Raw genomic sequence first — 70168 nt, 5'->3', positions numbered from 1 at the left:
CATGTACTAGCTGTAGGAGGTTGTGTAATATGTTTTGTGCTAGCTTTCTTCTGTAAATAATTAGATCGCTGTTGTGACATACTTATTTTCCCATTATTTTGTATTATATATGGATCAGAAAGAATTTCTTTGTGTGGATGGTTCTTGCAGAGCTGTAGTTATTTTAGTACTCTTGCTGTACAACTGTTGTGTCAGTTGTTGAAATAATTCTTTAATATCATAGTTATGTTAATGTGAAGAACCTACCTTAGCATTGGCTGGCATACTGTAATTTATAGGCAAAACAGCTCGTGTGTTTATCATCTGCTTGAGTTAAGCTGTAGATTCCTTGTTGGGATTTACCTCAGATGGCTGATGCAGCTGTATCTCTCTGTATTAAGGTATGCTGTGTATCTTTAACACACAGTAAAATATGAGAGCATTTTCACCTTAACTTTGGCTTTTTAATAAACTGCTTTAAACACATTTCTTCACAGTGTTATTGTAGATAGACTTAGCTGAAGAGGCTAGCAGTGACGTATGAAGTGTCCAAAGGAGTACAGGAGGTGCAAGGTATCCTTAAGAAATAGACGGTGAGGGAATCCCCAACCTTTAAAGTCATCTCCTTGGCTTTCTACAACTCAAGGTCCCTGTGGCTTGTCTGCCTGCTTACAGTACTGTGGTGATGTAAGAATTGCCTGCTTGGTTTGGGGTCTGCCAGTGGCATTTCTGTTTTTATAAAGTTAGTCAAGCTCTTTATACAGTTAATCAGAGGAATTGCAATCTATTTGTTAAGTAAGATTTCTTCCATAACTTTGCAAAGAAACACCTCTTCTGTCTGATGCTCTTGTTTCAGGACTTACCCTTTTGTATAAATCCTTCAGTGACATCTTTGCCTGTGATGTTTTTCCATTTTGAACATCTTAGGTGAACATTTTGCTTTTGGAATATGCTAGTCTTCTGAAATTTATGTACATAACAAGGACTTTAAATTGTCTGGTTTTGGTAGTGGGGTCCTGTTCTGGATTCTGTCAAATACTTCAAGAGGAAACATTTATGGATGATGAAGTGTGTGTTGCTCATAGCAGGGAAGTGTGATCAAGTAGACACAGAGATGAAAGCTGAACTTGTTCAGCATTATTAAAGTGTTATGTTAAGGGATCTCTCATTTATGTCACGAAATCTGTTTTCTGTTTGTCTCCTGTGGGGTGATATTTCTAACGTGTCTCAGGGGCTTGATAATCATCTGCTGTGGAATGGGAAGTTACAGTATTTTTTTTTTTTCTCTAAGATCATGATCAGAAATGTAACTGGGATGAAGCAGTGAATAAGTTGGTTATAAAATTTATTTTCTGAAAATACTGTTTTGTGACTAGCTCTTGTAAAGCACTTCTGTTACTTGAAAAAATTGCTGTGCAAGAGTAAATTGCCATTACTCTTTTACTTTCCCTAGTATCTCAGGAGCTCTCATTGCTGTGAAAACAATAGAGAAGTTGGCCAGTTTGGATTTGTCTGCTAAAAGCCATTTCCCCCCCCCTTCTTTGCAGGTGAGATTAGTTTGGGGATGTGAATACAATGAGTGTAAACCAGCAAGCTCACACAGGGCCTCCTTACGGGCAACCTCAGCCTGGATATCAGGGATACCAGCAGCCTGCCTACGGAGGACAGCCGTTGCCAGGGGTTCCTCAGTCGCAATATGGAGCGTATAATGGTCCGATGCCAGGATATCAGCAGCCAGTTCCTCCACAAGGTACTTCTCAATCAAAACTTAATGACTGATAACCCATGTATTGTTGCGTGCAGATTTTTTCTGTATGCTTCCTGTTGTTAGCCATTATTTTATGGTACCAATTGTATTTTCTTGAGCATGTAGCTTACTTGATGTGAAAAATCACGTTCTTTCTGTAGATTTGGAGGTTATTATTCTGTCATTTGTCTGTTTTAATAGGCCTTACTCTATTTTTTTTCTCCTGTATGTCTGTGTCCCCATGGTACTGAAGCACCTGACTAGGACAGTCTTCATGATGAGGCTATATTGAGGGGCAGCGGTTAGGGATGGTAACAGATTTGTAACAGAAACTGCCTTACATTATGCTTTACGTAAAAGGGTCTGCACTCCATCCTGAAAGATGAAGATATACAGCTCCAGGCAGAAAACCTATTTGGAGCTATTTTTTTTTTAAATGTCTTTAAAATCAATATAAAGTTTGTGGATCTGTGGGCAGGCTAACATGTTCCTGAATTCCCTCATTGTGCAGGATCATATCAATTAGTTCTATTTGTTTTTAAAAAAGCAACACAAACCCAAGGTAGTTAAACTTTTTCCTGCATTCAAAAAATAGGTTAACTTAAAACTATTGAAGCACTTCGTGAGTCTCTGTTTCCGAGTACCTCAGTCACTTTAGGAGACTAATCGTGACTTTAACATCTAAAATATAGAAGAGAAATAGTATTGCTTTGAGTAGAAATATTTCTGCCTTTCAAAATCAGTTCTGTGGAGATAAGCACAACACGAACTTTCACTCAGAAACATTTATTTAGATTTCAGATTAGCATATTCCTTGTTTCCTTAGAATACCAATCATGCTAATGGTCTGTGTGTTGTTCTCCTGTCCAAGTACATACTGAATTTTTTGTAACTTCTTGAATTTTAAACTAAACTCAGTGAGAAGGATAGAACAATCAAAGTGCATGCAGTGGTCTTGAATCTAATAGAAATGTGAGATTTGAAATCTGGGAGCTAAATGATTACCTTGTTGGGTGTTTTGTGTGGAGATAGCAGGCTAGTGGAATAGAAGAATTAGTGTGGTGTACTAAAGAATGGGTTATTCAGTTGCTCCATCTTCCCTTTTTTTTTTTCCCTTAATCTTCTTCCTTCCTTCCTCTCAACAAATCTCTTCCTAACACCAATTTTAATCTTTGAGTTTTGAACTGATTTCACAGAGGGCTTAAAATCCTGTAGAAGTAATGAAAATCAGTACTGTGTGGAGGAAAGAAACCCCGCTCCTGTGGAAGACAGAGGTAGAGCACAACCATTGAGTGTTCTTTGGCTGCTCAATGTAGCCATTGACTGACCAGTGTTTCCTGTCCTATGGAAGGAAATGGGGAGAAATTAGACTTTCTTGGTGATGGAGAGAAGGAGATTCAAGAAGGACAGAGGTTACTACCAATTTGTGAGAGAACTTTCATCAGTGCAGCTATTTATAGAGAACAGGTTTTAGCTGTTAGTGTAAAGAATGTTTTGGGGTGTTTGTGAAAAGAAAGTCATGAGCATCTTCCATCAGTTACTTCAAGAACTTTCAGACGTGAAGTCTGAAAAGCATTTCTTTTGAAGGGATTTTTTTTTTCATTCTGAATTATTTTTGGTTAGCTTTTTTTAGTTTTAGAAAAACAGAAGTGGGGTTCATGACAGCTCAGTAAGAACATACCTAGAAAGCTTGATAACATGCATATAAACTCATGTAAATTAAAAATGCAGATTTTGCTTCTTCCTGTAGTGATTTAAAAGTAGTGTGACTCTGAGAGCAACGAGGTTGTCTCATCTAGACAACAAAAGTGTGTTGCACTACTCTTAAGTAACAGGCAAAGGCCACCTGTGGTTTTTGGAGGTTTCTCTTTCATCTCTTTTCAGACTATTTTTTCTAGGCTTTAGCAGACTATTTTAAGGAAATCTAGTTGTCAAGTTCTACATTTTGGATCTGTTGTTGTAAATGCAAGAATCAGGGTGCTAGCACAACAGCCAGAAGTTAACCTGTTCTTACCTGCTCAATATGTCATCTGGGTATAAAAGAGTGGCAAGTAAACAATGCAATATCAAAGAGAGCAGACAGGTAGTAGTGAAGGGAGTAATACTTATCCTTTCTACCCTCATTTCCAACACATTATGTTTACCTTGAGTGTTTGCAGCAAGACCTGTTGTAGCTGCACAGCATAGAGGAGAGAATTCCAGAGGCACCAGAGTGATAGGAAGTCAGTGAACGCTGAGAGGTAAAAGGAAAACTGATGGTGATACTTTGTGATTTCAGACTAGTTGTGTCAGGGATTTATTTTTAAAGTAACAATAAGATTGCTTAGAATGAGGAAGCTTTGGGACCAGATGCCATCCTCAGGCATGGGGTCTTTAGTGTCTGATTTATGTGACCAGCACTATCTCTGGGTACTGGAAAGATGGGAATGCTGTGCCAGTGATGCCAGTCTTGCTTGGGACTGGAAGTGGTGTACTGTGCTGCTAGCTGAAAATAGCTGCTTCTTGCTATGAGAATATTGAAAGAACTGAAACAATTTTTCTTAAGTCTTTCAGTCACTCTGTTTCCTTCTGATGAGGTCATGCAGTTGAAGGTGCAAACACCAGTGACAGGATGCTGTTGGATTGTTATACATAGACTCAGTTTATGATACTGTTAACATTTGTATTAATAGATGAACTATGTTAGTAATGTATTTATGGGTGGTAGAACAGTGAGATGGAGTGAGCTTAAGGAATAATATGGTAAATGTGACATGGATTTTATGTATATGATGTTTTCTGCACTACAGACTGTCCTCAGCATTTTAAACACTGTCTCTTTGTGCTTTCTCTCAGGCTTGATTTACTGGTGTATTCTGTCTTTCCAGGTTACTTTCCTTCCTTGGGGTTCCCTTCGAAGGGCTCTCCTGTATCTCTCAACTCTGATACTTCTTCTCTTGCACCTAATTTCATAGGTAAATGGTGTCCTTTCTGTGGGAGTGTTTGTGCTGTTGCTTCTGTGCCAAGTTCCCATTTAGTATGGATATTTATCTCACAGGTGTGGGTACCTGATATTTCAGGAAGAGGTGGGTGGGACACTTCCCAATCTATTTGTAGGCAGCAGTTCAGAAACCTAAATAGGATATGATGAAATAATCCTAGTAGAAATCCCTTATGCCTGCAGATTCCTAGATAAAACCTGACTTGTGACTAATGTTTCAAAAGACCAATTTGATTTCACAACCTGAATTGGCCCATTCAGGTTCTGTCTGGGAGAAACCTTAATTTAAAAGAACGCTATCTCCTATTGAGAGAGAACTAAAATGTGATGTTTGAAATGATAGCACTGAAATGAAGAATCTCTCCAAGAACCAGGAAGTTCTTGAAAATCATGAGATTTTTGCAACTTGTACTTGCATTTGAGGGGCAAAAAGAAGCTTTTCCTTAGCTATGGCATAGAACCCAAAAATATTTTAGCAACCAAGTTAGCAATCAAAGTGTAAAAACTAGATACAGGGCAAGAGATCATATTATATTTTTCCTTCTTTATAACTAGTGATATTTTTGGAAGAGCTATTTCCAGTGATGTTAATTTGTTTAGAAGAGTAGGGAGTCAGAACTACGCTAAGACCATAAAGTCTCAGCGTTTTAAGTGAAAATCACAGACACTTCCTATTTTGCTGTAATCTGTCTCCATTTCGAGGTCTGTGGTAAGAACAATATCTCAGAGGTGTTGAAGAGGAACTTAAGATTCATTACAGTTGAGGAATCCTGAAGATAATAAATCACTAGATATTCATATCTCTTCAAGTGATTTTTTTTCAGAGGGTATTTGAGCAGTCTGTGATAATGGTTACAGAAATGCATTTGTGACAAGAACTAGAAAAAGAAGACTTCAGAAGCTTTTTCTGCAGAGAACATGTTTTTCTCAAATTGCAGCATTGTGTGGTGTGTAGAAAGTGTCAAGTCTTGTTTGAGGCAAATACTTTTGGGCTGTGACTGAACCAGCTCAATAATCACGTTAGTCTTCAACTATGAGAGGCTGGGAAGAACAGTCTGTGGTGGCCCACATTATGTTATATGTCAAAGCAGTTAGTTGGATGTAATTTTTGAAAACTGAATCTACTCACATAACCTACTCACCTTTCAAGTAGGGAAAACTGACCTGTAATGAACATTAGGTTCCATGTGAATACTCTCCTTGGTCTGAATACAAATAATTGGGCTTGGAGCTTCAAAAGTTGAAGCTGTCTTTTGAAGATCCTCCACAGAGCGTATTTTCTATTTGGTCTGTGTAGAGATAGAGACTAGTGATACTGGCTAAAAATATTTGTGCTTTCAGTTTTGCTACTTCTAATATAGTTGTATAAGTTTGTTTGTTACTCATGGAGCATTGATACATCAATTTGGCTGTCGCTAAACAGTTTCTGCATTTTTTTTCTTTCCTGGATTTTTCATGGTAGATGGTTAAAGCTCTTGTTTCTGTGAGTAATTTGTGATTTACTCTTTAACTTTTTCCCCTCACTCCCCTTATGTCTGTAGGTTCATTAAGAGCCCCTCCAACATCTGGAGCTCCCCCTCCAACCTCTGGAGCATCTCATCCTTCTGGCCAGCTGGCATACAGTCAGTTTGGACACGGAGATGTGCAGAATGGGATTCCAACCTCAGGAGCCCCAGTGCAGAGGTATATATAAAAGCAGCAAATCAAAGAGTCCACAAAGGCCTGCCTCAGTATACCTATGCTAGCTCTAGGCCTTTTAGGATCTAAACCAAACTAAATGCTTTGCTTTTCCTGTGGTGTGCATTGGCTTTCTTTTTTGCTTTCTTGCTGTTTTGGAACATCTTGCCTTGGCATATGTGTTAGACAATAAGAATCTCTGGAGACTAAAGCTTCTGGAAGGACATGAGCAGATGTCAGTGACTGATCCAAACCACTTCTCCATACACTGTATTTCTGGTAGTCATTTTCACCATAAGGAAGTTTGATTTTCATAATCTGTCTCATATTAAAAGAATTGCATCCACACAGCTGTAGCATTTAATTCCTTGGCAGTGTGAATTAAACTGTTTGAAGCATGTTGCTGTCATCACTAATTCCTTAGTATTGGTTCTGGGTCCTTTTCTGTCCATTGTGGATCCCCTCTTGGGAATCTTCTCTAGAAAGATAACAGCCCTTACCTCTGTGGTGAAAGTAGCAGCAGTCCTAACTGCTCTATTCTGATGCTTAGTTAAGGGGGAAGGTGGTTTGTGTTTTGGTGGGTTTTTTTGTTTGCTTCTGGTTAGGCTCAGCACTGTCAGCAGTAGAGACCAAATCCTTGGAGCAACAGAGCATTCTTCCATAGCCATGCAGGCCTTACTGTTGCTCACTCTGCAGACTCTGTTCTGGTATTTCTGATTTGTTGTGATAATTAAAACAGGGTTAACAAAAAAATGCTATAAATATAGAATTTTTACTTGAAGAACTTTTTTTATGAAAGGGGTTCAGATCCATGCAGGATGTGTTGTTATTTTTCCAAAACTGAGCTACAGTGCTTTGTGTAAATAAGTGAGACCCAGCTGGTGTTTTGTGATAGAGAGAATTTAAAAGGCACAGAATTGTCACTCCTTGTATAATGGGGAATCCAGTGAAGTTTCTTCTCATCTTCCTTCTCAGGCCACCTGCTTCTCAGCCGTTTCTGCCAGGCTCAGCACCCACGCCTGTCAGCCAGACATCTACGTTCCAGCAATATGGTCCCCCCCCAGCCGGTGTGCAGCAGCTCAGCAATCACATGGCAGGGATGACGATTGGCAGTACTACAGCCTCTGCTCCTCCCCCAGCTGGACTGGGCTATGGTGAGATTTCATGGCTACAGAAATATGCAATTTCTTTGCACTTATGCTAGTAAATTTATAAAAGATTTGCTCTCGTTGATGATTCATACCAAATGGTGATGGGAATTCCCTGGATGTTGACATCTGGGGTTGTAAATGATAGTTTTCCTTGACTCAGAAGGTCATCACTGGGGAGAACAGCGCTGCGAGTAGTGTAGGAGATAGTGCAGGCAGTACTGCAGGACATGAGGAACGAAAAAGAGAAACAGTATTTCCCCTGAATTAAGTGAATCTTGGTGTCCAGCTTATCCCTCAGTAAGCTGCTGGAGAGCTCATGTGCCTTGCCATAGTTGTGCAGCAGCCCAGTTTAAAATAAAAAAAAAAAAGAAGAAAAAAAAAGAAAAAAGAAATCACAAAGGGATGAAATTACTCTTGAATGATTCTGTGAAGGGCTTTTCTAGAAGTTGAGAAGAAACATTTAAACAGTAGAAACTTAATTTAGGGGTGTTTTTGTTTCCTGTTGTATTAGATTTGTAGTCCCACTGGAGTCTGACTAGAATTTTTTTTAATTGTTTTGGTAAAGTACTTTTTGGGAAACATCTCACTCTAACACAGACTTTATAGGAAAATTAGGAGTAGGTGATGTGTATTTTCTTCAGCCTTTCAGCAATCTGTTTTTCTAAAATTATCCTCAGAAATAATAAAGGTATAAATACAGAAGGCAATAGTTCCACAATATTGAAATACAACCTCCAACTTAGTGTGCAGTTTAAGATACAAACTTATTTCAGTTCAAGAAATCAGTAGACAGACTTCTGGTGATTTGTTTTGCATGCTTCAGGCTTTGCCCCTTTTTTCTGGTCCTGAATCCTGAAATATATTCTCATTATGTAAAATTAGAAGCTCAGAATTTGAGAGAGAATATAGTGAAGGAAGTGTAAAGTTTCAGATCTCTTGGATGAGTTTCAACTCTGTCCACTTTAAGAAGGTGTTCACTTAAGGTTTGTCTATTAGTACTGGCAAGACCATCTGAAGATGAAAGTGGTAGGCCTGTTAAGATGATCTGGAGCAGGTGGGCTTTTGGTTACATCTTAATTGCCTTGAGGATAGAAGAAAATATTGTATCTTTTCTTCTTCTTAGGTCCCCCAACATCGGTTCCCCCAGTCTCAGGAAGCTTTAGTGCAACAGGATCTGGTCTCTACACACCTTACACCGCGAGCCAAGGACCCCCTCCTACCAGTGTGTCTCAGGGTCTTCCTTTGGCACAGCCTCCATTTCCTGGTCAACCAATATCAACCCAGCGCCTACCTACTCAAGTCCCTGGTTTTGCCCCACCTCCCTCTACTGGGATTGGACCTTCCTCTTACCCTCCTACCACAGGTGCCCCAAGGCCACCTACCATGCCAGGCCCACCGCTGCCTGGGCAGACAGCTGCTGGACCTCCAGCCTCTCAGCCTAATCACGTGTCCTCACCACCACCTCCATCCACTATGGCAGGGCCACACCCTGGGCCTCCCCTGGGTGGTCTTCATGGACCACCACCTCCTACTCATCCTCCTCAGCCAGGATACCAAATGCAACAGAACGGTGAGTGTTCTGGCATAGGAATTGTAAGTTGTGTGTGTTCTCTGTGTGCTGCAAATGAAGAACTGGGTTTCAGATTTGTAACTTGCCAGCTCCTATCTGCATTTCAAAGTTTCCCTCTTGTTTCCCTGTGCTCATGTCTGAAGGACAAATCCAAGATAAATTATTTTAGAATGACACATTCCATGGTTTTTCATACAGGTTTTAATCAGATTAGGGTAACTAAGAGAATCATAGTTTACTTGGCCAAAAATTGGTTCATAATTAGTGCCATAACACTACAAGAATTTGTGATCAGAATTTTATTGTGAACTTTAATTTGATGTCTGCAGCCTTATCTGCTCAAAAGTAGAAATTTGAAAAGCCTTATCATGCTGTTATTCCATAACTGACCAAAGTTGTCTAAAGTAATATGAAATAACTTCAGATAGTTACAAAACATAAGAGATATTCACACATTAACTTATTACTGTAATTTCAGACAGGCCAAAACTGCCCAAGAGAACACCTTGTATACTTTTATTATTATTATTATTGAGGAATTATGTCATTCACTCACTATTTTGTGTGCTCTTTATAATAGGCAGTTCTGCAATTTAATGTAAATGTTTATGGGGCGTGATCTTCATGTATATTTTAATCAGATCATTTAAAAAACAATCTAAAAATGTGTTCCTTAAGTCTGATTCCAATGACGAGTGTATCTATCGATTTATTGGATCACGGGTAAAGGTGTACAGGTCGAAGTTGAAATGTGTTAAACGTGTTTAATCCTAATTCACTGAAAAGCAGGTGACTTTCTCTTTCTTGTTTTTTGACAATGACAGGAAAAGTGAGAAGTACCTAATGAGGAAACACCTGGTATTAGCCATTATTTAATTTTGCTGTCCCTTTTTTGTAAGGTTCCTTTGGGCAGGTGAGGGGTCCCCAGCCAAACTATGGAGGAGCCTATCCAGGAACACCAAATTATGGAAGTCAGCCCGGACCACCACCAAAACGGTTGGATCCAGATTCCATTCCTAGCCCTGTAAGCTTACTTTGTTCTTACAGTGTGAACTCTTTTGTAGTGTCTTTATGTCAACCAGAAGACCAAGGCTGAAATGGGTTTCTTGTTCCAAAGAACACTGGTCTGTTTTCTTGCTTCCTTTTCTCTGATACCAGTCTTGTTATAAGCCCAAAACCAGTATTTTTGTTGGTGATGAAGGAATGGCGCTTTATATGCCAATTGCTGCTCTAATTCCTCAGGTCTTTTTCTCTACTGTGTTACATTTTGAGAATCCTTGAGGGCTTTGATAAGCTTGTTTCTACATTTCTGGATTCTTCCTTAATGATTTGCCAAGGTGAACTAATTTCAGGTGACAATCTATAAGCTGTATGATCCAAGTATGGTCACTAGGAGATGATTGTGGTGCTTTTCCTTTCCCTTTTCCTATCATTTGTCAAAAGGCTGGTTAGTGGCTTTTTTTGTCATTGGGTTATGACACTACTTCAGTCACATATGGACAACTTCTCAAATTGGGGTTATCTTTCAGAAGGGAAGTTCTGAGAGAGGACGAGCCATGATGTGTAATGTTTAGTGACGCTGAGTATTATTAAGCCTGGCAGTATTATTGCCATGAGTCTGCTGATGCTGTTCTGTTATTGTCTCAGAAGGCTACAGTCATTTGATAGTGGGGAAACCTTTTCGAGACAGTGCTTACAATCACTGTACTTCAAAAGTATAAAAATTTAGTCTTGAGTTACATCTTAGATCTGGACTGGTGCTATTCAAAAAAGATTCTGTTTAGACTCCAGGTTTATGAAGATTTATGACTCTGTTTTTTTTCATAGAATATAGGAAGCCTTTAATCGCTTGCCTGCTTCTCTTCTCTTCCACTAAACGAGATCTCAAATGGCTTGTGTCAGTTGCCTTCATTTTAGCATGTTCTGAAAGTGTAAATCTCCAGTTTCTAACCAAAACAAGCACGTGAGCCACTACCTCTGTTAGCAATGTGTTCAGAGCCCAGGCCCGGTATCCTGCCAAGACTGGTTTTGGGATCGTGTATGCTGCAGAAGCTGATGTTTCCTGTTGCATGAACCAATGTTCAAATGTATCTAATTCCAGTGCTACAGGTTTAAGTAGAGAAAAGTAACTCTGTTACTGTTTTATTATTCTCTTTTCTTTCTTTTTTTTTTTCTTTTTCTTTCTTTTGTGGCACTCTTTTCATTTTTTTAAAAAAGCAACTTAATGAGCTGCCACCCCAGCAGAAACCCAGGCACAGAATAGACCCAGATGCAATTCCTAGTCCAGTAAGTGCTGTATGTGTCAATTGTAGTCTGTGTGTTGGTGACCCATCTGTGCATGCCTGAAAAGTGAACTTCACCTCACTAACCCTCCATCATTAATCCTTTACACTTTCCTTCCTGTCTTCTGCTTGCCTTATCAAAATAAGTAACATTACACCACAAGAGGTTGTTAAAATCTTCTTTTCTGTGATGAATGGTGAGGCAATAGAAAACAGACTGTTTCAGAAACAGATCATGAAGAATGTCTCCCCTTGGCTTTGATCTTGAAAACACCTCCTTCATCAGATTCCAACTGTTTTCAGTGTTAGCCATCAGTATCATTGTCCATACAATGTGTGTCTCATGTTAACATACACACAGCATGAGCCTTTGTAGCCATGTTTCCTACTAGTTCTGAGCAGAATTTGATTACTCTACTTGCTGATTACTAGTACTGGGTTAATGCTTTGAAGTTCTAAAATTGCAGTTGAACTGTTTTGTTGTTATGTTAATTTCTGATGTAAATCTTCTAGTAGATTAATGAGAGGCATGGGGAGCTATAAACATTCTCTCATTATCTGTGCTTATACATAACCATTAAATTCTGAATTTAAAAATTTAATGTTTATGTGTAGAGAATCTTGCCTAAATAAATCAAAAAGCAGCTACCTTTTGGATTGGAAGAAACAAGCCACGTTTGACTTTGTTACCTTTGTATCACTACTTCTTCCCTTAGTCAAAGTTGGTTATATAACAGTGAGATCACCAGTGTTGGTCAGTCAGAGTTTTTAATGGGACTAGATTTATCCTAGAGTAGTCACAGTCTGGTGCTATGGGAGGCGTTCTGCTGGCAGCTTGGAATCCTTAGTGGGACGATAACAAGTTCTTCCATGCATACATCTGCACTTCAGAGTTTAAGCAAAGGCATGTGTGTTTGGTGGCAAAACAAGATCAGAGGTATGATTGCTAGCTTTAATGCTTTTGTTCAGGTACCATTATAGAAATGTAGTTAAAACTGTGCCTAGCTACAATTTCCTATTCTTATGCAAAGGTCAGTGGATATTTTAATCAAGTAGATCTTGAGATTTTTACTGGTTTTGTGAAGTTTAAGGTTGATTCATTGGTAAGGCTACTGAAACTTCACTCTCCACATCCCAGAATTCAAATCAAAACCTGTTGAGCACCATAGAGTTATGAAGACTTCTGCCTGAGCTTGCAAGCATCTGCCTTTAGGTCAGAGTTACAGTGGTTAGAAGTAAGTGCTTACTATGGAAAGAGTGGGAACATAGCAGAAAGGAAAAGCCAGGTTTTTCTTAGACCTTCATCCTGAGGCTTATTGAAGTTTCCAACTATATACAGGGGAATACTACCAAAAATTAATTTCTTGATCAGTGTTTGGCTTTTATGAGTTCAGGTCAGGCCTTAAATCACAAAATATGCTACTAAAAATACTTGGGGGGGGGAATGCTATTTGTAACTTGTTACTTATTGTTAAGTATTAAGTACTATGTAAAAATCAAACTGAGAGGTGACTGCTTGACAAAACTTGTTTGCTTTAGATGACTTATTTTTAGAGATAGTTATGTTTGCCTTAGTTCCCTTTTCACTGCCTTACAGATACAAATCTGGTACTTTACAGTATTTTGAAACCAAGCATTCAAACATTATTGTGGTGTTTTCCATCATAGATTCAAGTGATTGAAGATGACAGAAATAATCGTGGGTCAGAACCATTTGTCACTGGAGTGAGAGGGCAGGTCCCACCTCTTGTTACAACAAATTTCTTGGTTAAGGATCAAGGTAAAATACATTTCTTCTCCTAAATGAAGCACAACCCCCAAGAGTCAGTGACAGAACTGTCCATGTCTTGAAAGGAAAAGTTTGAGGAATTATTCTGGTGGCTGGGATTGTGTGTTTTGTCAACAGGAGCTTCTTTTCAAGCCCTGTGTTGATTTGATCTCGGTTTATCTTCTTCTGATTGCTCGGTAGCTAGTAACCAATTTGCAAGTGAAAAATATTTTCTAAGGCAGGTACCTGGGACCAGCAAGCAGGGATATCAGACGGCAGCAAATGAAGCCTCTTCTGTAGGGTTATATTAATGATGGTTAAGAACTGAAATTTACTAGCAATATCATTTGAATTGGACTGGGAGATGTATTTTTAAATCATAAGTGGAATGCCAGTTGATCCACATGCTTCCTAGAAAAAGAATACTTATCTTTTAATTTCCAATGCTTTATTGGAGATTTTAAGCTCCCTTAAAACTTAAGAATCCAATTCTACAATCAAGTGCTTTATTCTTTGGCCAAAATCACAAAATCAAGTGATAGAAATGCTTGAGTTGAGTCTTCTGCCTGTAGTATGTTTTAGTCTGCAAAGAGTGAAACAAGAATGCCTTTTTAATGGTTTAAGTTGTATGTGGGGTCAAGTTTGTTCTAAGGGCTTTTATTATACGTAGTTAATTGTAACGAGGCATTTTGTTTTGAATTCAATTTTTGTAGAGATTGAAATTTATTGTTTAAATAAGCTCTTAGGATCTGTGTGTTAACAACATACCTGAAGGTATCTTTGTTTCTGTTCTTGCATATAAACTTAACCTGAACTGAAATTTATGTGGATTTTTGCTTTGTTCCCCAGGTAATGCGAGCCCTCGCTACATAAGGTGCACATCTTACAATATTCCCTGCACCTCGGATATGGCCAAACAGTCCCAAGTCCCTCTAGCTGCTGTCATAAAACCGCTGGCTACCCTGCCCCCAGAGGAGGTGAGAACCATGTGCAAGATTACCTATGTACTGTGTGCACTCCAAACTCATCAGCAGAATACTATTAGATGTCAGCATTTAACAGATACATTGAGAAGGTCATAAAGACTGATAAACACTGGTTCTCCCACAAGTATTTGGTAGTGATCTGTAAGGCAGAAGAATGTTGTGTTCCAAACATTTAATATTTTGATTGCTGTGATAATTTCAGCTTTTTTTGCAGTAACTGTCAACCTCTATGACAAAAATACAAGGACAGTCACAAATGTATATGCTTCCAGTTGATCTCAATTTCTTTTTTGGCCTAAGCTATGTAAATGGTTACTAGTCACTGATTAGTAACCTAGGATGTCAAGTTATGAGATTGAATGAGAATGTATCAAGCAAGGTGTCTAATGTGCATGTGCTGTGTGGGATAACAGCGCAAGACTGACTGCTGAGCTCTGCTAAGATGCACTTGTATTTCTGCCCTTGCTCCTTGAAGTACTTGTTTCCTTCCAGGTGTAACGTATGGCTGGCTAGTCTTTTACCCACTCTGTCTGCTAACATGAAAGTGAAAGCTTCAAGGATATTAGAGCTAGAAATTTTATGAAATATTCTAAATACCCTGGCTATTTTGTAGTGTTAACCTTCTTGGAGCAGTGAGGTAAAGACACATATGCCTGTTAAATTTGTTTAATATGTATATATGCAGTATTCTGTGCTGTGTTAAACATAACTTTAGCACCTGCTGAGGAAAGGATTATTCTCCAGGCTTTAAGGGTGGTGTTTTTTCCTGTTGGATTTCATTTGTGTCCCTAAACTATAATTTGGGTTTTGAAAATTGGTTTGTGATGAAACTGAGTTGTGAAGTTAATTCCTGTGTTGCGGTATTGTGCATGGAGCTTAAAAGGAGCACAGTGGGTCTTATCTGGGAAACCTGGAGGCTTGTGGAGCTGCACATTTTCAGAGAAACTGTACAAATGTCTAGTAGTTAGGTCTCCCAGTGTGCTTGTGCTTCGAACAAATGCTTGTGATGCCCAGGAAAAACATGCCTAGGATTGGGAGATTGTCCTGGAGACTGATCAGCTTCTAGCATAAGAAAATTCTTTGTGGCAAGGGCACGCTCCCTGCAGAGGGGCTGTTCTAACAGATGAAGACTTGTCTGTTGAGGGCAGTAAGACTAAATAGAGCTAAAGCTTAACATGTTGGTAATGAGAGGTTAAAGGTCTCATGAAAATCATAGAATCGCAGACTGGTTTGGGTTGGAAGGGACCTCAAACACCATCTAGTCCAAACCTCTGCCATGGGTAGGGACACCCTCCACTAGATTGCCCAAAGCCCCATCCAACCTGGCCTTGAACACTGCCAGGGAGGGGGCAGCCACAGCTGCTCTGGGCAGCCTGTGCCGGGGCCTCACGGCCCTCACATTAAAGAATTTCTTCCTAGCATCTAATCTTCAGCTAAAATACAGCATTCAGATAAATCTAGAATATATAAAAATTCAGCACGTGGTTGCCAGATACAGGACCTTCAGCCTATGTTAATGCACAGTTCAGAAAGCAAAACTTGATGCTTCAGCGAACTCTCTTTGTGCCTTCTGGAAGGAAGTGGTTAATGAAGTTACACATAGCACTGCATGTTTGCAGCAGGCTTGCAGTTTGTACGTGTTTTTTTGTGAGAGAGGCTGAGCAAAAAAAACTATTGTGTCAAAGTACAATGCCAACATTGCCTGGGAGTCAAAGTACTCCAAATTTTGTTTGTTCTGAGGAGGTCAGCCTGGGCAGCAGGAGGTGAGAAGCACTGACTGCAAAGCCATTGTATTGACAATAAATGATTTGTGAGGTTGAAGGAGAGCTACGGCATGTCTGTTGCATAAAGAGGAAGAAAGTGGTTGGAGTTTTTGTTGAACTGGACAAGGAATATGTTGTCTTCTAAACGTGATCAGAGGTTTAGGGTGTCTGAATCACAACTGGACATTGTTAATGTCAGAAAATTTAAAAGTAGTTAAACTTTCTTATGAGCTACGAACACAACTTGTAGCTTGCACAGGTTCTGTCTTAATAAAGTGCTTCCTCCACATTCCAAGGTTGCAGAAGTTGCTGAACATCTTATTCTGTTTTGTCTGTGACAATAATATATTACCAGTAAGGTCAAAAAAGGCATTTCTACATAACAGTTTTGGGGACTTGCTATATGGTGGCATCAAGACAAGCAGAACTTAGGAATGTACTGTATTTCATGGTGAACTTCAAAACTAAATCTTATCAGCTGATTTTTTTTTTAAGATAGTCTGGATGTTCTGTGTTTTTGAATATATGGAATGCAGTGACCAGCTTTTTATTTTGTCAAAAAGCTTGCTTTTTACAAGGGAAAAATATAAGAGGTGAAGAGCTGCTTTTAGAACACCTCATCTCTGGTGAAATGTCAAGTGTATGTTCACTCCCATGAGATTATCACAGCCATTCTTTGCATGTGTTTAGTCTCTTGTAGTCACTTGGGATACATCTGTGCTTGTGGCACTCCTGTTTGTGCTCCTCAAGCTGGCTACTGTATGCAGTACTAGAGCATCATGCAAAAGTACTTGTTTGTGTCCAAGTGGGATAGCCCATTAAGGACTGCAGCCCACAGAAAACTGCCATGCTAGAACTGGAGTTGACACGGTACTTGTTCAGGCTTCCCCCACCCCCTGCACTCTCCCACAGCTCTCAGAATGCTAAATAACAGATAGTTTTAACCTCTGCAATATATACAGCTGCTTCTATCCCATCACCATGTCACCTACCTTTGTTTTTTTCCCCTGCTTCCACAGAACCTTCCTTACTTGGTAGACCATGGAGAATCTGGTCCTGTCCGGTGTAATAGGTGCAAGGCTTACATGTGCCCTTTTATGCAATTTATTGAGGGTGGCAGGAGGTTCCAGTGTTGTTTCTGCAGCTGTGTCACTGAGGGTAAGTATTCTTCTGGAAATTGATCTCTAGGACTGATCTTTGAACAAGAGGCAAACCAGTAAGTCTTGATCATGTTAGCATCATTTATAATGTATACTGGGCTTTTATGTGTCTTTCTAAAAAATCCATTATAAAACATACTCAGTGGTCAGTTTTGAAATGATGTTCAAATTAAGTAGGTGCTTATGCATTTCAGTATTGTACCAATTTTTTAATATGAGGTACTTGTAGCATAATGTATAATGGTTTGAAAAATTACTCTGTTTTCTTATTTTTCAATGACAGAGTGAGCTGAGCATCTAGTCAGGAAGTAGCATGAGTTAGGAATTTGGTTTTTTCCGTCACAAAGCCTGTTAGAGACTGCTTAGAGATTGCAGCTAAACCTAACAGCTGAATAGGATTGTTTAATATATGCCCCTTAATCTTAGTTCTCTTCTAAATGAATGTAAAACATGAGTCCTTTTAAGCAGAAGTCACTATGGGCTGCTCATAGCATGACATCCCTAGGTGTGCTTTGAAGGCACAGTGGAATCAATGTAAGGTACAGCGAACTTCAGGATGGTGTTTTGAGTGTTTCATTTGTTAGCGTTAATGGCTTTCAATGGGCTGTTCTGATCCTCTGACTGCATAACTGTTTGTGCAGAGCAAAGTGGGAAGCTGCTGGCGGCTAGAAAAGGACAGTTTTAAAAAACCTTTTTCTGTCTGGTGATTTTCAGCCTGCATGCATTCCTTGTCCCTGCTCACTCAGCAGCTCTAGGATTGGCTGTACCTGCAGCAATCGAGCAGGGGCACAGAAGGGAGAGAGGCTCAGAGACTGCTGGTGAAATCAGTGCTGTGAAAATAAAATGTAGTTGCACCTAATACTTGAGAACAATTTAGTTTTTTCTGTGAAACAATCAGGTAATTAGCTTGTACTGGATGTGTACTTAGAGTGATAGGTGCTTATATATGCATAGGCATAACGATATCACTTCCTTTTTGAACTGTTGAAACTTTTAACGCTTAGAATAATTGAAAGGTGATGAATACTACTGTTACAGGTAATCTAATTTTACTCTGCCCTCGAGGTACATAGGCAACTGTAGCTGGAATAGATTTTGTCACCCTAGCAATTCTGCAGGGGGGACTGTCGTGGTAGTTCCCAGGGCACGAGGGAAATGCTTCTTTAATTTTGCAGCTCCCGTTTGTAGGCAAAAACTTAATTCTCATTTTACCTTCTGATGCCTAGTACCAACACAAAGGTACTGGGCATGTGCTTATACATTTGTCGTCTCCTTCATAATGTTTTACAGGCCACTTGTAAAAAGTTCCCTGTGTATTCTGACAAAAGGATTAGGTCAGTCTCTGTACCTGAGTGTGTCTAGAAAGCTTTGTGCTTGTGGAGCATGGGAAGGGAAGGAAAAAAGCTAGCACATATAGTAAAATAAGGAGCTCAAATCTTTTGGTAAGCCTGAATCGAGCCAGTAATGGTTGTAGCCTGTGGTTTGCTTCAAACTGTATTGTAAGTCATTGGTTACTACTTGTACAAGATTGCTCTAATTTTCCTTTGGACCAAATCCTTCAGAAGATCCAGAAGAGTGCATTGTACTGATGTTTCTGATATGAAGTGTAAAATGAGATTCAAGAGAAGTACAATAGTGTCTTTAATGATACTCTTAAATTACATTAATATTTGTTAATAATACACTTTGTGCTAGCAGCTTTACTGGAGTTCTGTTTGAAATAGGTCTTGTCATGTTAGCTCTGTAGTCACAGTGTTTATCATGGGTGTGTGATTGAACTGAACTGTTTCCCCAGTGCCACCTCACTACTTCCAGCATTTGGATCATACTGGAAAGCGAGTAGACTTCTATGATCGACCTGAATTATCACTGGGGTCTTATGAGTTTCTAGCAACAGTTGACTACTGCAAGGTACAGTAGTATGTGCTTATTACTGTATTTTGGTTTGTGTTTCAAGTGCTTCTTTTCCCATTAATTATCCAGGGCTGCTTTCTAGCTGGCAGAGATAATCAACAGTATTAATCCACTTCACTTTGTGTAAGATAATGTGCTTGTCTACTTACTTCTCAAAACAAAAAGTCTTGATCACATATAACATAATACAATTTTGTTGTAGCTTCCTCTGGAATTCTCTTCTGGACCTATATAAGCAGCTACAGCTGCTGTTACTGTAGCAGTTCTGTAGGAGGGGCTCCCTTGCTGTATGTAGTCTTTGGGGCAGGAGAACGTACCTCTCTTGAATCTCTCCTACAGTAGCAACTATAGAATGTGCCACCTGTTGCCTAACACAAACTTTATCTAATGAACTTAACTTAAATTTCACATACAGTTGTAGTGATTAAAAACACAAGAACAGTGTGGAAATATATATTGTCAGAGCTGGTTCACTTAAAGATGTAAATGATGACTAACTTCTAAGGAATAGGAAAAAAACATGCAAGGTGTTTTATTAAAGTAACTTATGTCTCTGCTGAAATAAATGATGGGAAAATAGATGCCTAAATGTTGCAACTCCAACATGGTTACTTTGTGAGGCATTAGCTTTACTTTAATTTAAGGGAAAAAAACCCAATTATCTCCCTTCTAACAGCACAAGAAGCATTTTTACATTCAAACAAGTTGCACTCTTCCCAGCTTTTTTAAAGGTCTTCTGTTTTGCTTTTGTTTTGTGTGTTCCTTCCAGTGTGACCTATAGACTTCAGAAAAATATTGACTGAAACAAGTTTTACCTTTACCAAAGCAAACCCGATATTTAAGTGGAAGGGATTGGTTGTGGTCATCAGAGGAAAATATTTTGCTTTATATTGGTGCAATTGCCTATATCAAGTCTGCTCAGGTTCCAAAGTCTTGAGAACCAGCAGGAAAGTTCCCTGTCTACTTTGCTTGTCTGCTCTAGTGCTGTTAATAATCTGATTTAGTTGTGACAAGCCTGTTGTTCACTGAGCAATGGCAAAATCAGTCTAGGGCATGTAGTATCAGCCTATTTCACGAACAATGTGCTTACATGTCAGTTTGGCAGGGATGGGAGAATGATCTGAAACAACAATTACTGCCCATGAGTAGAAAAGTATGTGAAAGCTTCTAGAGTTTTGACCAGCATTCATTTGTCCATGTTACAGGACTGTTGTGGGCTGCATTTTATAGCCATAATATGACTTCTTCCCTCTCTTCCACAGGACAACAGGTTTCCCAGTCCACCTGCTTTCATTTTCATGATTGATGTGTCTTACAATGCTGTGAAGAGTGGCTTAGTGAGGCTAATATGTGAAGAATTAAAGTCGCTCATAGATTACCTGCCCAGGTAGGTACATTGTGCACTACTGTAGCCAGTCAGAATGGGGGAAGTTCACCTTTTCCCTTTTAAAAAAAGTGAGAAATTAAAACATTTGATAAGCCTATCAAACTTTTCTTGAGGAAAAGGCCAAGCAGAACATCTTTCTGGATACCTTTCTAGGTGAAGATAAATTTTCCTTCCTTTCAGTTTTTGCTAATCTCTCACTGTGTTGGATTCCCTGTGAAGCCTTCACGTCTGAGTAGGTAGTGAAATCAAGTCTGTCTCTTGCAGGGAAGGCAACATGGAAGAATCAGCCATTCGAGTAGGCTTTGTCACCTACAACAAAGTGTTACACTTCTACAATGTGAAGAGCTCACTGGCCCAGCCACAAATGATGGTGGTCTCAGATGTGGCAGATATGTTTGTGCCACTTCTTGATGGTTTTCTGGTGAATGTGAATGAGTCCAGGACAGTTATTGCCAGGTAACAGAAATTTATTTACAATGTGTATAATAAAATTCTTGTTTGGTGGATTCAGGTGTTGAATGAGTATTTGTCACATTATTCATCTAGCAGTCACTCCTTGGGTTTTAACTTCCTATACTCTTTCAAATTAAGTTGTCAAATTCAGATAGGAAAATTCATGGGGTAAGAGTATATTTGGCTTGTAGTCCACTTAGCAGATGGAATGTATAAGGGGATTTAGTTTGCAGAAGGGCATTTTTGTTGGGGGGTGGGGGAGAACCAAACCCAAAAAACCAAACAGCAAAATCCAAAACATAACTTGAATGGTACAGTGAAAGTCATAAGAAGCCTGAGTCACTGTCTTTACAGTTATTTAGGCATTTGCCTTAAACTGAGACAATGGTGGTGCCTAATTTTGGTTCAGGGAAGAAAATTGAGTGAGTGGGATAGATAAGATAAATCTAGAAGGAAAGAGAAGTTAGCAATGTTTTGGCAGACTGTTTAACATGATACTTGAACTGTAATTAAACTATAATGTGTAGCTAATGGTGTTGTGGGAACTAGACCTGGCACTGCATGTTTTCAAACAAAATTTCTGGACTCTTCTGTAGCACGTTAACAAGCATAAATGCAGAACTGTGGATTAAGCCTATTAAGCTTTGAATAGTACACAGGGGGCTTGGCAAACACATGCCAAGTGTCACTAGTCTTTCCTAACAGTTTTAATATATTCAAAATTTATTAGTGAGAGCAGGAAAATAGAAGAGCTATTGGAATAGGCATCAGTTGAGGCTATACAGCACACAGGGAGTATATGCATGAGAGAACCCAATGAAACATGAAGTGTCGTTTTTTTCACAGATAAATTATGAGATGCCAGATAATGTAAAAAAATGACGCAAATGTACAGGCGCATTAGGGGCTTCTGTTTAAACCACCTCAATCTCACAGGTTATCAACTGCAACTGTGTGGATTTTTCAATAAAATGGAATCTTGAATTCCCCCTTTTTTCTTGTTCTTTGCTAGTTTGCTGGATCAGATTCCAGAAATGTTTGCAGACACAAGAGAAACAGAAACTGTTTTTGCACCTGTGATTCAGGCTGGGCTGGAGGCACTGAAGGTTAGTAAATGCATTGTCATAGCAACTTGTTTTCAGTGTGAGTACTCTGAAATTGTATATTCTGCTAACACAAATGAAGATTACAATTCTAAAGCTTTTCATAAGTCTCCTTGGAGCAGACTTCAAGTGTGTGTACCTCTGGTTCCATGTAGCTAGCCATCTGTTCTCTACACAAATTGTTAAAAATAACTTTTGCTCAAAGCATACAAGATGTGGCTTAAAACCAGCCGGGTAACTGAGATTTGTTTTGAACATTTTACAGAACCTACAAAAATGTTAAAAAAAACCCAAAACAAAAAAACCCTCCAATGTTCAAACCAAGTGCTGAAATCTGTTATGTCTCCTTGTGGAGTTCTGTAACAGTGTCTTTCTGACCCTGTGCTTAAAGCTCCAGTACAGTGTCAAAAAAGTGTTTTCTCCTGTATGTGCTAACCAAGTAAAACTTTCCTAAAGTTCTTCCATTCCAGTACTTCTCCCAGTTAATTACATGTATGATCCAACTCTGACTTTTATAAACTGATTGAATTGATTGTCTGCATGATTCCATCCAAAGCTGTTCATATAGCTCTATTTTTTAAGTCCTTAGGAGTATCTCTTCAACTCAGTTTTAATGACAATTGTTCAATCAAGCAATCATATAAATTACTAATTGATTGTTTACATACTATGTATCAGAAAATAGCCTACTAAACATTGGCTAGTGTTGACATGTTGACTTATGATTAATCATAGAATATACTGAGTGGGAAGCGACCCATAAGTACCATGGAGTCCAACTCCTAATTAATCATCTGTTGAAACTCAGATTACAAAATCCTTTGCCATTTCTGTGACTTCCTTTTCCACAAACTCAGTAACTGCAAATCTGAGAAGAATCTAATACATTTGCACAAAACCTTTTGTAACTGAGTCCTGCTTACTGTTTTGTGTCCTTTTCTTTCTGTGTTAGATACCACTGAAGTAATCACTGAGCCTGTGTGTCTGATAGAGTGTCTTCCTAACATAAAGAAGTGATGTAACGAGGATGCTTGAATGGTTGTTCTTGAATCACAGTTTCCTTTACAGTTTTTATAACTGTTTCTAACCTGCACTTTTACACTCGCTTTCCTGCAGGCAGCTGAGTGTGCTGGCAAGCTCTTCATTTTCCACACCTCTTTGCCCATTGCAGAGGCCCCAGGGAAGTTAAAGAACAGGGATGATAGGAAACTGATCAACACAGATAAGGAGAAGGTAATAATGACTTGCATGATAGTTACATTACATGTCTATATTATACTCTTTCTGAGATAAAATAACTCTTAACCAAAATTAAAAAAATTACAAGGGTAGCATGTAATGTCACAGATAATGTCTTTTAACAGTGCACTTTTATCTTCTGCTATCAAGCAGAGCTGCATAGACTTGACATCATGAAGACAGCTCTGGTACAACACAGGGCTCTAGATTCTTATATAGGATAAAATACCAAAGCTGGGTTAAAGTAAGTGTGCTGAACTTAAAATTAAAGTAAGATGCATAGTCATTTTCCTAATATTCAACAGGTCTGCAAAAGCAGGGTCAGGAAGAATTGATATGATCCTAATTTACCTGAAAAGAGGCAACGTATAAAAGTATATTGACTGGAATTATAAATTTGATCTCACTTTTCTTACCACAAACTACCAATCTCACCTCTGACTTCCTTTTTTAGACTTTGTTTCAACCACAGACAAGCTTTTACAACAACTTGGCCAAGGACTGTGTGGCTCAGGGCTGCTGTGTGGATCTGTTCCTATTTCCAAATCAGTATTTGGATGTGGCGACATTGGGTGTAGTAACTTACCAGACAGGAGGCTCCATTTATAAGTATGCATATTTCCAGGTAAGAGGGACATTGACTCAGACTGGTATTAAATATAAATGAGTATTATTGCTTAGTTATAAGGGTTTTTTTCATAGTGTGACCCACAGTGACCAAGTACTTCTTTGGAAATAAATTGCTACTTAAATTTCAAGATCTTAAACAGAATTATTTTTTTAGCTTTATGTGTTGACACAATATCAAGAAGAAGAAAAGTCACAGTGTTATCTTTCAGCACGATATTATTATCAGCAGGGCACTGAGCCCTGCGTGATGGCTGATTTTGAGTAATTGCAGGAGAAAATACATGTTTCTAAATTACTTCACAGTTTGTGGATTTATGATTTATGGGATAATGAACTATTGTTTTGTTCTAGCTGGAGACGGACCAGGATAGGTTCCTGAATGACTTGAGAAGAGATGTCCAGAAAGAAGTGGGATTTGACGCTGTAATGAGGGTGCGCACAAGCACAGGTGTGTGTTGGCATGCATGAGTCTTAATAAATTGACCACTTCAAGCATGTCATATGGGAAGTAACAGCTTTTTAAATGTAAAACATCTTGAGACTAGTCTATGCAAAAAGCTCTGGTAAAGCTTTGGAATCCTAAGACTTGTTTTGAGATGGAGCGAAGATCCATGCTGAAATCTGTCAACATAACTTAGGGTCACTGATGACAGGATTTTCAGGGCCCCAAAGGCTGGCTGCCTTGTTATTCTGTTGGACACTGTGTTTCATGTTGGGCTTTTTCATTTTAGGTATCCGAGCAACTGACTTTTTTGGAGCTTTCTATATGAGCAACACAACTGATGTAGAGATGGCAGGTTTGGATTGTGATAAAACAATCACAGTGGAATTCAAGCATGATGACAAACTGAGTGAAGACAATGGTGCACTCCTTCAGGTAAGGGGGCAGGCTTTCAGGGAAAAAGTGAGTTAAGAATTGTCAACAAAACTGTTTCATGGGGGATAGAAATCTCAACTGGGGGGAGTGCCAGTTGCAGAAGAGGATGAGGTCGCTCTGAACTGAACTATTAGACACTCCAAGGAACTGTTGATTCTTTCTCTCTGGTCTCTACTATGCCCTTAACCTTTCAGCATACAATCTGTTTTCCAAGATTAACTCCCTGAATACAAACTGCTAACATTGCTGCATGTTACCGTACATTGGCCCTGATTCTTAGCATATGCTGTTAGCTTATTATGCAAGTCTTTTTACATAATTATCTTAGTTGTTTAGGTATCTGAGTCATAGCCCTTAACAAAATACACCCAAACAATGCTTTTCTCATTGTAGTAGGCCTTAATTTTTCTATATGCTGGTATTTTTGTCTCCTACAGTGTGCTCTGCTGTATACAAGTTGCACAGGACAGCGACGACTACGTATTCACAACCTGTCCCTAAACTGCTGCACGCAGCTTGCTGACCTCTATCGAAACTGTGAGACCGACACGCTCATCAACTACTTGGCTAAATATGGTAAGGGTAAATATGGCAACAGGAATTCCAACCTGTGACTGCTGCTAATATGCTGCTTGTCATCCAGTGACACCTGTTTATTCTCTTTGCGTCAAATGTCAGTTGGCAGTCATGATACTGCACTCATTTATGGGAAACAGATTAAAGGTGTGATGATGCTATTGTTATTTAGGATAAGAGGTACAGATAGAGGTTGTAGGCTAATCCTTCATACAAATTCTCACCTAGCTTTTTTAATAAAAGTTTGTATTGGCAGCTCTGAATTCATCCTTGTATCTATTTTTGGACTGGTTCTTTAGCTGTTCCAGAGTTTAGTCCCAGGAATAGGAAATGGTTACTTTTGCGTATAGATCTAGGTTAAATATGTATTGTAGCCTATTTACTCTTTCTAGTTTGCAGTAAAAGGCTGAAATGCCAACAGAGATTTAGGGTTATGTCTGGTTATCGCTGTTAAAATATAATGGACTGAAAACAGACTGTTTTGTAAAGAAAGGTGATATAAAATGGCTATAAAAGAAGTTTTTATAGTACCCACACTTACAAGTATGACTTAAGTGTATTTTCAAGTACATGGGAGCTGGAAAGTTGAAGAATATGTAATAAAAGGGAGTAAAGTAACTTCTGCAGACCTTCAATAGGAATGTATCATCTCTTTCCAAAAAGTTTGAAAGGGTGGGGAAAAAAAAAGACTTTCATAAGCAATAGTTGTTTACATTTACTTTGTGGAAGTAGTGGTGGGTTTTTTACTCTTCATGAACAATCACTTCATTTTTCTTCCTTCTGTGCAGCATATCGTGGAGTTCTGGGTAGTCCAGTAAAGACTGTACGAGATGCACTGATCAACCAGTGTGCCCAGATCCTAGCTTGCTATCGAAAGAACTGTGCTAGTCCCTCTTCTGCTGGCCAGGTAAATACTGATGCTTTCACCTGAATCATGGTCACAGGTATTAAAAGGGAATGAGAGTCCTTCCTACTTAACCTACTCAAAATAAGGCAGAAATTTGCAAAGAGAAGACTTGTGGAAGCAGAGACTGCAAGTAAAAATGTAATTGAGAATGGCTTCTTGGAGATCTGTCTGGAGCCCAGGAAGCACTGCCTGTTCCAGGGAAAAGTTTTATGTTACTTTTACAAGTCCATGATATAATTAGACTATCAGCTTTCACTCCTCACAGCTGTACCACGCTTTGCTAGTTCATGCAAGCCTCATTTTGTCAAACATAACCTTGTTCAGCAAGACAGCTGACCAGTTCTCTCTGTGACTTGTAGCTGATCCTCCCTGAATGCATGAAGCTGCTTCCTGTGTACTTGAATTGTGTCTTGAAGAGCGATGTCCTTCAGCCCGGTCCGGAGGTCACAACGGATGACCGTGCCTACATTCGTCAGTTAGTCACATCCATGGATGTGGCAGAAACAAATGTGTTCTTTTATCCCAGGCTTTTGCCCCTGGTAGGTAACTGAGGATATTCTTGCAGCTTGAGACTTGCTGCTACCTTAACTCATTGTAAGGACTGGCATTTATTTATATTTTAACAAGGATTTGAGAAGGATTTGGCATCTGCCATCTGTTGGGATACTTCACTTAATTCCACAGTGATAGATGCATTACTGCATCTTGTGAATTTGCTGGGGGTTGTTTTTCTGAGGTGTGAGTGTGTGACTAGGGACAAAGAAGAAATATTTGACCCTTTTATAATCTTTCAAAAGATCTTGTAACTTCATGTAGCAACTTTCATTGTTGCAGGACAACTCCAGGTACTGTTAGAAATTTTCAGTGCCACAGTTGATGGAATAGAGCTGAGTGATTACATTCCTACTACTACAGGAGGCAATATTGGAACTACAGAGTAATTTCACACCAGCCTTGTGTTCTCTTCTGCTGACCAAGTGTGTTTCATTTGCTTTTGTGTCACATTTGTAAGAAAACTAGGCTAAGGAAGATACTTTGGACACAGTTATTGCAATATTATGGGTCCTAGAAATGAGGAAACCATTGTGGTCTTAGTGGCACAACTTTCGGGACAAAATGTTCTTGGTTTATAACCTTGATTTTTTTTTTTCTTTTAAATTTTTTTATTTCACTGTAAAACAGACCAAAGCAGATGTTGACAGTGACTCCTTGCCAGCAGCAATCCGGAACTCAGAGGAACGTCTCTCCAAGGGTGACATATACCTGCTGGAGAATGGCTTGAACATCTTTGTGTGGGTGGGAGTCAACGTGCAACAAGGCCTGATCCAGAACCTCTTTGGAGTGTCATCCTTCACTCAGATTAGCAATGCCTTGGTGAGCTGGGTGGCAGTGTGGGAGCTAGTGTTTCTAATAGTTGCCCAAAACTTAAAACAGTGAGAAAGCAAGTTGAGAAAATAGTGTTAATTTGTTCATATTAGGAGCAAGAGAAGCACAGGTATGTGAAACTACAGCTTTATTTGACAAGCCACATCTCCACTGATGGTGAGGCGAACAGTCAACATGTAAATGGAATGAATGGACCTTTAATTCTGATATGTTATATTTTAACTAGTTGATGTCAGAGATTGAATGTTAGTGGGGGTAGACATATTTCTATCCTTATGTAACAAGAAAAAACTGCTGAGTTTTGTTTGTTGTTGCTTTACTTTGTGTGACTAATGGGGATTGGATATCTTTCATTCCAGAGTACCCTGCCTGTCTTGGAGAATCCCTTTTCAAAGAAAGTACGATCTATTATTGACATGCTTCAAGCGCAGAGATCCCGCTACATGAAGGTAAAAATCTTGTCCCCCACTTGTAGCTTTAAAAACTTTTTCCTTTTAGCAGAGCCTGGTAGTGCTGTAGTGCTGAACTTACTCATCCTTATCTCATAAATGTAATTCAAACTTTGTTTTCAAGGATCTGGAAAAAAAAATTGTTACTAGTTTTGGGGTTCTGTGCTTACCATAGTTCTAAAACTACTTTTTTCCAGACCTGTTACAATATACTACTGCACAGACTAAGTACATGGTATTTTCCTTCTAAGTAAAAAGGATTGAAACTACCTTAGCTTAATTACAGAAGTCAAAGCACATAAGCTATAGATGCTGTGATTCTGGTTCTCTCTCTGTGGGGTTTTGAGCTATTTAGCTTTTTGCCCCAGAGTATTAATTCTTCTAAATACTCACTGTTGTTTTTGTTTGTGGTTTTTTTTTTTTTCTTTGTAGTTAATAATTGTGAAGCAAGAAGATAAGCTGGAAATGCTGTTCAAGCACTTTCTAGTGGAGGACAAGAGCTTGAGTGGGGGGGCTTCATATGTGGACTTCCTGTGTCACATGCACAAGGAGATTCGGCAGCTACTGAGCTAGAGGAGGGAGTGGTGCTGGAACTCAGCAGTGACATTTCAGTCTCCACTAATGACCTGATCAGAAGGCCCAGCGCCCTCAACAAGGACAACGTAGAAATCTGTACAATTCCATAATTTTTAATACACATTGCATAAGCAGAAATCCTTTCAACCTCTCCCAGTCCCGTATGAGAGATGAAAAAATTTTCCTGGTGAGGGCTAAACAAACAAACAAAAAAGGCCTTTGATACCAGGTCTTTTACTTGTATCTAAATTGTTTCCTGTGCTTGGCAGGAGTTCACCCCCCCACCCCATGCTCGCTAATCCTGTTGTAATGAATGTAGTTTTTTTCAGTTCACTGTACATGATTCAACATTGGGTGAAAAAGCGATAACTCTTCAAAACTTCTGGTAGTTGCTGTGTGTTTGTATGGGCGTGTGTGCATGCTCCAAGGGTGAAGAGGATGCGCAGGTCGGAGCACAAGAGGCAGGTCAGGTGATGGGAGCTGAAGCAGCCAAACATTTTGTCTCCTTAAGAGGGAAACATGATGTTGCAGAGCACAGGTGTATCATCAGGCTGGCTGAACCAGAAATCCACAAGAAAGGAAATAAATGGTAAGCCAGGAGGCAGCAGGGCAAATTTCTTTCCACAATCTTCCCTGTACTATATGTTGCTGTGCAAATCTGTAACGAAGTAATAGTTCAGTAAGCAACAATCAGTGGCTTCCGAGCAGCGTAGGGGTAGAGATGGTGCTTTGTTGTGTGTGGCAACTCCTTTCCTTCTGTTTGGTCAGCTCTGTAATGTCCTACTTGATCCGTGTTCCGTGGCCCCTCCTGCAGAGCTTACCTGTCTATCCAGATGGCAGTGGAACAAAAGCCTCTTAACCTTAAGCAGAAAATACTTTTAATGAGGTGATGTGGGGCTATGTAGGAACTGTAAGATAAGGAAGTGGCCATTTGCAAGCACTGTTGTGAATGGTAGCAAGCAAGCAGGAATTTGAGTTACACTGATGCAAATGTGAGACTGCTTTGTACCCTGGAATACAAGGAAGAGGTTATAAAAGCTGTAAGGTTTAGACTGTACTGGAGTAGGTATTGCAAGTACCTGATTTTGGTTATTGGAAGCATCTGGGCCATAGTAAGGAGCTCTTCATTGCTGATGTTTCTACCCTCCCCCATTCTACCCACTGATCAGCTTGCACAAAACCTTTTATAAGCCTGTTTGTTAAACTGAAATACCTCAGACAGATTAATCCATCCACTTTGGCCACTCTGCTGCTCCATTCTGCAAGGGGGGATGAGAAGACTCTTGCAAAGAGGGAGGGAGTGTAAATCAAATTCTGAATTCTAAGGGCTTCGTTTATTCAGTTTTTGAAAGGGGGCTTGTGTATTTTAGCTTGAACACTTAGCAAGTGTTCTTACAATACCCAGGAGTTTAAGCTACAATTAGCACCAAAAGCAGAAGGAAGAATGTGGGTGGATTAGAGGACATGTTATCTGGGCTTGATATTTCAGAGGAAAATCCTTGTTAAAATCAGAAAAAAAAATCTGGCTGTGGTTTTAGTTCTGTATCCTGTAGCATGTATATATAAATCCATTTTTCTTCTAATGCTGCTAGTTTGTCTTCCCTCCCATCACTACACAGAAAGGGGAATATGAAAATTGTAATGGAGAAACTCTTTCAAGATGTAGTTGACAGAACCTTCAGCGTTTTTGTATGAATGAATGTGGCTGACTTTTTACTCCATGTACTGCCTCCAACCAAAAAAATCTAGATGATTTTTAACCAGAAGGGAAAAACAACTTCCCAGGAATATAAGGCGCAGCAACCACAGACTTCCACAAATACTAATTTCTAGTATTAATATTGGGGGGGCGTGGGGGGTGGAAACGAAATCATAAATGAACCTTTCATTTTCTTCACTTGTTTTTCCAATGCATCTTTTAATTTGTAAAGAAATAAAAATATATTAAGATGTATTTTATGTCATTGTTAGTAAATAAATACTGCTTATTTTTTCAAACCCTGTATTTTGGCGGGAGGGAGGAAGTGGGAAGGGATTAAGTTTAGCTGATTGATCCTTTACAATGCAGTCTACTGACCAAGTTCAGTCTTTTTCCCTTATTCACAGTGAATCGTGATAAGAAATTCAACAGGAGTCAACAGGCAAAAGGTGCTGTTTAATCTCAGTGTTACTTTTCTTAGTTGAACATTTAACTTTCTGCCCCTTCTGAGCTTCATTTTGCAAGATTTCCACTTTCACTGACAGCTTGGGTTGGATTGATTGGGGCTTTTTGGTCTGCTTTGAAAAGTATTCCCCTTAACACAAGGTACCTTAAAGACTTCTGCAATCTCAATTTGTCAGAACTAGAGCTCTGCTATTCCATAGGTAAAATAGCAGGGAACCTGGGTGGTTTGGGGGGTTGTTCTGTGTGGTTTTTGGGTGGGTTTTCTTTTGAGGGGGGTGCTAATTGCAAAAATGAAGTTGAGAGTGAACTGGCAGTGTAACTTGACTGTAGCCTAGAACATTGATATTGTACAATGTGCTGATAACCTTACAACACTGTATGAAAAAGCACAAGACAATCATTGCTAAATATCCAATGACACTGAGCTCAAAAATATTCTGCAGTGAAATTTGTTTCCTATAGGATGTACGTTCTATCCATAATCTGCTCCTGAACTGACCTAGTGCGGTAATGATGGGCCTTGTGGATCTTGTACGTTAATCATGTGGAGTAAATTGTGGTTGCAGGCGTATTTGTGGCAGCACCCCTTCCGTTGGGGGTCTGGGATGGCCTTGTCCTGCCCCTGTGCTTGCATTCTGTCATGATGTTGGTGGAGGAGCTGGGGGGAAGCCTTGGGGTGGTGGTAGTGTTTCTGTGCTGGGTTGTGGTGCTGCATCCTGCCCCTGAAATCTCCAGACCTAACGTTTCAGACCTAGCCTGTTCCTTAGAGAGAGAATACTTAGTTGTTCGTGTCCATAATGACTCGTGTCCTGTATTAGAATTGACAATTCATAATTATTGTGATTGGGATTAAGTTACCTCTTAAGCAACGGCCTTGAAGGTTTTAGCTATAGAATTGCTGAGTGGCACTTTCTATAGCGTAGCCTCACTTCCCAGGGGCAGCGTTACTCCCTTTGGTAAGCCTCAGTGATCTTTAACCCTACCTGTAGCTATTAAAATCCCGCACCATTTCTCTTACTAGAAGCCACGGTTTTCTGTTCCTCCCGGGGGTCGGCAGCAGAAGCTGCTCTCGCTCTACGTCCCCCCAGGGCCCGCCTTGCCCGTGTCCACCCGCCTGGGCCGCGGTGCGCTGCCAGCCGCTGGAGTTGGCGCTAAGGCTACCGCGTGTCGGGAGGCGGGGAGCGGCCCTCGGCCCTGCTCCGCCTGGCCGGTCCCTGCCGGGCGCTGCGCCCCTAGCGGCCGCTGGCGGCGCGGCCCGTCACGGAGCACCGCCCAGGGGCGGGGCCCTCGCGGCCGCTTCCTCGGCCGGCCGGGCGGGGCTGGCCGAGGGCGGCGGGCATGGGTGGCGGCAGGCCGTCCCGCGGTCCGCGGCGGGGGCCCGCTTGCCTCTGGGTGATGGTGACGCTGGCGCTGGCCTGCGGCGCGGGGGCCGCGCTGGCCTCGGAGGGGCCGGAGGAGGCGCCGGAGGCCGGTCCGGCGGGCGCCGAGGAGCCGTGCGGGGCTGAGGGGTGGGCGCAGGATGCAGTCCCGCCGGGCGCGGCCTTCGTCGCCGCCGCGTCCTACCGCGGTCCCGGCAACAACGACACGCGGAGCAACAAGGCGCTGCCCATCCTGCTGTGGTGGAGCGGGAGCCTCTTCCCCCACTTCCCCGGCGACACGGAGCGGATCGACTGCCCGCGCGGCTCCTGCCTTGTGACTCGCAGCCGGCGGGTGGCCCGGCACCGCCGCACCAAGGCCCTCATCTTTTACGGCACCGACTTCAGGGCCTACGAGGCGCCGCTGCCCCGCCTGCCCCACCAGACCTGGGCACTCTTCCACGAGGAGTCCCCCATGAACAACTACGTGCTGTCCCACCCGCCCGGCATCCGGCTCTTCAACTACACGGCCACCTTCCGCCGGGAGTCCGACTATCCCCTCACGCTCCAGTGGCTGCCCGGCGTGGGGTACCTGCGGGGCCCGGCGGTGCCGCTGGCCGAGAAGGACGCGTGGCGGCGGAAGGGCTATGCCCCGGTGCTGTACATGCAGTCCCACTGCGATGTGCCCTCAGACAGGGACCGCTACGTGCGGGAGCTCATGAAATACATCCAGGTAGGGAAGCTGCGGCGTGGTCTTGCAGCAGGAGCTGGGCCCGCCCGGCTGCCCCCTTCACCTCTTTTTAATGGGGTTTGTTTGTCCTTGTTTTTAGCCAAGACGCGAATCGTAACGGGATGCATGCCGACTGCAAGCTGGACAGAAAAACTAGTTGTATTCCTTCCCAAAGCGTGGGCTAAGCTACACTGCACGCCAGTAGGTAGGCCTGATGGTGGCTGTTAGTGGTGGAGTTGGCCAGACTCGGGATCAGTCACAAGTTGGGCCAAGCATGAGTTAGTCTTTGGCCAAGTGCTAGAAGCGGTGAATCTCTGCATCGTTAAATTGGTGTACAGGAAGGCTGCCGATTCATAAGCCCTGCTACCGTTTGAAAGAACAAGCGTGCAACAGAAAGGCAGGTTTTGGTGTTTTGAGGAGCTGCTCCTTACCTGCTTTGTGGCAGGATGAGATTATTTCTGTGGTGGTTTGTACGGCTGTGGCACAGCTGATGAAGAGTAGCTTCATGAGCTGAAATAGCATTGATTCATCCAAGCAGAAAAAAAAGTTAAGTGCTTTAAAAAAAAAATATCTGAAGGATAGTAGACTAGGAAAAAAAAGTTTTTAGTCTTTAACTGAAACATGGTTTTTTCTAGTTATTTCTTTTGGTAGCGATTCACTTACAGTGAATCACTTTCAGTAGTGAAGCAAAACCAAAATAACTTTAAAAATATGACTCTGAACTGTTAAAAGTACAAAGCAAATCCTAGATCCAAGAGTATTGCCTTTCATTTTTAGACAGTATTATTTTAGCTCCCTGCATGAATATTTCTCAGTCTAACAAATGGAAAACAAAGTTGCCAGCCTGCTGCAACTGGTAGGAATGGTGTAATAGCTGTTTGGAAAAGCACTGTGTCTCTGTTATGTAGAAAGATGGCTTTAAATTAACCTAGAGAGTTGAATACCCTTACCTCTCATTTTTTTATTTATCTGCTAATAAATACATTTTTGGGTGATGCCTTCCTTTCTCTGCACTTTTCCTTCCCGTCCCCAATCTATAGCACAGTTTATGCTGCTTTTGTAACAGAGTATTTGGCTTCCTCTAAAGCAGTTACAGCTGGGACTTCAGGAATAGTCACGAGGGAAAGAACTTGCAGTGGAAGTGAAACTAAACTAAGGTAGCTAGGAACAGATGGAAATTAGGGATGCTGTGGGAACAGCGAGCTCTGAAAACAAGCTTCAGGGGGAAAAAAATTATGTTGTAAAAAGTCTGGTTTTTATTTTAGGTTGACTCTTATGGGAAATGCCTGCATAACCGTGAGCTTCCCAGTGAGCGACTGAGAGACACTTCTACAGCCACGACAGAGGATTCTGAATTTATGACTTTTATCGCCAGGTACAAGTTTCACCTGGCCTTGGAGAATGCGATTTGTGATGACTACATGACAGAGAAGCTGTGGCGTCCGATGCACTTGGGTGCTGTCCCAGTTTACCGAGGCTCCCCAGCTGTGCGGGACTGGATGCCAAACAACCTCTCCATCATTCTTATAGATGACTTTGCCAGTCCCCAAGAGCTGGCAGAGTATCTTGATTTCCTGGACAAGAACGGAGAGGAGTATATGAAGTATCTAGAGTATAAAAACCTGGGTGGAATCAAAAACCAGTTCTTGCTAGAGAGCTTGGAGAGGCGGGAGTGGGGTGTGAATGACATGACTCTGCCCAATTACCTGAATGGCTTCGAGTGTTTCGTCTGTGACAGGGAGAACACCCGGGTCAAAGAGGAGCAGGAACACAAAAAGTCTCATGGGAAAATTCCAGCTCCCAGGCCTCGTATTGCGCAGTTCAAGCACATGGGATGTCCTATGCCAACCCCTGGGTTTGGAAGTGTTGAAGACCTCTCTGGAGGAGACAGGTAATGTACCAGTATGATGCTTTTTGAAGGAATAGAAGCTTCAAATAATAGTAGCTGTAACTTTTAATAATGCTTTGTATTCTAAGGATGCCTTAATACATCTCAGGTTGTACTTTACATGATGTCTTGTGGCTGGTGTTGTAGTTCTTCTTACACTGTGTAGGCTGGAAAAAGGCTTGGAGGGTGGTGTTGGGAAGTGGTCAAATGAGGAGTGCGATGTGCCTGTAATACTTTGTTTAAATGCTCTGTGATCTTGGGTACTGTGTGGTTGTCCTGTGCCTGTCTTAGCCTCTGGGTTTTTTGTTTGTTTGGAGAAGAGATGTTTCTCAGTACGGTCATGGTAACAGTTGGACTTGATGATCTTAAAGGTCTTTCCCAACCTGAGTGATTCCATGATTCTGAAGCACTTGGTAGCCCTGTTATGAATGGGACTGTCCACTGGTCAGTGCAAGCCCGGTTGAGTCCTGTTGACTTCAGAGCAGGTTAGGCTCTCCTAGAATACTTTGCAAGTCTCTTTGTTGGTTTTGGTGACAAAATTATGGCGTCCTTCATGTGTTGAAGGACGCCATCCCACTTACTTAGGAGAAACACCACTCAGGACAGGGAACAGGATGGGTAGTTTCTTGTCCCCTTTTCACGCAGGGCTGCTAGTATTGCAGGAATCTCCCAGGCATACAGCCATCTCTAGCAGGAGCTGCCCTGAAGCCTGTCTGCAGGGAACTAACCACACCAACCCTGAGGCACCCACTTTTGACAGGCAGAATAGACTTTTTTTGGGGTAGTCTATTTACATATGAGTACAAAACAAGTCAGTGCTTCAGTTCCCAAACCTTGAGTTTTTCCACTGACAGTATTTGAAGTTGCAGTTGCTGGAAGGAACGGTTCTTGCAGTTCATAAACCACGTGTGCACTTTTTGTAGCATCTGTTACTAATGCAACATGTTTGGATCCCCCAGGTTTGCAGTTTTTCTTTGCATTGCCTGAAACAGTTTCTGTCCTTTTTAGGCAGTTACTCAAATGCATGCAGTTGGCTTTCTGTAAGCCATCGGATAGCCAGCATAGATATTAGCTCTCAATCGTAGCAGGTCTTGCCTGTGTTCACAGCTATCCCATCACTGAAGATTTCAGTGTTCTGATGTCAGTCCCACTCTAGTATTAAGTTACTGAAAATGCAGAATCCATCATTTCAGGTACTGTAACCCAGAACTAAGTTCCATGTGGATATGAAGCTCTAAAGGAGTTTTTAATAGGTTATCCATCCCCACAAAATAGGAAGATTTTTTTAACTGTGGAAGACTACTTCTTCCTATGTTTGGATGCTTTCAAATGTGGCCAACTGAGATTAAAAAAGGAAAACAAGCCTAAGGCCATTCAGATTCCTTAGGAAATGCCTATTTCACAAAACTTGTGATGTTTGTCATTTAAAAGTATTTTTCACAGTACAATTAATTCTCATGTTGACTAATTGAAAAGTTATACTTGTAAATAAAAGGGGGTCATAGTTGATTAATTTATCGGAGCGTTTTCCTAGTAATCCCTTTTCTCAGTCCCAGTAGCAAAATGTGCTTTTCCCGCATGCTGTGCAGCACCACTCTGCAATTCTCTGCTTTCCTGAAGATTTTCTTTGCTCAAGCAGCAGCTGGTGGTGGTGGAGGAGTATCTCTGAAGGCACCGCACGGTCCCTGTGCCACAGGTGTGCCAGCTCAGGGACTCCATCATTCTGTGCAGTGGGCATCAGCACAGAGCTTTGAACAGTTGGTCCATAATCCAAGCTACAGTTGTGTCCCCTGGAAATTTCCCATGTCTCATTGGAAGTGTGTGATTCTTCGCCTGTTTATAGACATGAGACATGTCTGGAAAAATTATACCAGAGAAACTTCTACATTGCCTGCTGTCTGCTTTAGAAAGATAGATATCTGCACCTTCTGAGGCACAGTCAGGGGCCTGTCCAGTCAAATACAGTGGTTTCTGTTCTCATAAGCATCAGAGCTTTCACTGTGTTTGTCTCCAAAATGGAACATCAATACTTAGAATTGTAAATAGTGTGACAGTAACATAAAATTGCCACCAAAACCCTTAGCTAAATGTCCTCATAATTTGTCAGAGTTTGACAGTAATGTTATGTCAGCAGTATGACCAGCTTAGATGACTGCCCACCAAGCCAGTCTATTGCAAGTTTTGTTACTTTACAAAAATGCTCCTGGAAGAATGATGCAGGCCTAGTGAGGTGACAAATGATAGAATATATACACAACAGACAAGGTTTGGCTATAAACATGCACTGTGATTTTTGGGTTCTAGAAGCTTCTGGAACTCACAGAACAAAAAAGCAATTGGAGTTTATATATTTCTAGAGCAAGTACCCCATCACAATATGGTTACCCTGTGCATTTGTAACCTTTATTCCCAGATGTCATTTTTTAGGGTTGATGAAGGTGCTGGGTTGACAGAACTCAGAGTCTCTCTGTACATACAGGTTGCTGGGCACATTATTGTATCTTCACCTTGCTCTAAATGTGGAGGGGTAGCTCCCAAATCTTTTATCCTCACTTGTATTTGGACTTCTGTGCTTCACACCTGAGTGAGCTTAAGAATCAGGAAGTCCATACAACAGCCGTTTGTATGTGTTAGTTTCTGCGTCGGTCACTACAGTCTGTTGAATCCTTGGCTGCCTTGTACAGCTGATTAGAATATCTGTTCAGTAGGAACCAGAATCTCCAACTACCCTTGCACTCTCACCTTTGTGAAGAGAAATGCTTGGTTTGTTTCATTGGTAAGGATTCATTTTCCAAAAGCGGAGCGTTGGGAGAGGGTAACTGTTAGAAGACTATGAGCTAATAGCTTTCCAGTTACAGTTTTCATCTGTGGCAGCATGGGAAAAGAGAAGCCAGTGTGCTTTAGATAAAAGAGTTTTTAAACCATCATGGTTTTGATAGTTCCATTTTATGTCAATGTCATGGTTTGTTTATGACAAGAGGAAAGCCAGCTTAAGTGTATCAGACTTGCTGCAGGTACACAGTAAGGTGTCTCTTGCAATAGAATCCAATAACCAGCCAGGATTAAAGATAGATTTGTGCCTACTGGTAGTAATGCCTCACATGTATGCAGTTGGTAGTTTCAGGGTATCTTTACAGTCCTGTTCATCCTTTTTTCAAGTTACAGAATCAGAGTGAAATTATTTTCTTAAAAACCAGTAACAGCAATCTGAAAAGAAAAATAGCAAAGTGTTCTTCTTTAATGTGTTCATGGAAGTCTTCATGTGGATGCTGGGATTTCCTTCAGTGTTATTTCCATAGAGTTCATCTGGAAAACACTTTCTTTTTTCTGTTACCTACTGCCACTTAGTCTTGTGCCTAGTACTTAATGTATTCATACTAATTTTTCTAATGTGTGCCCTTTTTCATTGCTGTAAAAACCAAGTAATTCACTTTGGCAGTCCTTGAACAAAGGTTAATGAATTTAGCTGGTGAGCAAAGTCATCCTACAGTATGTCATAGTGCTGCATTTTACACAGGAACCTTTTGGCAAACTTCTTTTTTTTAATGCAGACATGAGCCTCTGTGATCCTTCATGTTGCAATCTATGTGGAAAGGTTTATACTGCAGAAATGTCCCACCACAGATGATGCTGTTGACCACAGAAGACTAATTCCTGTGGCGTACAAGTTGTATGCTGCTCCGTAAAGCAAGCGACTGTCATGTGTTGTTGAGTGTTTCTTTCAGTCTTCCTGGAGTAGTGGTGAGACGTGCTTCTGAGCAGTACAGCCTTGCTTGCTTTAATTTACAGAGTATAGAGTGACTGCAGAAGGTGCTGTACTTATTTCTGTGACTGAGAGAAGAAACAAAAAGCTCTGTGTGCGAGTTAACAAGTATTGGGTATCTCATATGGACAGATTATAAGGAGCATCATGTTTGTTCCTTCTTTCCAAAGTTTCTGATGGGCGTATGCACCTGGGTGGCAGATCAAGTGGAGAAGAGACAAACAAATTACTACCATACCTTGCTGTGGCACAAATGAGAAAAGTAGTGATCTTGAATGGGAAGGGAATTGCTGAAAATTGCAGTGATACAGCCTGTGCTATGAAACATTTGAGAATGTATATACTGAAAAATAAAGTATATACTTGTCCATGTAGTTTGGAGATAAATAATTAGAGTCAGGGTTGAGGGATATAATGATTTTTTTTTTCTCTCCATCATGTATGGCCTGATTTTGCAATGAGTAGCTGTCATTCTCTAACTGTTAAATGTTTTATGTGGAAAAAAAAGAAGAAAGGTTCTTAGGCTGTTACACACATGCTGGCCATGGAAGGCCGTTCTCAAAATCATAAGAGGACTTGTGCTAGATTTTCTTTCAGTATAAGTTTTTATTCTCTACAATTAATAATTTAGCCTCTTTGATTAGCACGACAATCACATGCTTATATTTCTAGAATGTTGTAAAGCTGATGGTGAACTCGTATTTCCTGTAGAGAATTTTCAGAGCAAGTTCCGTTAAACGCCTTGGAGCACGATGGCACAGTAACAGCATATGCCTTCTCATGACCACCTCTGGGCCTGTTTTCCTCTTAGGTGAAAGAAAAAAAATTGCTTCCATGCTATAACAGCTGCTGACTCATTCGGTTTTCTATGTGGTTTATGGTGGTGTCTCTCTCTTTGTTTCAGTTGGAAAGAGATGTGGCTGCAGGATTATTGGCAAAGCCTTGATCAGGGTGAGGCCCTCACTGCTATGATTCATCGCAATGAGTCGCATCAGGGAAGATTTTGGGACTACATGCATGAGATTTTTCTCAAGAGGACAAGGCAGCACTGACCCATCTTTGTAACAGTTTAATCTGAAAACTGATGGAAAGTTGAGGCTGCGAATTCTTACCTCACTCCAAATGTTTGCCTTCAAACAGAACAGAACTCTCATGGAGACTTACTTTTTCTGGTGCATGAAGTGAGGAAGTTCCTGCTATGGTTGGATTTCAGCAGTGGAGATCTTAGCAACTCCCTTGATTTGAATTTCAGCTCTGTGGTGTGCAACTACTCCTGACACGCAGGGGTCAGCATGTGGGGCAAAAGAGGAATTTGCTCTGCTTTTGCATTTGGTGTAGTGTCCATGGCTTACATGACTTCAGAGGAACACTATTGCTGAAATGCTCTTAGTTATTTCAGGGATTTTTTTAATCTCAAAAATATTAATCATTTTTATAAGTATTTTATAGGTCACTTATTCTCCTCGTTAAGGGGCACTTTTAGCTGCTATTAACAAATAGCTTTTCCAGTGAAGGAATTACAGAAGACAAATGCCTGTGGAGAGCAATTGTGCCTTATGAAATTACAGCAATAAAATCTCTTCTCTCCAAGTAAGCATGCCTCAAATGCTCCTACTTTTCAGTGTAACTGAATAGCTGTGGGCAGGTCACTTACTCTCTGCCTCGTTTTCCTATTTTGCTAATTTACCAGGTGATAGATAGAATGAGATGAGAGACTAAATTATTTAATTCACAACTTTCAAGATAGTGTATTACCTGGTATTGTGCAGCACTGGAGTAAAATTAGTATGCTTTATTTCTTTTAAGGTTTCATCAAATATGAAATCCCAGCTATAATTGTGACTTTTTGTTATCTCCTTAATGCTGGAATCCAGAGGCCTTTGATTTGTTCTTTCTGAGTACCTGCACTTTTCTGCAAACACATTTTAACAACAGTGCCTTTCCAGTGGTCTCTGCAGTTTGGACACAAACCTGGTGATCTTTCTGTGCTGAAGTGGAGGATCAGAATCAGGTTCACTGGGATGGTTTTGTATCTCTACCAAATCTTAACCCAGTATGATCCTGGCCTGTGACTGGAGTTCCTAAAAGTAAGTGATGACATGTGGATAGATCTTCTTTGTCATGTAATCTGTATCTCTTACAGATATAAATAAATTTCACTGTCCCCTACCATGTTGGGTACCTTTCTGAAAGAATTGGTCTGGCACTGGAAGGAAACCAATTCACTTAGACTGACAGGTCTAAAAAAAGCACAGGTAAATACAGCCACACTGCAGTGATGTCGTGATGTCTCTAACGGTTTCATGGGACTTTATTTCTCCATTTCTCCTCCTCCTCCAGAAGTAACTCCTGACTAAATAGCTGGTTTATCCATGCCCAAGGCAGAGTGTTGGTAACGAAAGTTTAGAGTCTGTGGGGTGACTGCATTTGGTAAGGCATTCATGCATTGCTGGGGGAAGTCTGAAGCCTGTTAAGTAAAAGTTAGGAACAGGACCGGATCTACATTCTGTCCCTAATTAAGTCACTATCTGTTGCTTAGCTATGGATGAATCATTTAATCTCCTTTCATTTCTCAAATTCATAATGTTACAGGTATGATATTCTAGGTATAGTCTTGGTAAGGCGTCTTAGCACTTACCTGTCTGGTGATACAACAGTACTGCAGTGTTAAAACCAGGGCAGCCTGACAGAGGAGACCTCAGACCCCGAACTGTCACTGGATTCTAACTGTACAGGTAGGAAACGCGTGTGCAGGGCGCTGGTCTCTCTTTGCTTGGGTGGGGGAAGTGCTTTTTACATCTCTTCTGTAAAAACAGTAACAAAGGGTTCTTCAGCTAAGATGCATTGCTAAAGTGGATTACTCAAATCAGACTAAGATTACAGATATTTGTATTCAGGACTGAAGTGGCCACAATGTGCTTGAGAAGTAAATTAAGATGAAACAAATCAAGGCTGCTTTAGTTCTAAATATCAACTTCTGCTGAAAAGTTTAATAGTATTTAAATAAATTGTTTTAATTAATGCCTTCAGTTACTTCAGATTCTCTTATTTCATGTTTCTGTATAGAAAATTAGTCAGTTGTCTTTTAAAGCATGGTTCTCCTAATAAGCTTTATCTCTAACCCCTTATTCAGGTGTTTGGTGGGATAGTCAAGAGGAGAAATTCTGATCTGGCTTTTTGTACTAAACAAAATATAAGAACCAGCTGCTAGCATTCTGGTTTTGCTATTTTATCCCATAATTTAAGTAATTTTCTTGCAGTATGGCATTTATAATCAAGTCCAGGTTTTTGTTATAATTTATCTTCCATTGCCAAAATTACACACACTACAGTTAATGTTTTGTCCTTGCAGGAATAAAAGGAGGAAGTACTAATGTAAGCTTGTGTATCACAGTGCCTGCTTCGTTCTTGATCAGTGATGTCCTAAAGACACACTTGGCCTTCCTGCTCAGCAAAATGAGCATGTTATCTCAACTAGCAACAGACTTGGAAGGTACAGTGATGCAAATTTAAAACTAGCTAGCAAATGAGATAAAAACTTGTTCCTTTGGAGCCTGATTCATTAGCGTGCTAGTTCACAGCAAAGTATGTCTTCATCACTACTTATTATCTGTAATCAGTATATTACAGTCATCAGTCTACAAGGGTTTGGGTGTTTTTCTTAGTCCTACAGGGTTTTGGGGTTTTTTTCTGCATATATGTACTACAAAAGACTGTTGCTTCAAGCTTCATGACTGCTGCCAAGCATGAGTGTTTCTGATTGCCATATCCATTCTTAAAATGGGTACGAAGGCAGGATGGATGAAAGTAACTTCATCACAGATAAGCTGTGTTTTTTGTCTGAGTTTTTAAAAAGTACAGCTTTTGGTTTGTAGTTAAGAGTCATGACCCAGTTTCAATGGCTTTCTGAGTTCTTACTGTCTTCATAGGTTTAACTTTTTTAAAGTCTTAGCGGTGGTGAACTTCTTCTCAAAAGGTAGGTACCACTCTTCCCAAGCGTGATGCTCACCCAAGCCTTGTGTTTCTCTTGTATCTGCAGAGTTTTTTCTGTAGTAATAGGTCATATTAACTTTTATCATCTCCTGTATGTCACAATATGTCCATGATTTATAAACAGTATGGCTATTGCCTACATTAATATACTAAATGTGTTTCAGTTACTGTAAATGGTGCACAAAACTGGAAAAGGCTGAAACATTTCTTCTAGTGCATAGTGTGAATAACTTGTAAAGCTGCCAGGTAAACTCTTCAGGGGCAGGAGAGACAGGAATCCTCCCAGCTGGCTGAAGAGTTGTGGTTGCAATTCTGTTCCATGCCCACTTTTCTCCACAGCAAGGACTGCAAAATGTTCAATAAAGGTGGTTCTCCCACAAGGGTTTTGCTTTCATCTCTCTCCTGTTACTTGGAGGACACAGCATGAGAAGCTGGATCTCATACCCGTGAAGAATTTGTTATTAATTTACATAATAATGCATTTGAAAGGATTGCTATGTAATGTCCAAAGACTGCTCCCAGTCTTAGCCAAAGTGGTTTCAATTTATGAGTTGTCTTTTTACTGATGCAGGTACGTGAATGCAGACAAGGAGGAAGGTCACTGCAGCAACTATCAAGATTTTGGAAAAAGGTTTCTGGTTTCTGTCCTTTACTGCTGACTGGATTTCTCACTTCATTGCTTTAAATCCAGAGCAGCTAGATGGTGGCTGAATGTCATCACTCGCGTTGTAACTACTGGAATGGTAATATGGTACTCAGAACAAACAGTGTGTCCAGCATCCTTCTTAATCAGGCTCTGAAAGTGCAGGTCCCCATAATCATAACAGCATATAACTGAGACTAAACAGGAATTGTAGCAATGATATCAAATATTGAGGATGATAAAGAGATTACCTCTGTAAATCCTTTGGTAGGCTTCTGCTAACTGGGGTGAGTCACTTCACTGCTTGTCATGCGTTTTGCCTGTTTACTATGTGACTAAGGGGAAGATTTCCAAGCCGTCAGGATAGGTTTATTAACTAGCATTAATGTTCTAAAAATAGGTATCTCCTCATTACTGCCCGCATGAAACACTAGTAGATTCTATCAGTGCTGTGTCTCAGAATTGACTTGACAAGCTAGGATAAGTTTATGCCCTCTGAGAGGTGAGAGAGGAGAAACAGATGTCTGACAGAAGGTTAAAAATTTAGCAATCCGTCCATTGCATTGGACAAGCTGAAGTTCTTATTCTCCTGCCAGATCTGTGACAGTGGGGACTGCCTACATTTTTCAGTAACAACCTAGGTATTTTAAGTACTGAACTAGTAGTCTGTGTTTTCTGTCCTTCAGCAAGGACTATAATTTCTAGGAAGCACATAACCTCACTGAAGAACGTTGATTTGATACCTAACATCGATAATTTCTAGAACTGAAAAAGAATCACCTTTTCTCATATCTGTCACTCTTGTAATTTTCACACTGAATAATCTGTGGCTCACCTCTGGTGGCAAGTAGAATGAGAACCAAGCAACCGTGGGATGTGTGCCTTTCAAGGGAAAGAAGAAGGAGATTCGTTCCTTGGGAATGGTCTGCAGAGTGCAGCAGCTGGAGAATCACAGCAGAAAGGCCCCTCTTTCACCTTGGCAGAGGGTAGTTTTAACTGGTGTGGTAGAACAAATAACTCCTAAAGGACGGGGATCAGGATAAATTGAATTGAAACACTGCCATCAGGGCCATCAGTGGCTTTGCTATGTTAGACAAGCAGCCATCTGCCTCCCCTGCCGTGCTTGCATAAGCGCTCTTCAGCCATTGTCCCAAGTGAGCCACTCCCTTAATGATTAGCTGTCATCCATTTGGTTGGATTTAATTAAGATTGTTGATGGATCTCCAGGCACCTTCTGAGAAGTTGTATTAAACATACAGAGTTCCTTCATTCTGCCCAGAGACCTCTAGTGACAGGTTGAAATTAATTAGAGACAAAATCCTTTTAGTGATATGACCAGCTGAGCCAAAGCCAGTGTCAGGCTTTAACAAACAGCACTTCTGTTATGATTCAGTGTCTCAGAGCTGGCACTGAGAGATAGGTGGCCCTGCAGAGGGGTTAGGAAGGGTGGAGAAGAATGGAGTTGCAGGATTTGTTCCAGAGCTCTGACACGACTGGCATCTTAATTTCTGTGCTGTTGCATATATTCTTTCCTGCAGAAAAGACCCATCCAGTGCTGAAGTGTCAGCTAGAGACGGTGCTGGGGATCTTGGAATGGATCAGAGCAGATCATGATACTTTGCAGCATCTCTGAGCAAATATGAAGGAATCAGGTAATTTCCAGTGGAAATGGGCTGGCTTTGAGTAGATCTGGAAGTAAGGGACTAAGGGTGGCAGCTCAGAGCCAGACAGGTGGACAAAACACAGGGTGAATTATCTGATTGAGATAGCCCAGGGTAAGCTAACATTGGAGTTGGGGCAGGGAGTGACATGTCAGAAAAGAATTTGCATCTGTCATTGTGCTGGTGAATGTGTAGTGCTAATACTGTCCAAACAGAGTAGCTCAGCAGACAGGACTAGGTCTGAATGGACTGGAATTTTAGCACACTGGTTAGTTTCACTACTGAAGTTAAAGTGGGGGTGCCTTAACTTTTAAGGCCTCTCCAATTAAATTGCAGTGTAAGGAGGTCAAGGTGAGACAGATGAGAATACATTGTAGTATGTGAGGTATTATGAAGTTGTACAAGAAGAATTGGGGTGTTCAAGATAAACTTGGGTGAATATACTGGAATTTACCTGGAAGCTGGATCCCAGTAGTTGAGAAAGACATAGATACCAACTCTCTTCAATACAACTGATTTCTTAGCCTCATCCCCCTATAATTGTCTTTTAGCTAGTGTCTGGAGGTTTTTACATAGTTACACTAGAAAGCAAAGGATCTGTGGTGTGATTTCTCACCTCTTTTTTAAAAGAGGTATGTAAGACAACAATCAAAGCTTTAAGTGTGTATTTTATTACAGCATTGTATTTAATTGTGGCATAGTACTTACTGTAGCATCATAACTGGCCCCTATTCCAGTTGTGATAGAGATTATTTTCAAATCTGATTCTAGTAGTTTAATCTCTGTGGTTCATTTTGGGTTTGACTAGCTGAAACAAGGCTAGGATTCAGCTTTAACTATGTTGATTCAAGTAAAGAAGTTGTAAATGCAGTTAGAATTTTACATGTTCTCTACAGTTGTGTATCCAGGATTCACAATCAAACCTCTGTGGGTTTCACTCGTCAGCGTGTTGAGGGAGTTGGATTTCTCACTGTCCCTGAAAAATGGGCACTTCTGTCCCATCCACGGTGTCTCTGTGCTATCAGCTGTACAGCACACAGGCTACAGAGAGACCTGGCTATCGAGTAACACCCCTCTTCTCTGGTTCCACATTCTCCCTTAAAATGTCGTGCTTCAGACATCTCTGTGCTGTGTGTGCAGACACCATCACGTTACTCTGTCTGCTCAGGAATTTCTTGGGCAGATGCTCCAATCCCAGGCTGAATGCTGAAAAAAAGATTCTAATGCAGACAGCAGTAAATGACAGGAAGCTATTACAATTCTCCTTGTGTAAATTGCCTTTCTCTTCCTCAGCCTCCCCTCCTCTCCCCCATGTTTTTCTTGGAATTGCTTGAAAGAGACATCAGCTTTTGAAGGTGAATGTACCTGAAGGTGCTGCCACCATTAGCTAATGTAATTTGGAAAAGAGGAGCTTGATTTACAGGGAGTGCAGTTCAGCTGCTCTTATGTCCTAGTATTTATGTCTTTCCTTTTTATTCTTCCTGTGCACGTCTCGTTAGTAATTGCAGGAGGCAAATGCACCAGAGAAAAGTGAGCATCAGAAGGGGGAACTAGAAGAGGCAAAAACAAGACCAGCTGAACCTTACATGAACTGGGATACTTAATCTCCCTGTCTTGTTTTTCCAAGATCTCTAATGTTTAGAACTGCAGGATGCCAGCCCTTTAGCCTAGTCCTCCTCCACTGGTAGCCAGGCTAGAACGATGGCTCATTTCCTGCACCATCAGATAAAATAGAAGTAGAGAAGCTTCCCTCTTCATAAAATGTTTCAGAACTTCCAGAGAGACTGAATTCGGACCTAAAGAGATCGAAATTTGGTCCTAAAGGGGCACAGAAATCTTTTGTTTACTTGAAAATGTCTTCTCATACTCTTTAAATTGGACCCTAAGAAAATGCTGTTTTAAAAATAACACAAAATAATTACACAACCAGACATACTGGAATATATTGTCTGCAGATGCAGTAAATTCTCATAGCGATGCTGAGAATATTCTGATACAGGTCTGGTGATGTTTAGCTCAAGGTAACAAAATGTCCCATCTGCTGTTACAGGGAGTGCTTCAGGGTTTATGTCTGTATCTAGGAGGTAGAATGTATTTTGCATCCAAATCAATGTCCTATGCAAACAACCACACAAAGCCCCCTCCCCCAAAAAAACCAACCTCCTCAAACAAAAAAAACCCCACCAACCCCTGTTCCCAGCATCTTTGGTTTGGCCTTCAGTATGTATGGTCAGAGAACTCCAAATGTACAAGTGTGCATGTGGAAGAAAACTTGATTCTTCCTATGTCCTCCAGCGTACCTGGGAAACTGTTGGTATCTGAAGGAGCCCTCCCACGGTGGTCAGATGGCTTCTCCAGTGACTACTCTAGGGACAGTTTTATAGGTCCAGCCCTCAGTTCCCCGCATCCACCTTGTCCCTCAGTGCTGCCAAGAAACGTGTTTGTACCCCAGCACTTGGAATGTCACCGTCCCTCTGTGCTGCCTTTTCAGCTGGGGGCAGAGGGGCTCCAGAGTCGGAGATTTAAATCCTACACTGGGAAGGAAACACCTGGGAACAACGGGATTCTCTATACTGCCCGTGGGGCTGTGACAGTGCTGCCTCCGCTTCAGGAGAAGCAGTTTCTGGAAGGTACAAAGGAACACCAGTAAGCAATGCAGGGCAGATCCAGCTGGTCGGCGAGCGGCTGGGAGTGAAGCCGATGCCATGCCGAGTTTCAAGCACCAAGGACGGGATCTATACAGTAGCAATAGAATTCCATCCGTTCCACTTGAGTTTTTTGAAAGAAGGGGTGATTTCTTCGGCCCTTCCTGAGGCGAGCGCGCCCTCTGGGTGAGGTTTGCCGCAGGCGGCGCTGGGAGGCGGAACCCTGGAGCTGTGATTGGGAGGTTTCCCGGAACGCGGCTCTGAGCGGGTATTGCATGTTCAGGGCCGTCGTTGGGAGAAAGGGAGTGGGGAAGAAGAACGAGGGGCTTTGACGACTCTAGACCTCGGCGGCGGCGCTCGGGCGGGTTGGCAGCCCGACAGCACGGCTCGGCAGCGGCGGAGCCCTCCAGGCCAGCGCGCCGGGCCACGCAGGCGCACGCCGCTGGGGCGGGGCTCGCCCGCCCGCCCTGTCGCTGGAAGTATGGCGGCGCCCGTCTACCCGGCCTGGGTCGGCCGCTGGGTGTCCGGGCAGTGGCGGCAGAAGAAGCGGCCCCCGGCTATCCGCCCCACCCGGCCGCTGGTGCTGGCCAACAAGGTTGCGAACCGCAAGGAGCAGGCGGGAGGTGAGTTGCCAGCGTCGGGCCGTTCAAACGCTCCGTGGAGGAACGGCCGGGCGGCCTCCAGCGCCTGAGGGGCGATCGTGCGGCCTCGTCCTCCAGAGCCGTCCGGCGCTCCCCTGCGGCTTTACTCCGGGAAGGGTCAAGGTGCTGTCAGGGCGGAGTCGGGTTCGCGCTGGGGAGCGCCTTTGTTTCTCAGGGCAGGGGAAGGGAAGGGCGCCCGGTGTGTCCCGTAGAATTCGCTGTTGGAAAGGACCGCGTTTGCATGCGGCAACCCCAGATTTGCGTGTTGTGATACTCGGCGTGTGTCACGCACGTAGAATACTGTATCTCAGTGAGAATTCAGTCAGAAGTTCGACGGCTGTGCTGGTGCTAACCTGTGGGTTGGCAGCATCTTCTCTACACAAAACAAAGATGCGATCTTCATTTCTCTTGTTACTCTTTTCACCTGCCTCTGCCCCATCTTAAACTCCTTTCTGTGCGCTGTGGAGGCTGTTAGCACAAATTCCCAAACACCTGAAAGTTTTGGTTGGTCTTTTTCTTCTAGAGGCATCATGCATTACGGAGATGTCAGTGATGATGGCCTGCTGGAAACGGAACGATTTCAACGACACTGCTTGTGCAGAAGAGATCCGGGTGTTCTATGACTGCGTGGCAAAGGCAGAGGTAATTAAGACCTCTTTTGCCTTCTTAAAGGCTTGTAGTAGGGAAGGAGGAAGCTCACAATAATTTTTGTGTGCCAAGAGTAATAATGTCCTCTGAACAATTTGATTGGTGTTGTAATCCACTGGAACTGTAGGAGACATACAGGATGATGTAGATCATCAGTCTCTCCTTTTTGAGTTCAGAAGTGAAAATTAAATTGGAGTTAAAATAAAGGACTGCAAGAAGGGACTGGATGCATGGTACGTTATAACTATGAACCAAACAATAGTCACATCCGGTCCTTACTGCGTTATCAAATTTTTGAAGTAGAGCTCAGCTGCTGTCAGCTGACCCTAACCTAGGCCATTGCCTTTGATTTCTTCCAGTCTTTAATCTCTAAAGTTTCAGCACTAATTACATGATAATTCTGAATGAGGGACAGTACAATTTGGAGCTGTTAAGGTAGAACTGTGGTTTGCATGATGTGAGATGTGAATATATTGTAACTGGGGCGATGTACAGTGTAGGTATGTTTCTGCAGCTGCACTGATTGGTAAACTTAAGAAATACTTGGCTCGGGTAGGAATCTGATACCTGCAATATGTAGGCAGGGAGGGAGAGCAGTAAGTTAGGATTCCCAAATCCCAGTCTGTAGCAAATCTGTAAGCAGCTCTGTGCTTGCAGGAGTGAGGGTGGAGACAAGTTGGTAGGGAAATAACCAGTGGTTTCAGTAATTCTCTTAATAAATGAAATTTTAAGGATACATGAGGTAGTTACAGCGTTTCTCAATTAGGTGAAAATTAGGAGTTCTTTTAGGTTGTTTCTGACTTTGAAGGCTAGACATTTTCTTGAAAAATAAATTTCAAGAAAGTTTGGAAATTAGAGGATTCCAGATATATGATGAAATTGAAATCAAGTCAGTTTCAAAAGCAGACTAAAGGTAAATAGAGGTACTAAATTTGTCCTTAAACTGATTTTAGGAGTTGGAGGTTTTTTGAATAACAGTACCAGCATTTAATAAATAGTTATTTGCTGTTACGTTTGGAAAGCATAATTGAAAAATTGTTCACAATTTGTTTGGTGGATTACAGAGAATCAAATTGAGTAAAAGTAAAAAGACAAAATCTGGGTTGTTACTGTGACTTTATAATATTGTTATCTGAGAATGGTATTCACAGACAATCGTTAACTGCATCATTTAAAGGTTGTCAGCTTTTGAAAGTCTTGTGATTATTGAGCCAAGTGTTGCTGTAAGTACTTTGTAAAGAAATGGCATTCTTCTGAAAGAAGCATCCCAGTTTAGTTAGCCATAGTCTTTGGGGGTGACCATCAACTCTGCAGATAAACAGAGAGAATATTTTGAGGTTTCTTTTTCTCTTTCAGAAGGAGCGCAAGAACCAAAACGAGGACACTCTGTCAGCCAGGGGAAGCTTCCCTTCAAGTAAAGTGAACAAGCTCCTGAGCAGGTTTCCTCAGATCACACGTTATGTATAATGTGCTTTACTACAGGGACTGTGGACAAGCAGTTAAAGTTGGAGTCTTTGGCAAAAACTTGAAGAGTAGACTTGGGTGAGCATTTGATGTCAAGTGGTGTCTCAGCACTGCTGTATGGATCTTGCCCACACTTCTGTTTCCGAAAAACACCCATCTTGGCCATCAGGTGACTTTCTTCGTGAGGTTCTGGAGTCTTGTAGCCTTAGGATTTCTGCATCTTGTTGTTCCACTAGCCACAGTGTGGAGTCAGGTCCTCAATGTGAAATAAAATGTGCTCAGAATGCACGTAAATGCCTTTTCTAACAATTAGGGGGTGACTTTTCCTCATGTGTGGGCTTCCTGCCTAAATTCTAGGCTGCTATCAAAAAGTGGCTCAGGCCTAGACATTGAGCCAACTTAAAACTGATAGCAGTCAGAGGCCTCATACTCCTACATGTATGTATACACAATTTGGTTCCTCTTGAAATGTTTTTAATTCCTGCTGCTGTACAAGAAGGCTGTAGAATGAGGAAGAATTCTCCAGCAAAAGACCTTGTTAACACACAACACGTTGGTAAGGATGAAACAGAACTTTCATGCAGAAGCTCATTGTTGGAAACGGGTCAGGTGTGGTGCCCTGTCAGATTGATTATGTTGTCTGTACTACAATAAAATAATGCAAGACTGTTGTTTTGTTTGGGTGACTCACAATCTACAAGAAAATGTTCCTTTGTTTTGGTAATAAAACTGAAAGGGGAGAAAGTTCAAACACAGACTAATACTGAAATAATGTAATTATTAGTTTTGGTTTGTAATTTTTCATTAGAGTATTAGAAAACTGCAGGCAAGTCCCAGTTGCTTTAGGACCAGTACCGAACTGTTAAGAAAAATGCTGTGGGTCAGAGAACTAATGATATAACTACTTATACCACTAATTCTTTGGGATGTAAACAAAAAGCAAAGAGTAAGAGGGGAGTCAGGCACACTCAGATTGTGTGCTTTTACTGTAGCTGACATCTCTGGAGCTGCAGGTCAGCACGTGTTTGGCACACAAATACTGTTTGAGTGTAGGCTTTCAAGTTCTTGGAACAGTTTTTCATGTAACTGTTACTTGCAGTGGCTCGTTGACTTGTTCTGTTGTGGCTGTTGTGGCATAAATGCCTCTTTGAGAGGATTTGGGTCAGTAGGAAGGTGATGTCCACATCTAAGCATAGGAAAACACTTGGGTGACAATTTGCGTTTTTCAGCCCAAAAGATGCTGATTATTTGTTTCTGAAGGAGGGAAGTGGAGTTGGGAGTGAGGAACTGACGAATTTTCAATTCACTTCTGTTGATGACAGGTTTTCTTTCTTTGTATTAAAATGTACAATGCAAGTATAGTTTATACTTCTTAAGCTGACCTGACTTCACTGTGCTAAATGCACCAAATTCTTGTGTCTGTGAAGAACTGTCTCATTATATAAGAGGCTGTAACAGAAACTAATACTTTCTGGTTCTGTTTTTACTTTTAAAATTTTGTGCAGTTCCCACTAATTTGGACAGCTATTTTTTTTGTATTTTACTGCCTCACAGGTTCAGTGGTTATGGGGTTTTTTTCTGATCTTTTACATGTCTACTGTAAGCCTAAAATGACTCTGCTACGGTTTTCCAGTGCTTAAAGGAATGCATTTGCTTGGAGGAAGAAGGAAGGAAGGAGAATGCTTTTCAGATGCACCCAGCTCTTACCGTGCTTCTTTTGAAAGTACTCTTGCAGTTCTTTTGGCTCAGAATCCCATGCTGTAACCAAAAGTCCTCCAGTTACTGACTGTCCTTGGCAATTTGAGTTGCTGCCATTTCCCCACATCTTACTGTTAAGCTTATATTGGGCATATAAACGTGACCTGTGACATGCTCATATTGGGGCTCAGTCCATTAATAGTTCTCATTGTAACTGCAGAGAATGACACTGTCCTCTCTGAGTTCAGGGCTTGTACCAGCCCATGATGCTGTTGCTGGGGAATAAAAAAACCTGGGTTTTGGTGCTGAGCCCACTGGTTAAGAACATTGCTGCAGAGACCTGTATGTGATTGCGTGGTGGGGAAAGAATTAAACAAAAGCTGACTAGCTGTTCTACCCTCCTAAGTCGGATTTGCAGGATTTAAGCAAATCTGCTGGAATTCCTTGATCTTACTCCTGTTCCTTACAGCTTGAGTTTTATATGGGCTCTAGGTACGATTGCTATTAACTACCCCTCTTTTTAGGCTTTCACTGAAGATCTCTTATGGGGAAGCATTGATATTCCAGCTGGTTTTGATGAATAGCAGTCCTGACAGTTCAGGAGAGAGAGGTTGAATTCCAGAGAGCCAAGAGCATTTTCAAAGATGGTACTTCTTGTCAGAAGGGTCAATATAGATTAATTTGGAAAAATCTAGACACAAAGACTCTGTAGGGAATCATGGACTTACAGAACTGTGCTTACATCAGGCTGAGAAGGTGATTTGTATTAAATGGTGGACTTAAGTTATTTACAACTACTTCAAACTTGCCCACAAGAGAAAGTTCAAGATCTGTTTTACCTTGTCTTTAAATATGTTGCCCATCTAAACTGCCATAGTTATATTGATATTGTTTCCTTCTTGGTCTTTGGAGAGGGCCATGCAGCCATGAAAAGCTTTTGAGAGTCTGAGATCCACCTCTCTCAAGAAGATGTCATTAATCATGCCAGAAAAACAGGGGCAGTTTTGAAAAAAAGAAACGGTGCCAAAAGAGTACTGGCCACAGTGGAGACAACTGTGAAACCCACTGTATCTTTGCAGTTTGTCACCACCCCCCATCCCACCCCAGAAACATGAGTACTGGGCTTAGACTTCTCTTGGGTTTGGTACATTGCTCTGTGTTTGCATTAAATCACTTTAGCTAGGAAATCACTTGACCTATGAAAGCCTTGCCTTGGAGGGAAGCGACTGACGAGCTACTGTGAGAGAAATCCAGTATGGGCTTTTGCTAGAGGTTTTAAACCCTATTAGTATGTGTCAGAGGTGGAATGCAGCTGTTTCTCTCCAGTTCTGAAGGGCTAAATAGGTGAGCATCTTTGGGGAGTCCTGAGGGGGCATCAACAACCTCTGCACTCAACAGAACAGGTTTCTCTAAACGTAGGAGTACCTGTTCCTGCCTTCACTATGTCCTTTCCCTGTGCTTTCACTGAAGTGAATGGTACTGAATTCCAGCACGTTCCCATCTTCTGTTTTGCTCCTTCTTGCCAATGCCTGAGAGTTAGTGTGGTGTAGCATCTAAGCTATTTCCATCCTCTGTTGCCCTGATCATCTGCCTCCCTTGCTATGAGGATATAGGAGATTTGCTCCTGATTAACTGAGTGTAATCCTTGGCCAAATCCACCGTGTCCAGAGTGCACTGTGGTAAAAATCCTTTCCAGAAAGGGCTCCCTCCTACCACTCCATGACTCCTGTGAAAGATGTAGCATGTGTTGGAATTTCCTTGCATTTGATGAGTGACTTGAGGATGAGGCAACACGAAACTGTCATGACAAGTGAGTAATGAGCGATAAGTGAGGGAAGAAAAAAGAGAGGCTTTTTGTCAGCCTGATGGATTTTTATCAGCCCATTCATTGTTTTTATGCTGAAGGTGTCTGGAAATGCTGCTCAGCAGACTTGGCCAGAAGTGAGCTCATTTCGTAAGGTGACCTTCATATCTCATGCTGTAGAACACCATGAGTTAATCCTTCCAAAATCAGAATATAGGAAATGTCCATCAGATTGATCTGAAGAGCAGCACAAGGAGTGTGCATTATAAAAAAAAAAAAAAAAAAACCAACCAAAATCAAGATTGAACAGCTTCAAATTGACCAGTTTTCTTCTTGGATTTAATAATGCTGAAAACTTTTATTGTAGCCCCTAACCCTAATTTGCAGGTAGAAGCAGTAAACTGAAAACACTTTCAAAAACCCCATAGGATTGTTCATAGCAGCACAGTAATGATCAACCCTCTGGAAAGCATCCTAGCCAATCGAGTGAAAATAACTTTACAGCCCAAGGTCAAGGAGACACCTGATGGAAAAGATCCCTGGAGGCAGTACCCATGATGGCGAGGTGCAGGGCAGCAAATGGGGAACGCGCCCTGGGCAGGGTCCTGCCACCTGTGGGTTCGCCATGGGGAGAGCTGGGAGCTGCTTAATGCGAAGTTTTCTGGGTCCCATTTACCTGGGTTCAAACGTGAGGAGAGTTTGACCTCAGGAAGCTGCAAGCAGCTGATCGAAGAGGCAGCGGTGGGGGGGATAAAGTCCAGATTCCTTCCAAGAAGTCTAATCTCTGGCAAGCGTGCGTGCACAAGCCGTTTCCTTTCCCAGTGTGTTGCTGGAGGTTGGATACAGCCCCGGCCGCTCGCTGTAGCTGCAGCCTTTGTGCCTGGGGGAGAGAAGGAAGAGGCAGCTGTGGGAAGGAGGCATTGCCGGAGAGGAGAGGCGGAGGCTGGCACTTACCTAGGGCTTGGGGAGAGGGAGGGGACAGCGGGGGGTGCGGAGCGGGCCGAGGGCTGCGCCCCACCCGCCTGCGCTTGCCTCCTCCTGTTTTTAAGGGTGCTAGAGAAATACTGGGGCATGTTCTCCTCCCTTATTTCTCTCCCCTCTTTTTCCCCTTTCTGAAGAGAAGACTTAAGGAGAAGAGATGAGGAAGAGGAAGGAGAAAGTGAAATGCTAGGATGCTGCTGGGAACTTTGATCCCTTCCCTTACATCACTTTCCCTGCACAGGAATGGAAGAGGCATCCCACTCCCTCCGGTGCGGAGTGGCTAGTGCCCTGCTCCCAGGGAAACCCGGCTGCAGTGCCCAGGGAGGAGGCAGCAGCTGAGCCCGGCAGCTGAATGAGAATGTGATGCTTGAAGAAGCTTCTGGCCACTTTGTACAGGAAGGATGGAGATTCCCAAAGTACTCAGGCTCCTAGTAGAGCTTTCAATTCTGTTATCCTGTCTCAGATGCATGGAGGTAAGAAATAGTTATTCTTCTATCTGCTTGTAAGAACTCACGTGGCTCTTAATATTCCTCACTGTAAGTGGATCTTTTTATTACTTGAATATGTTTTCCAAAGCATCTAGGCAGCTGTGGTCTCTGGGAAGGGCTGGGGGCTTAAGGGAGGGATTTTATTTCATTGTGCATATGAAATTCAGAAAAGGAAACAAAGCAGGGAAGCAGGATGCACAAGAGCTTGCAGATGCTTTGGCTCAGGTTTCCTGTGTTTCTCAAGCGCTGCAGTGACCCTGTCAGGAGAGATCCTTTGTTTCTGTTCTCTGCTGATTGACTGATTACCCCTATTGCTGTTGTGGACAGATGATTTATAGCTACATGGACCCGGGGCAGTGACTGCAGCACAGGCTGTTTGCACTAAAATGTGGTGGTAGCGATGGTCAGCATTGGGGTATTTTGGAAACTGCTCCAGGAACTGGCAGCAACTAATCTTTCATTAGGAGGGAAGCCTATTACTTGGACTGCAGTGCTTTTGTGTATGGTTAGTCTCCAAGAAGAGCAGGTTCAGGCTTTAATATATCGCCTCCTATCAGTCCATCCCTCTGTTGCCTGCAGGCTTACGTGTGTGTGCAGGTGCACACTAAAACCTAGGAGTTGGGGGACCTGGATTGTGGTGGCTCAGTCACCTGTTTGGCACAGTCACCAAAGTGTAGCTTTGCTCACTTTCCTCCCCTTTCAAAGACCTTTTTGATCCTCAGCTGAGTCCTCCAGCACTGTTGGTTCACAGACCAATGTGTGGACTCAGAACAGCCTGATGCATGCAGACGGATGGATTTTGGCTGAAAAGGGTTTTTTCAGTTAGATGCTGTTTTATTTGTGCATCCCCTTGTGCATACACACCTGAGATCAGATCTCCTGTTTCTGAACCATGTCAGAAATTCAGCTTCAATATGCAGTGTCACACTCTGACTTCTGGAGGGTGATGCTGGAGCTTGGCCATGGTTGTCAACACCTGCTGGACCATATTAATAAGCTTGATTTGAAAATTACATGTGCCATAAGTAGGTGTCATGTGTCAAGTGTCTATGGGAACCATGCCTGCTTATTCCAGAGGTGGATTTGGTTTAATTTTACTTTTCCCATTTCCAAGGAGAGGTGAAGCTGAGAGAAGCAGAATTACTGCATTTTGAAGAAAACCAAAACTATTTCCAATAGCTAGTTTTCTTTATATGCACACCTCTGCATTTTCATATAAAAGTATTAGAAATGCTCATTTAGAAGTATATAAACAGGAGCTAAACTACAGGGAACTAGCAGAAGCATGTACTTCTTTTCACTCTGGGTCTGTGAAGATCTTGCACCTGCCTGCACCCTATGTAATGGTGTTGAAGTGGAGATGCCTATCTCTCAGCTAGCATCCAAGCTATAACCGCCAATAACGCTGCCTACAAAAGAAAATGCTGGTTTGGGGCTGGACACAGGATGCTGTAATTCTGAGGGCTTTGTTTCATATTTTTTGTTCTTAGCTATTTAACCTCATTGGGATAATAGTACCATAGGCCTTATCACACTCTTTGGTATTAAAAGCAAAATCCTCAAAAAGCCTTGTTGGATTTATTCTTTAGGTGTTTCTCATTTTGTGTATGGATGTTTATTGCTATTTGAACAGGAATCCCTGGGGGCATCGTCCCATCATGTAGATACATCTCTGCTGCCGCCGTGGCTTGCCCTATCCGTGGAGAGAAAACGAGTGGTTATTCGTTATTTTTCCCACTGGTAGCAATTATTTTCTTCTAGCTTTTCTTTCCATTGGCACCTCACTCAGGCTTCCAGTTCTATTGGAAAAGCACAAGCAGAGCCCTGTAATGTAGTGCCTAGACAGGGGTAAATCTCTGCAGGCCAGTAATTATCCGTTTTGCTGTTAGTGGGCAGGGTTGTGATTGGATTTGAAGAGGAGCAATGAGGAAAGCGGAGAAGAGGCTGGTTACTAGGGAGTGTTTGCCCAAAGCAGCAAAAGGCCGAGCTGCTTTTAGGACATGCCCATGTTTATTTCATCGGATAATCATCTCTGCTTTTACTCTGTTTCTTTTCCCAGGCTTTCCTGGGATCCCAGCCCAACCAAAACCATTTGCAGAGTGCAGGTAAGAACAAGAAGTGATTAATTCAGTCATCGGGCAGATTCTTTCCTGCAGTGGTGATCTGAGACCGTAGGTACGATGAACCACTGCTACCTGGCATTATTCCTTTCTTTCCAACACTTCTTCAATCATTTCTCCTCCCTCAGCGTCTGTTTAGCTCCTTCCCCAAAATTGCCAGACCACTTTCTATTCTTCATGTCTAATACTCTTGCAGTTCCCTACTCCTTCCATGTGTTCTTTTCCTTTCATCACTTTCTCTGCCTCAGTCTTTTTGCATGCTCACCATTCCTCCATTCTATTAACTACTGAATTCTTATACACCTCGCTCTTAGGGTCCCAGCTGATGCAAAGAGCACAGTGTGTCACTCACCCCCTCTGGGCTTGGCAGCAGCATAAGGGCAAATGGCATATGGCAAAGTTTCTTATGGTCTTTTGTAACAGACCATATTACATTAATTGTTGGGGTTTCTTTGCATGAGGTATTTCACATGGGCACTGGCCTGCCCATTCACATGGGTACAGGTTCCCATTCCCTTCCTATACATTGCCCAAGTTCAGATAAGCCAGGTGATGTGCTACTGTGTATAGGGAACATACATACAATGAAATACAATGTCATTTCCCACCTCCCTTCTTTATAGAATGAAATTATAACTAATTTTAAACTCTTCTCACTTTAACTCATTTTAGACAGGCAATTAATCTTCTAAAGAGCCTAAGATCAGAGTATCTTACTCATGTGCCAAAGCAGGTGGGGAAGGGAGTGGAGGAGTGTGTGCCAGGCTCAAATGCTGCTCCAGAGTAATTGAACACATCTATTGAAGTAAGTGGTAATGGGAACCTGTTCAAATTGCCCATGTTTGGGCTCAGAGGTAAAACACTTCAAATGTCTCTCAGGGCAGTTTACGACTTTGAGATCCATTTGGTTTTTAGGTAGTGCATATTCTAAACCTTCTTTGAGCAGCTGCCTTGAAGCACGACAGAATTGTTTCAGGGGACCAGCTGGTATCTCCCACATTGTCTGAGCCTTAGTGTGTGATGCCTTAAGTGATGCTGACAGCTCCCTCCCTGTGCCCAGCATCCAGCGTGTGTGGTGTTGGACCTCTTGGGTATTACAACGGCTCGCTGGCGGTCACTGAGGCCGGGGCAGAGTGCCTCAACTGGGCCGAGTTCCCTGATTACGTTCAGCAGTACCCAGACCGTGGCTTGGGGGACCACAACCACTGCAGGAACCCGGATGGGGGAGCTACACCCTGGTGCTTCTACAGGCTCGTGTCAGGGGCCATCGGCTGGGCTAACTGCGACTGTAACCAAGGTAAGGGCTGCTGCGTGTCTCTGCCAGTGCTCAGGCTGTGCAGTCTGGAGGGGCTCGGGCCAAAACCATGTGCTGCACAGATTTGCAAGCAGCAGGTGGGGTACCCTGTGAAAGGAGCACAGTACAGGCACTGTCCCAAATTGTTGAAATAATTAGGGCTAGAGGCTAGCCTGTGTGGGAGAAGAACGTCTGTATATTGCAGGGGGTGGATTTAAGCTGCAGTAGCCAATAATGCCTTGTATAGATGTTTTTCTTCTCATATAAGGACACTTTTTTTTTTTTTAGAAGTTAACTTATGCCACTTTGAAAACATTTTAAGTTATGTGGAAAACAACCTACTCCTACTGCTTAAGTGGCCTTATCAGAGGCCTCCTCATGTAAGTGTAGCAGTTCAACAAGGAAAAATCTTCTGCGGCTAGGTTTGTAGATGATATGGTTGCTTTAAAATTCCTCATGGTGCCAACACAAGGACTGCTGCTTACTTTGAGGCATTCAAGGAGCTGAGCTCTCTCAATGCACTGACTCCAGCACAACATTCTTGAAAACATTCTGTTTTGCCCTCCTGTCTTCTGGTCATTCTTGCTTTTCCCACGTTTTGCTGAAGTACCAGTTTAATAAACAAAATAGCAAAGTCTTTTCCCTTGCCAGTGGAAGTCTTTTCAAAGATGGCTTCAATAAAGTATCCAAGAAGTGTAATTGTGCCTGCATTATGTGCTATGGACAGGAGGCATAGCCTTCTAGAACATAACTGAGCGAGGAGATGTGCATCCTAGACAGTGGTCTAGGACCTGGTACAGTGGGAATCGAAAGGGCATTTATGTTAGCACTTTTCTTAGAGAGTTCATCTGCTGTTACTGAACATCTTGCTGTAGCAACAGTGACTCTAATAGGTGAGGTGGTCAATGGAAAGTAAATCAGTGGAGTGTCAGAAGGAATTTGAGAGTTCCATACACCTTTTCAAGGTAGCATGTAAAATCACCCCCGTTTCACAGAAGGACAATCCAGGAGCTGTGGCAGAAGCTAAGTTTCCTGGTGATATTACCATGGCTTTGAAAAGGACATTGCACTAGTCATGCTCCTGAGCAGCCACTGCTGGAACTGGGAAGGTGACACAACCCACACTCCTTCATACAAATCACTTAAGTGACAGCATCAGCAAAACAGAGATGAGAAAAGCCAAGTGTATTTCAAGATTTGCCGATCTGACACCTCCATCAGAAAACAGCAGCTTTTTGTTTGTTTGTTTGCTTATTTTTCCCTTTTGGAAGGTGCTGTGCGGTTGGCTGAAGACAATAGTGTGGAGCTGTACTTCAGTGGACTCTGGGGCACCATCTGCGCTGACCACTGGACTGACTGGGATGCCAGTGTTGTCTGCAGGCAACTAGGTCTTAGGTGAGAACTTCAGTCTGGTTGCAAGAGTTACATGCTCACATGGCCTTTGAAGGAACAGCCTCTGTGGTTACAGTCCCTCTGGCTGGGAGAAAGGAGTTTGTTTCGTGGGCTTGTTTCCCACTTATGAGGGTCCTTCCTCACTGTTTTCTTTTTGTGGCTATGCACAACCTCAATCAGCAATTGCAGTAACTTTTTAAGTGAGTGGTTTCTGCTTGGTGCTCCAGGCTGTGATGAGTGAGATCATATCCCCTTTTTAGTATTGCCAGCTGGAATTACTGTAGTCATCTAATAGAAATTTTGAGAGTGTGAACCCCCTTTGGGAATCTGCGATTTGGACCTTTAAAATTCCAAATAGTAAGGAGATAAGGGCAACAGAGAAGGAGGAAGGTGATTTGGGTATTTGGATGTTTGAATTTGTTGATGGGTTTGTTCATCACCAACAATCAAGGGTGCCATTTCTGACCAGATCAGCTCCTCTGCAGTATGTAGGAGGATAAAATGGGTTAGATGGTGGGAAGAGCTTTGAGCTTTCTTGTGCTTTCCTATGAGAGTGTAAATAGCCACCCCGCTTTGCACTCCCAATCACCTGGGCTCCCTGGGATGTCAAATGCCACAACTGGGCTGGAGAGTCACAAGAAGTAAAGGGAACTTGTAAACCAAGCAGTACTATGGTGTTTCATTGCTCTGCTGCTTTCTCTGTACCAGTGAGATCGGCACAGCTGGGAAGAAGGGTCATCCCGGCCTGTGGCCTGTTCCCCTGCACCTGCAGTCAGCAAACTGCCATGGGGATGAGAAAGCCCTGCTGGATTGTGGCTATCGGGAAGCTGTGTCAGGAGCTTGTAACCAGGGGAGTGCCATGGTAACATGTGTCCCTCCAGAAGGTAAATCTCCAGGGGACATTTGCTCCCTGTTTCTTGCATCAGTGTTCCTAATGAGATGTAAAATCTAAGGTTGTGAAGCTGTGGAGAGCAAAGCATTGCAGCATGTTGTTCTTTCACCTGCTATACAGGCATTTTTTGTCCTTCCAGTAGAAAATTATCCATCCTTTCCTAATCCCAAATACTCAGAGAGGGCATACTTCTACAGTGACTGAAAGACAGCTGCTGCTTATCGCCTTTTTATCAAGCTAGGTTTTGTCTGCCAGCAGCAGCCAGTTAAAGAGCCAGTCCTGGACCTGCAGCAACCTGTACTGTGGGCTGCAACCGTGGATGTGGTAGAGCCAGACAAGAGCATCCCAAGAACTGCTGGATGTGTTTTGTCTCTGTTTTGCTTTGTTGTGCTCTCTTTCCCTTTCTTGAAGCACAGGTGTAGGTGCCCCGCTGCGTTTGGTTGGGGGAAAGGAGAGCTTTGAAGGGCGAGTGGAGGTTTACCATGATGGCAAGTGGGGTACCATCTGTGACGACCAGTGGGACGACCGGGATGCTGAAGTAGTTTGTAGGCAGCTGGGACTCAGGTAATTTCCCTGCCGTGTGTCATGGAGTGGTGGTAATAGAGGTAGGCAGAAGGAAGAACACAAGAGCATGTCCCTTCACTATAGTGCCAGCCTGTTTTATAGGAGGTATATAGAAACCCTGGGAAAGATAACTGTGGAGTGATCATGCCATAAAGGGATCTTGTACATAAATCCTGACAGTTTTATGGGTTTATTCTGTAAAAAAAGGACTTGGTGCATCCCTGTCTATGGCTGGTGTTTATCCCTGTTCATTATTTTTGCACACATGTCCTAGTGCAAATCTTCTCAGCCTTAGTGATTATTTGTCATGGTGATATCCACATGTGAACTGAAGTTGTTTATTTAAGTTTGAACACCAGCAGTTTCACTGCCTGCTCTTATTCTCTTCAGTCAGCAAAGCAAGAGAGCACACCTCATTCTCCTGTGTGCCCATCAGCACTTAACGCAGGAGCTGTTGTGTACTGAGCATTCTTGAGAATCACATTGCTCCAGGACTTCTTACAATGAGTGATTCAGGTTTAACATTCCTCAAACTCTGGGGGTTTTGCCTGTCACTGAGATTTGAACATCATCGCCCTCAGGACTCCTCAGGTGTCTGAACTGTTCATGTTTTGGACACATTTTTGTAATGTGTTGGAAGGTCATGTTACAAAACAGTGAGCAACACCACTGAGTCAGAGTTTGTCAGATTATCTGTGGGAGGATGCTGGCCTAGCATAGGAGGGTCACTGTGCAAGGCAGACTCTGAGGGCACAAGACCGTGACCTTCCTTACTGAACATCTGTGCCTGTACCATCTGCAGTGGGAACCCAAAAGCCTTGTCGTGGGCTCACTACGGGCAGGGATCTGGGCCAATCCTGCTGGATGAAGTGGAGTGCTCAGGCAATGAACTCTCACTTGACCAGTGCAAGAAGAGTGACTGGGGACAGCAGAACTGTGACCACATTGAAGATGCTGGGGTGTCCTGTGACCCTTTCACAGGTACAGATCTACAGCTTTATGCCAGTCAGATGTGGCCAGTCTTACTCCCACATTCCATGGTTTGCTGGGCAGATATCCCCTGCTTCAGGGTCCCACAGGGCTTCTGTGTATGGCTCCCACAAGAGCTGCTGGATGTGGAGGCAGAAAGCAAGCAGTAGGTGGGAATGAATCAGAGCCAGGACTGGTGGTGTTCCTGTGGTTTTCCAGGTGGCAGGGAAAGGCTGAGGTGAATCCTGGCCAATGGGCATGTCTGGGAGCAATGAATACCAGTCCTTGAGTACTCACAGATATCTGTGTCTGGTTTCTTTCACTCGTGGGCTGCACAGGGACTTCAACAGTGGGGCCCAGGCTGTTTCCTTTCTCCTCTGCTGAGTGCTGAACTTCCTTTCTCTCACCCCTTGCAGAGGGCACTGTCAGGCTGGCTGGTGGCCACAGCCCCAGTGAAGGCAGGGTAGAAGTTTATTACAATGGAGACTGGGGCACCATATGTGATGATGGCTGGACAGACCTCAATGCCCAGGTGGTCTGCAGGCAGCTGGGCTTCAGGTAGGAGCGTGTGTAGTGTCTGTGCTAACTAATTTTGGGGATTAGGTTCCACCCCCCTTCAATGCTGTATCTGTTAGAAGAGTTATTACCATTATACAATTTTATTCAGAAAAGATTAATAGGCATCCACATCCTTTCCTGGGTAAAAAAATCAAATAAAAATATTATTTCTTCCCTTGGCCTGTTTTGAAGGCAGGTAGCAGGCTTGATACTGTCTGTATGAAACCCTCACCCAAGTCAGGAAGTTCTTTCAATAGTCCTTAAATATGCAGGTGTTATCAGCTCAGGACTGCCACCCTTCTGCTCTGTCAGCTAAATGATATCACCCATATACTCCACCAGCAAAACACATCACCTGCTTCAGCAGATGAATGAAGACTGTCAGGGCAAAAAAATAGTAATATTAGGGATTTTTGTAATACTTTTCTTTCATCCCATTGTTGAACTGCTGTCCCTCTGGGTATGGTTTGGGGGAGGACATAAAATTGGGGTATTTGGAGACAGTCAAAGGATCTTTATGCAGGTTTTTTTTAGTATGATAAGGATATCCCTGTAAAATTTCAGTGTTATAGGCTGGAAAAAAATCTTTAAACTCCATTCTTCCCTTTGAATTCAGCTGCCTACTGTTTGCTGTCTCCTGTAGTGCCTAAAAGTTTGCAGCTTCCCACATTTCAATTCCAGGCAGCCACTTCCTATAAAGGGAAGTAGATTTAATTAAATGGTCGTATTTTTCATGCCTCCTCTGCTAGCCCCTTCCCAAACTGATGTGCCTGGTAACACATCTGCAAAGCTTTAGCTGGCCCTCTGTGCCACTCTGATTGTGCCTTGGACCAGACACTAGAAAATGGACTGGTCAAAGCAGGTCTCCCTGAAAACCAAAGCTGGTGAGATGTGGAAGCTGCTTGTCTGCCATCCTGTGTGTCATGGAGTGGTTTAGATCAGGAAGCCACCAATATCACAGCTGAGCTCTGCAGGGGGTGAAGCAGGGTCCCTTTGGGTCTGAGCTTGGGTCCCTCTGTGGGATTAATGAATTTTAATGAATCTGATGTTTTCTTCTGTTTTCTTCCTCTAGTGGTCCTGCTACCCTGGCCTCTGAAGGGGACTATGCTGCTGGCCAAGGCTTCATCTTACTGGATGATGTGGCTTGTGTGGGAACAGAGCTGTCCCTCCTGGACTGTCCTCACAGCAACTGGGGGCAGCATGACTGCTCACATGCCGAGGATGTGGGAGTCCACTGTTCCCCTGAGAGCAACACTGTCATGGATGGCAGCCTGGGTAACTTGCCTTGCCTCTTGCCCTGGATGGTGGGGAAGTTCCACTTGCTGGGCTGTTCCTTTGGAAGCTCTGACAGATGTGGGAGTCTTCTCTGTGCTGCCCTCAGGGGGCTGCATTTTGAGAAGGACTCCTAGGAACTAGCACTGGCTGTCTTGGGGCACAGCCACAGAGCTGAGGCTTCACCAGACTTGCAGAGAAGCTGAAACTGGAGATAATTATGTTGACAGTCTAAAAAAACCCTGAGGGGCTGAGGAACAGTGTCTGTCTTAGTGTGCCTTTGCTCACTGATGAGACACCTCAGACCCATGTCTGTGGGAACATGGGACCCATTTAACTAGACCCTCTAGGACACCAGTGTTGTGCTACTGTCACACCTTGCCAAGACAAGAGGACTTCAGGTGCAATTGGCTGTTGTGTGGAAATTTGCACTCTCTTGTGTGGATGGCACACTTTAATTAAAAATTGAGAATGCATTTCCAGTTAGCATTTATATGAGATTTATTTATATGAGGCCTGATACTCTCCCCATTCCCCACTACAGAAGCCTTCCTGCTTTTCAGACATTTTTAATTGAAGTAGACAGCATCCAACGTTTTTGTTTTTCCTGGACGTACAACTCTTCTCTTGCTTAGAATAATGTAATAGTTTTATAATTTAATGGATTTATTTTCCCAGGCATGTTTAAGCTTGCCCACTCTTGGCTCAGGAGTCAATAACTTTCCTTCTGTTCTTGTTCTCCTCTCAGCTTTCAGAATTTGATCCATTAATGTTCTTCAGTATGTATTGAATAAATTAATATGTATGTAGTCTTCTGATTCAGCACAGACGTTTTCATATAGAAACACTCCTTTTTTTCTTTTTTATTATTATTTTTTAAGATAACTGATACCTGGGACTCATCTTTTCCTATAGAACCCAAGCCCTAGACAGCTCGTGCTCCCTGGTGGTTTTGCTTACAGCAACCCATGTGTTTTCTCCTGCAGGGCCTCCTGTGAGGCTGGTGGATGGAGAAAGCACCAAGGAGGGACGGGTTGAGGTATTCCTGAATGGGCAGTGGGGCAGCATCTGTGATGATGAGTGGACAGACAGAGACGCTGCAGTGGTTTGCAGGCAACTGGGATTCAGGTAAGAGCTCTGGTACATGCATCTTACAGATAGAAACAGCTCTTGGGGTGATCACTGCTTTCTGGACCTTGTTTCTTAGTTTTGGCATACCCACATATGCTTGAGGGGGTAGAGTCCTCTCCTCACTGTGCTACTGTCTGTGTGTGAAGTGACACATAAATTTTTCTCTTAAAATGTGCTGATGCATCAGGTTCACGTGTCTCCTGCTTACTGCAGATGAGCCACCCTCTCTCTAATTGCAGTGGTACAGCAAAAGCCAGGGCAATGGCTTATTTTGGTGAAGGTCACGGGCCTATCCATCTGGACAACATAGAATGCAGTGGCACAGAGCATACCCTGGGGCAATGTGTCAGGCCTGACACCGGGATTCACAGCTGCTGGCACAGTGAGGATGCTGGTGTCATCTGTGACTATGTGGAAGAGAAGGTCCAAGATATCAGAACAGGTGATGTGCCCACTTATTCTATGTAGAAATCTGGAACTTCAGTTGTAGGACTTCTGCATGTGTTTATGCTTTTTCCCTGTAGTTTTCTCTTTGGCTGAAACTTTACCTCCAAAACAAGCGTGGCCTGTCCTGCAGATCCGACTTTTTTCCTTGTTTTCATTGTCTCATCTTAGGAGCACAGGGTGCTCCAGACTAGTCTGAGGAGCTCCACCCATGTCAGACCTTTGAGCCTGAAGAACTTCCCCACAGCCAAGACACAGTAAACTTCCTTAGAGTAGTAACCATGAGCAAACTCTGGGGTTTAGAGTACTGAGAAATGGCAGGTAAGCACCTCAACCAAATCTGAGGAAACCCATGGGGTCAAATCTTCTGTGAATTCCATATGAAAAAAACAATGCAGGCAACTGCCATGAGGATTAATGCCCTCAGGGAAAGCAAAAGGGTATTTGGCTCTGTGACAGCAACTGTTGATACTTCAGCTGAAGGTACCTACCCAACTGCTCTAACTTTGCTGTGCAGGTCCAGAGTCTGGTGTGTGTGGGTTGCGCCTGCTTCACCGTCGCAAGAAAAGGATCATAGGTGGAAACAAGTCTCTCAGGTACTACCTTATAATTGCCAGGAAAGCCAGAATTGGTTCCTGATTTCCTCCAGGCTCTGGAAATAGCCTGGCAACTGCTGAATGTGCCAATACATTTTCACTGGTGATTTTTGAACTTGAATTGAAGCAGTGGGCCAATCTAGGACACAATGCACACCAACTGAGCCCAGATGGGGCAGAGTGGATGGGTGAGGGAGCAAAACTGCTCCCTTTTCTGTGACAACTGTTGTTCCTCCATTTCTTCTTCAGAGGCGGTTGGCCATGGCAGGCCTCACTGCGGTTGAAGGGTTTTCGTCGAGACACCCGCTTGCTATGCGGAGCAACACTGATCAGCAGCTGCTGGGTAGTAACTGCAGCCCACTGTTTCAAAAGGTGCGTTTGTGAGTGGGGAGCCCTGAAGGATACTCAACAATTAACAAGAGAACCTCATGCAAAGGTATACTGCCAGCTTAGTGGAACCACATGAGGAAGGTTTCTAAACCAAGATCTTCAGGTTATGACATGTATGGTCTTGGAACACTTATGGGAGGTACTCAGTATAGGCTTGCTTTATCCTTCACGGCTTACACATGCCCTCTTAACTTTGAGGCTTTACAACTTAAAGGGAACCAGCATTTTCCCATTCTTCAGTGCTCTGAGGAACAATGCACAGATAAGGTCACAAGCCTATTGCAAATATTTGTAGCCCTTTTTATAAGAAAAATAGTCCTGCACATGGTAGATGGTGATTTGGGACTCCCATTGACTGCAACAGCTGGCTTTATCACACCTGCTGAAGAGGTCCCACAGCCCTGTAGCTGCCACTCTTTGATCAGTGTTTGAGGAGGCAGTTCAGTCTCATAGCAGCTGAGACCTGTGTGAGTGTTTCCCTCTCAGTAGGAGTATCAAGATCTTGAATCTCTGTCTCTCCAGGTTTGGTGTTGATGTCCGGCGCTACCTGCTGCGGGTGGGCGATTACCACACAGGTGTGAAGGATGAGTTTGAGAGGGAGCTGCCCGTGGAGCGGATTGTCCTGCACAGGAACTACTGGGCTGGCAGCAATGACAATGACATTGCACTGGTCCGGGTGCGGGGCAGAGAGGGACAATGTCTCTCCTTCAATCACCATGTTCTACCTGTCTGCCTGCCCGACAGGAGAGAGAAGTCTGAAATCAACAGACAAGCCTGCATCATCTCTGGCTGGGGAGACACAGGTGACTGGTGGGGCTTTGAGGGGCAAGAAAGGTTGAGTTAATCTGGCTTCAGAAGCCTACATGGGCCATGAATTTATGTCTGCACAACTCAAGGCCATGTTGTTACTGAATCATATTGTCTGTGCCAGCACATGGTGTTAAGGGATGGGGTGGTGATTGTTCCACTGTTGTGTTTTCTTCTGATTTTGAGGCTTCTTGAGCCTGCCCATGGTGGAAGTTTGGGTTGCCAACACATCCCTCCGAAGCTGTGGGAGACACTAATGCTGCCATCTGGCCACAGTCCTCTTTCTTCCCCTTTCTACACACTTTTGCCCACAGCAAACCCCTAAGGTAGCAGCCTGTACAGAGCTGGTGTACAAAGCATGTGGGAGGTCCCCATGTTTCCATGACCTTCCACCTTCTTCATTATACTGTGTGCCCTGGTTTTGGGTAGGATAGTTAATTTTTTTCCTAGCAGCCAGTGTAGTGCTGCGTTTGGGATTTGGGATGAGAACAGTGCTGATAACATCCTGATGGTTTTAGTTGCTGCCAAGCAGTCAAGGACTTTTCAGTTGTTCATATTGCCTTTCTAATGAGAAGGTGGGTGGTGCTCAGGAAGCTGGGAGGGGACACAGCCAGGAGAGGTGACACAAACTAACAAAGGGAGTATTCCATGCCAATTATGTCATGCTAAGCATAAGGGAGGGCTGTGGGGAGGAGCATGTGGCTCCAGGACATGTGTTTTTGGGGATGGTCTGGTTTCGGGACAGCTTTGAGCTGTACAGCCTGAGTTGTGTGGTTTGGTAGAAACTGCATTGTGTTATCACCAGGTTTGTACATTTTGCTATGAAGTCCTGTTGTTGTTATCTCTCTCTGCTGTCCCAGTAAATTGTCCTTATCCCAACCCATGAGGTTTGGTTTTCTTTGTTTTCTTACCCTCCACCGTGCACCAATTCCCCTCCCACAGCCTCTTCGAGCCACTGCTGGTGCACAGCTCCCAGCTGGGGCAAAACCATAACACTGCAGTAGTCAAATGGGGCCTTAGAGGTGGAATGTCTTTGAGACTGTCTGGCTTGGTCTCTTGGGATATTGCTGCAGGCACAGCAGTTGGTTTCTGCACTAGGTTTGAGACAGCCAGCACCTGTCTGTCCTCTTGCAGTGCATTTCTATGGAGTTTCCTAGGTAAAAGGGACCAAAAAATATTCTCTAAAGCATTAATTATGAAATACTTAACTTTTTCATGGCAATGTTTTAAAATTCTGTGCTTGGTAGAGTCCTGACATGGATGCACTAGCAAGATACATTCACCTTTGGAGTCAGTTGCACGAGGTGCACATGTCACTTTGGGGTGTCAGGGAAGGATCAAGGAGGAAGTTAGCCATGTAACTCCCTTAAGCCATACTGAGGCTTAATGGCTGGAATCTCTGCCGTGCACCAAATTTGGCTTTCCTGATAACAGAGAGAAGCCATCTTGTGAATTCACTATCAGCCTTGGGCAGAGGAAGGTCATACTCTAATACAGCACAGGAACCTTGTGTTCTGAGCAAGTCTCGGGTCATGAAGAGATTTGAGCAAATAGAGACAAGTCTGGCCAAGGATGAAGTGAGCTCCCTTTGAATAATATTTGCATGCCTCTGAAACATCTTCTGAAACTTCCCTGATGAGTGAGCACTTTACAAATACTACTGCATTTATTCTCTTGAGAAAGCACTGCCCTTGTTTTACAGAGGAGGAAATGGAGACTCAGAGAGGTGAAATAAATTAAAGAAGGTTCAGGTTACTTGCTGGCAGAACCAGGAGTGAAGACTCATCCTTTGATCTAACCTCTTTTTCCAACCTCTTCCCCATTTCTTTGATCTTACAGCTCTTTTTTGTGGTCTGGCTTGGCAGCACTGTTTTCTGAAGTTCTGGTGGTTCAGAGATGCTGAGCTTGGCCTATTTCTGTGCCAGTCTTGACGTTAAATGCAGAAACATCTGCTTTCGTCTGGAGCACCGTTGCTCCAGGTTGCTGCTGTTGTCTGTACGTGAATTGGTCTGGCTGGTCTGTTCTCTTCCAGGGAAGTCCTATTCGAGAACCCTGCTGCAAGGGGTGGTGCCTCTTCTCCCACGGGAAGACTGCGAGGTCCGCTACGGGCAGAAGTTCACCAATCGCATGATTTGCGCTGGGAACCTCTCTGAAGAGAAGCGGGTGGACAGCTGCCAAGGGGACAGTGGAGGGCCACTCATGTGTCAGAAGTCAAATGGACGCTGGATCATCCTGGGGATCACTTCTTGGGGTTATGGCTGTGGAAGGAAAGATTCCCCCGGTGTCTACACCAAGGTCAGCAAATACGTACCCTGGATCAAGAAAGTGGCCAAGCTGAAATGAAAATGTCTGGGCTCTGATGGAGACTGACTGATAGAGACTTATTTCGGGCTGGACACTGGGAAAAGACTTTAATGTAGAATCGTGAGAAAAACAGTTATGGCTGATTCTTTAAAATCTTTGGTTTCACTTTACTCCGTGATCTCTGAGCAGAGAACACAGATGCACAGTGGTAAGGATGATAAGTCTGTGTTGCTCTGACTGAGTCCTGTAACACAACCACATCTGTTCCTTTGCCCCAGCAGACAGAAATGGTAGAAGTGGAGAGGTGGC

General features: G+C 42.6%; 4 protein-coding genes across 4 annotated transcripts; all 4 read left to right on the top strand.

Moving 5' to 3' along the window:
- The first annotated feature begins 1532 nt into the window (after positions 1 to 1532).
- On the top strand, positions 1533 to 28698 carry SEC24C (SEC24 homolog C, COPII coat complex component). The gene is made up of 23 exons (XM_084265323.1): positions 1533 to 1729; positions 4594 to 4680; positions 6248 to 6389; positions 7359 to 7537; positions 8658 to 9104; positions 10004 to 10128; positions 13055 to 13166; positions 14004 to 14131; positions 16923 to 17061; positions 18859 to 18974; positions 20240 to 20364; positions 20629 to 20820; positions 21830 to 21923; positions 23037 to 23153; positions 23614 to 23784; positions 24141 to 24237; positions 24521 to 24666; positions 25104 to 25242; positions 26031 to 26149; positions 26509 to 26688; positions 27332 to 27523; positions 27895 to 27984; positions 28417 to 28698. The coding sequence occupies exons 1-23, from the start codon at positions 1555 to 1557 to the stop codon at positions 28555 to 28557; spliced, it is 3453 nt and encodes a 1150-aa protein (XP_084121449.1). The 5' UTR covers positions 1533 to 1554; the 3' UTR covers positions 28558 to 28698.
- Positions 28699 to 32062: 3364 nt separating this feature from the next.
- FUT11 (fucosyltransferase 11) lies at positions 32063 to 39979 on the top strand (the record flags this gene model as incomplete). The annotated part of the gene is made up of 3 exons (XM_084264338.1): positions 32063 to 32812; positions 34075 to 34700; positions 39365 to 39979. 3 exons carry the CDS (start codon positions 32063 to 32065, stop codon positions 39510 to 39512), a joined length of 1524 nt encoding a protein of 507 aa, XP_084120464.1. The 3' UTR covers positions 39513 to 39979.
- Positions 39980 to 47875: 7896 nt separating this feature from the next.
- CHCHD1 (coiled-coil-helix-coiled-coil-helix domain containing 1) lies at positions 47876 to 50824 on the top strand. Its single transcript, XM_084264414.1, has 3 exons — positions 47876 to 48025; positions 48567 to 48685; positions 50048 to 50824. The coding sequence occupies exons 1-3, from the start codon at positions 47884 to 47886 to the stop codon at positions 50156 to 50158; spliced, it is 372 nt and encodes a 123-aa protein (XP_084120540.1). The 5' UTR covers positions 47876 to 47883; the 3' UTR covers positions 50159 to 50824.
- Positions 50825 to 55039: 4215 nt separating this feature from the next.
- Positions 55040 to 69898, top strand: LOC311192462 (neurotrypsin-like; the record flags this gene model as incomplete). Its single annotated transcript, XM_084264941.1, has 15 exons — positions 55040 to 55111; positions 57186 to 57231; positions 58307 to 58543; positions 59812 to 59935; positions 60641 to 60816; positions 61241 to 61388; positions 62191 to 62369; positions 62774 to 62915; positions 63988 to 64190; positions 65174 to 65315; positions 65558 to 65760; positions 66280 to 66358; positions 66608 to 66730; positions 67271 to 67551; positions 69588 to 69898. The coding sequence occupies 15 exons, from the start codon at positions 55040 to 55042 to the stop codon at positions 69896 to 69898; spliced, it is 2466 nt and encodes an 821-aa protein (XP_084121067.1).
- Positions 69899 to 70168: the final 270 nt, after the last annotated feature.

This window comes from Gallinula chloropus (genome assembly GCF_964237585.1).
Source record: "Gallinula chloropus genome assembly, chromosome: 5".
Classification (NCBI taxonomy): domain Eukaryota; kingdom Metazoa; phylum Chordata; class Aves; order Gruiformes; family Rallidae; genus Gallinula; species Gallinula chloropus.
The sequence above is the reverse complement of the archived record's forward strand: the minus strand, read 5'-3'. Positions and strand labels throughout refer to the sequence as shown.

Bases quoted from the DNA above. Each gene is read 5' to 3' on its own strand.
- CHCHD1 (XM_084264414.1), top strand. From the start codon at position 47,884: ATGGCGGCGCCCGTCTACCCGGCCTGGGTCGGCCGCTGGGTGTCCGGG. The intron at 48,026-48,566 runs GTGAGTTGCCAG...TTTTTCTTCTAG, and splicing joins CCGCAAGGAGCAGGCGGGAG to AGGCATCATGCATTACGGAG. The intron at 48,686-50,047 runs GTAATTAAGACC...TTTCTCTTTCAG, and splicing joins ACTGCGTGGCAAAGGCAGAG to AAGGAGCGCAAGAACCAAAA.
- SEC24C (XM_084265323.1), top strand. From the start codon at position 1,555: ATGAGTGTAAACCAGCAAGCTCACACAGGGCCTCCTTACGGGCAACCT. The intron at 6,390-7,358 runs GTATATATAAAA...CTTCCTTCTCAG, and splicing joins TCAGGAGCCCCAGTGCAGAG to GCCACCTGCTTCTCAGCCGT. The intron at 10,129-13,054 runs GTAAGCTTACTT...TTTCCATCATAG, and splicing joins CAGATTCCATTCCTAGCCCT to ATTCAAGTGATTGAAGATGA.